The sequence below is a fragment of the Panicum virgatum genome, chromosome 9N (genome assembly GCF_016808335.1).
Source record: "Panicum virgatum strain AP13 chromosome 9N, P.virgatum_v5, whole genome shotgun sequence".
Classification (NCBI taxonomy): domain Eukaryota; kingdom Viridiplantae; phylum Streptophyta; class Magnoliopsida; order Poales; family Poaceae; genus Panicum; species Panicum virgatum.
This window is the reverse complement of record NC_053153.1, coordinates 50,603,182-50,672,457: the sequence shown is the minus strand read 5'-3', so window position 1 is coordinate 50,672,457 and position 69,276 is coordinate 50,603,182. Positions and strand designations below refer to the sequence as shown.

Genomic DNA, 69,276 nt, shown 5'->3' with positions numbered 1-69,276 from the left:
AGTCTTGTACTCATCAAGCATGGTTCTTGGGGCTTCAATCAACGTCCTATTCTTCCTCTCCATAATTCCATTTTGTTGAGGTGTATATGGAGCGGAGAATTCATGCTTGATTCCCTCTTCATCAAGATATTCCTCAATATTGGTATTTCGGAATTACGAGCCATTGTCACTTCTAATATTCTTTATCTTCAACTCAAATTCATTTTGAGCTCTTCTAATGAATTTCTTGATAATTCCTTGTACTTCGCTTTTATCATGCACAATGAATACCCAAGTGAAACGAGAAAAATCATCAACAATAACAAGACCATATTTGTTACCGCCAATGCTAATATAGGTGATTGGCCCGAAGAGATCCATATGCAGAAGCTTCAAAGGTCTTGATGATGTCATGATGTTCTTGGGAGGATGTGGAGCACCAACTTGTTTCCCGGCTTGACATGCACTACACAACCTATTTTTCTCAAACACAATATTGGTTAGTCCTAGGATGTGCCCGCCCTTTTGAAGTTTGGCCAAGTTCCTCATGCCAACATAGGCTAGATAGCGATGCCAAAGCCAATCCAAGTCAGATTTTGCCACTAAACAAGTTTTGGGCTCAATTTTCTCCTTAGAGAAATGAACAAGATAAACTTTGCCCTTTAAAAGATCTGTAAAAGCGATAGAGGAATCCTCCCTTCTAGTGACGGTCACACCCTCATTAGTAAAGAGACAATTGTAGCCCATCAAACAAAGTTGTGAGACGGACAACAAATTGTATCCCAACTTTTCAACTCAATAAACATCATTAATTGAATTATTACGAGCAACAGCAATTTTACCCAATCCGATTACTTCTCCTTTGCTATTGTCTCCAAAGACAATAGTTTCTTTGGGTATGTCATCCGTTTCCAATGAAGTGAACAAGTCCTTCTCCCCGGTCATATGATTTGAATAATCACTATCAATCAAATATGCGCTTCAATCGGAGGAGTATGCCTACAAAACAAATTAAGGCTCAAGATTTAGGTACCCAAACTTGTTTGGGTCCTTGAAGATTAGTATAAGTCATCTTGGGCACCCACACACTCCTCAACTTCCTAGTGTGAGCACCAATATACTTGACCACCATCTTCCCATTTTGAATCACCACGGTATAGTCAATGGACTAGTTGCATGATATGGGAGATGACACATTCTTGTTGCTTGTGTTGACCTTCGTTGTGTTCTCAACCTTGTTCTTACCTTGGTCAACACTCATCTTTGTGCTACGGTGAGCCATGTTCATCAAGTCACAAAGATTTGCTCCTTTCTTCCAAAGAGGGATGGACTTGCCATTCACAATCTTAGAACCATTTGTATTGTTTCCTCTTGTGTAGCCAAGTCCATCATAAATGCTTGGATACCTTTGAGCCGTGTTGTAAGCCGGGTGTAACTCGAAATCACTCTTTGGCTTAAGGTTTATCTTTCCAACTAGCATGTTCAACTTGTAAATTTGAGCGTCTTTGGCCTTGATTGCTTCTTCTAGCTTGGCAAGGTTAGTAACACAAGCATTTATATCATGATTATGATATTTCAAGCACCCTTTGCTAGTGGAGGCATTAGAGTCAAGACTAGCTTTGGAATTAGACTTGGTTTTCCCCCAAAGAGTACTATAGTCCACTTCAAAAATTTTGTAAATATCTTCAAGGCATGAATGCCTCTCTTGAAGTTCACTATGAGCATTCTTTAGTCTAGCTAGTGAATCATTTGTCAAAGCATGATTCTTTGACATCCTCAAATTTGAGTCATTGGCAAGAGACAAGTCCATTGCCAATTTCTCAACCTTATCCTTTTCCTTGGCTAAAGATTTTTCTAGAGCAAGGTTTCTCTCCTTCTCAAAGATGAGTAATCTTCTTGTTCTCTAAGAATCTCTTTCTTTTTCTCTAATTCCTCCATAAATTTCTTAATTTGTTTATAACCTAGTTTGCTAAACTTCTTTATCATGTTTTCTTTGAGTTGGGCCTCCTCTTTCTCTAAATCATTTTCTACTTCACTAGATGTGGAGGTAGGAGAGGATGGAGGGTTGGCACAGTTTGATACCTTAGTCCCTTTGGCCATAAGGCATATAGGGCCTTCATCTTCATCATCAGAGAGGTTGTTGAAGAGCTTCAGTGTTGATGATGTAGAGAGCAAGGCAAGAGATTCCGTGCCCTCATTGTCGGAGTCGTCGCTAGACTCCTATTCTTCACCAACATGTGCCTTTCCATGCTTCTTCTTGTACTCTTTGCTCTTCTCTTCGTACCTTGTAAGCATCTAGGCCCTCAAGGTATGTTTCGGTGATTAATGACGACCATTAATGTGACTAATGAGTTTCTGCAGCTTAATAGATCATTATCGCTCATTTGGTCATATGTCAAAAAGAGGCCCGTCAATTTCGTTATCCAAAAAGGCGATCTCGGTATTCAACTCAAAAATATGTCAAGACTAAGGATCTTTCTAGTCCTAAGTGTCATAAGGCTGAGAAGGACACTTAGGTTAGTATAGGTTTTATAGTTTTGTAGTGATCGCAATATTAAGAGGGGTTAAGGTCAAGTAACTTGAGCATGGACATGGTCATTTGAAAATGAATGCACACTATGGTCACTTAGGTTTCTAGAAGTTCAAATAAGTGGTTTTCAACTTATATCTCAAGAATATTTGGATTTCACTCAAGACTCAAATCAGAAAAGGCAAAATCAGAAAAAGTCTATACACCGGTTTAACCGATGCTTCCACTTTTCTATACGTCGGTTAAACGAAGTCAGCAGAGTCTGGACAAGTTCTATACACCGGTTAAACCGATGTTGTTTGAATTGACGTTGGTGCATTAGTCCAGAGTTGGTTTTTCCAGGGCATTTCAAGTTCAATACACCGGTTAAACCGACGCTGTTTGAAATGAGACGTCGGTGCAATTGACCAGTGAGATGGTTTTTCCAGGGATTTCAGAAGTTGTACTCACCGGTTAAACCGACGATGGTTTTGAGTTAACGTCGGTGCATTTGTCCAGAGACTTGGTTTTTCAGTTGATCAGTGGACAACTACACTCACCGGTTAAACCGATGATACGTCGGTTAATCTGCCCAAGTTGTAACAGCTAGTTTTCAGAATGGGCAGTTTACATTCATCGGTTAAACCGACGCTGACTATTGGAGGTACGTCGGATTAACTGACGCTATGCAGTTTTCTAGCAGCTTTTCTCCAACGGCTCTATTCGTGTGAGCTGCCTTTATATACCCCTCCAATGGGTCATTTTGCATACTCTTAACACCAGGCAACATTCATACACTCATACTTTGTTGAGAGCCACCTTGAGCTTCATCTTCCACATATTTGTTCATTCAATCAATCAAGAAGCAAGACTAAGGACTTGAGTAGAGAGAAGCTTGTGTGCATCCGTTCTTGGTGATCGGTTCTTGCTCAAGTGAAGGCCCTAGCTTGTTACTCTTGGTGATTGGCAGCACCTAGGCGATCTTGGTGATTGAAGGTGTTTCTTCCGGAGCTTGCCAAGGATTGTGGGAGCCCGAAGAAGGTTGTACGTGGCTTGAGCTCCACCACGCCGGGATGGTGAACGGAGACTCTTAGTGAGCGCCCAAGTCTCGGTGACATGGGAGGTGACAAGACTCTTAGTGAGTGTCACAATGTGGATTAGGGGTGTGTGCCAACACATCGACACCACGGAAAAAAATCCGGTTGTCTCTTGCCCACTCTTTCTTTTCAAGCACTTACTTTCATGCAATTATTCATGTGCTTGACCTTAGAGATCATAGCTTAGCTCTACCTTGCTTAGTTTCATATCTTTGTTAGCTTGTGTAGTTTGTTTTGTTAGCCGGTTGGTGAATTGAGCCTTACTAGCATTGCATAGGTTAAGGTTGTTTTAATTGTCTTAGAATTTTGAAAAAGGCCCAATTCACCCCCCTCTTGGTCCATCGATCCTTACATACCTCTTCTCCTTGTCATAACTTTTGTCATTACTCTTGCCCTTGTGCTTCTTGTCTTCACTTTCATCATTGTCATTTTGAGGACAATCCGATATGAAGTGATCCTTTGCACCACACTTGTAGCATGTTCTTTGTTTTGTCCCTCTCTTGAAGTTTCTTTTCTTCATAAACTTCTTGAAGTTTCTCACCATCATTGCCGTTTCTTCATCGGTGCTATCTCCCTCACTAGACTCAACTTTCTTCTTTTGTTTTGACAGCTTCTCACTTGTTTCAACCGTTTTGCTAGGTTCGGCCTTGAGAGCAATAGTCTTGACTTCATCTTGACCAATTGATTTGGCCACATCTAGATTATTCATCTCATGAAATTGCAACTCATTCAACAAGTTGATTGGCTTCATCTTTCTATATGATTCTTTGCCTCTAATGATGGTTGCCAACATTGGATTTTTGGGTGCATATGCTCTAAGCATCTTCTTAGTGACCTTGAAATCATCCCAATCTTTACTACCAAGAGTTCTAGTCTCGGTAACAAGAAGAGTGAGCCTATCATGCATTTGTTGAATGGTTTCATCCTTCTTCATGACAAATGATTCCAACTATCCTTGAAGAAGATCCATCTTTCCTTCTTTAACTTCATTATTGCCTTCATGTGACATTTGGAGAGTTTCCCAAATCTCTTTTGCAGTTACCATTCCTCTAACTTTGTTGTATTCCATTGTGCAAAGAGAACTTTTGATGACTCTCACGGCTTGGGCATTGCGAAATAAATCATGCTCATGTTCCGGAGTGACCACTTCATCTTCTCCGAGTTGAGGCACACCAACGCACACAATGGTCCAAAGGTGTGGGTTAAGACCATACAAATGCACTTGCATGTCATCACTCCAACGTGCATAATCCGTTCCATCAAAGCAAGGAGGTTTACCCATTGGAACGGTTGAGAATGAAAGGTTGGAGGATTGGAAATTTGAGCTATCATATGTATGAGACATAGAGTGAAATTCGTGTTGATCATTCTTCTCACTTTCCTTCTTCATCTTTTCATTGAAAAGAGCTAGAGCCTTCTTTTCAACCCTTTCACTCATCTTCTTCTTGATCTTTTCTTTTCGCTTAATTGCCCGTTCTTGTTCAGTCATTTCACCTTCAATATCGCTAACTCCGAAGTCACTATCATTGACTTCATATGCGGAGGGAGCACCACAACCACTTGCAGAAGTCTCATCAGCCATAGTATTTTTCCCTTAGCGGTTAAGCCTTAATCAAGAGATTAGGCTCTAATACCAATTGAAAGGATCGACACTAGGCCTAGAGGGGGGGGGGTGAATAGGCCTATTTAAAAAATTCCTGAAAAACTTGGCAGAAAATCGTCAAGCTCGGATGATCGGGCCTAGGTTCGGATGATCCGGTCCTGGTCAGGCCCGGATGATCCGGCCTAGGGTCGGATGATCCGACAGGGGGAAATAAACTTGCATGAGATTTAAATTTACTTAGCTTTTGACGATTTCCTTTGAATACAAAGTTGATAAATGAAGTAGTCAAGCCTGAGAGTCACTTAAGTACAAAGGAAATGCAACTAACGAGTAGATCAAGACAAGATTAGCTCAAGAACAATAAATACAACAAAAATAAAATTGACACAAAATTTATCCCAAAGATCACTCCACAAAGGAGCTACGTCTCCGTTGAGGTGCTCACAAAGAGCAGGATTGCCCTTTAACCCTTTCCCTCACTCAATCAACCACTTAGGAGGATTGAGGTGCTCACTAGCAAAAGTCCACAAAGGACGGGTAATACAAACTTCCAGAGGCTCAATCACAAAGGAAAGGGTGCTCACCGGCACCTCTAACCGTCTAGGAGTAAAGCTCCAAGAGTAACAAACGTGAATCGACGAATCGAGGTTGCTTCAAATGCTTCTTGAGATGAACAAGTGCTAGCTCACGGAGTGCTCTCGAATCACACCTCGAATCTCACTTCCTCTCAATCCCTAGGTGTTTCCTTACTAGAATCAAACTCTTGGATGGAGAGAAGTGGAGGATTTAGTGTTTTGGAGTCGAGGTTGGTCGGGAAGAGAGAGAGAAATGAAGGAAGAGGGTGAAGGGGTATATATACTCCCACACCCGAAAGTGACCGTTGTGTGTTTTCTGGTGGAGCCCGGATCATCCGGAGTAACCTCGGATCATCTGGGGTAGTGACAAAATAAGCTAAATACACACTGAAATTCCGAGGTCCAGATCATCCGGTGTATGGCCGGATCATCCGACCTGGGCCTCTTCTGGACGCTCACAAGTCACCAGGTCCGGATGATCCGGCCATCCGGCCTCCAAAACTCCGGGCACTGTTTGGCCGGATCATCCGACCCAGTGCTGAAACAAAGTGCTGCGGCTGAAATTTTGTGAGTGAATTTCTCTCAAGAGTTGCATCTCATGTGAAGCATTTTAACAACAAAAAATTCATCTGAATGCATCCCCCTTGATAGTACGATGAATCCTATACTCAAATTCAAATCGAAAATTAAAAGTAAATCCCGATTGAATCCACCATACTAATTTTGAAATTGGGGACCTTCCTTTCATCTTCTTCTTATTTTTCTTATTTTATTCCTGCACACACTTTCTTCAAAGCATCATATCCCCAAATTGTGATTGTCAAGAATCACCAAAATCAATTAGGGGCCTAGATGCACTTTCACACTCCCGCCGGCCGCGGCGCCCAGGCCCAGCGCCAGCCATGGGATGAGGCTGAGGGAGTTCGAGAGAGAGAGAGATAGAGCTAAGAGGAGAGGAGAGTTAGAGAGAGAGAGAGAGAGAGAGCGCGCGCTTCTTTAATGTCTCACGCGATTCGACTCCGTTTGAACTTTCTAGCAGCGCGTGATAGGACAACCCGCCCCTGGAAATGACATTTCTAGGGGCGGGTGGTCCCATCACCCGCCCCTGAAAATGGTCTCATTTCTAGGAACGGGTGATGGGGTGATCCGCCCCTAGAAATGTATTTTCAGAGGTGGGTCGGTTGCTATAGTAACTTCACATCATTTGTAGCAACGGGTCAATTTTTGATCCGTCCCTAAAAAAATTCGGGGCGTTGCTACAAATTGTTTTTGTAGTAGTGCATGCAGAACGATGACACATGGGATGAAACACACGGCAAACAAACCTGATGCATTCATATAAGCACAGCAACATTGTAGGAATATGGGGTAGCAAAAACAAAAGTTTTCTACCACATAAACCAGGATTACTGCAGTTATAGATCACGGGATTACCACTGGACGCGCGGTTACGGAACTTTTGTAGCGCGTCGGTGTAGTGCAGATGGAAGCCGGCAGTGCAGTTGCGTGAACCACCTCACGAACGGCTCATCCTTGTGCAGCAAGCGCATCACCTCCACGAAGTCCACACGTACGGGAAGAAGCTTCGCACTCCGGATTGCTAGATCCAGATTACTGTTCATGGTACTGTTTATCCGCGTGAATAGTAGCCAGGGTTAGGGTTTTTAGGCACCCCCTCCTCTGTTTATATAGCCCCTTAGGTGGGCTGCCTTGGGCCCCACCTTGAGTGCCCCCTTTTGGGCCTAAATGACCCATTAGTGCACCTAAGCCCAGTCTAATTCGGATCTCATCCTTATCACGCTTCTTTCCCTTAAGTGTGTGACCTTATGGGCTCACATGCGAATAGACATGGCCCGAGTACTCTTACTCGGCCCAATAGTAGACAGTGGCCTCTAGCAAGACATGTCAACTACTATACGCACACAAAGATCATATCAGACGAGCCGCCACAATATCATATACATGCTGTTCCCTTTGCCTCACGATATTTGGTCTAGTTTAAAGCCGACCACTCTTTCTCGATCCTGTGATTCGGAATACTTGGTTAACTCTTAACCCCAGCATGGCCATGCATTTCCTGATCCGAATCACTCAAGGGGCCCCAGAGATATCTCTCTCTTGTAGAGAGGGGCAAATCCCATCTTGACCGACTATGTCTCACAGCATGCTTCTTGACAGACCCAAAAGCCACCTTTATGACTACCCTGTTACGGTACAGCGTTTGATGGCTCCTAAGTAAGTCGGTTCACATCTTGAGTACATACGACGATCTCAGGTCTTAGTACACAGTGTACATATTGTGTAATGAGAAGTCATCATCTCATGTTGGGTCAGTTCAGTCTCACATGAGCCCACATTATTAGTTTGACATCCTCATGTCCATGACTTGTGAAACGTAGTCAATCAACTAATACATGTGCTAGTTTAATATTCATGTGTGTCCTCACATGAACTCCGACTAGGAACATTTTAGAATATTCATACAAGTATAGAGTTTCACAAATACTTCACATAAGTATTAATCAATACAAGTTGTCATCCATGAATATTCAAGGTACACTTTATTAACAATGAATACAAGGAAATATGATTGCCTCTAGGAAATATTTCTATATATGTTGATAAATGTATCCTAGAATTCCTAGAAATAATTCCAGGGTTCAATTTTCACATTTTTTGCATTTGGATTGCTATTTATTTTAAATATAGTGAATATTTCCAAAAAAATAGCAAAACAGATTCAAAAATTGTGAAAATTGAACCCTATTATTGTTGTGACCAATAGAATAAGAAGAAAATATGAAAACTATATCTCAGCAATTATTTTCAGTGAGGGGGTGAAAATGTCAAAGTATAGGGTTATGTTATAGTAGTGTGATCCATACATTGTTGATTTGCACACTATTAACTATAATAAATGCTGAAATGTTGTTCTCATAATTTTCACTTGTTCTATTTGAGATAGCAATGCCAGGGTTCAATTTTCACATTTTTTGCATCTGGTTTGCTATTTATTTTTGATATAGTAATCATTATAGGATTTTTTGAAAAATATTATCAGGGGTGGGTGGTAGTGTCAACCGCCCCTGGAAATCTTTTTCTAGGGGTGGGTGGAAGTGTAAACCGCCCCTGGAAATCATTTTCTAGGGGCGGGTGGTAGTTTCACCCGCCCCTGTTAATAATTTTCCATATGCTGCAGATAAATCATTTAATTGCGAAAAAATAGCAAAACAGATTCAAAAATTGTGAAAATTGAACCCTATTATTGTTGTGACCAATAGAACAAGAAGAAAATATGAAAACTATATCTCAGCAATTATTTTCAGTGAGAGGTTGAAAATGTCAAAGTATAGGGTTATGTTATAGTAGTGTGATCCATACATTGTTGATTTGCACACTATGAACTATAATAAATGCTGAAATGTTGGTCTCGTAATTTTCACATGTTCTATTTGAGATAGCAATGCCAGGGTTCAATTTTCACATTTTTTTTGCAACTGGTTTGCTATTTATTTTTGATATAGTAATTATTATAGGATTTTTTGGAAAATATTATCAGGGGCGGGTGGTAGTGTCAACCGCCCCTGGAAATCTTTTTCTAGGGGCGGGTGGAAGTGTAAACCGCCCCTGGAAATCATTTTCTAGGGGCGGGTGGTAGTTTCACCCGCCCATGTTAATAATTTTCCATATGCTGCAGATAAATCATTTAATTACAAAAAAAATAGCAGAACAGATTCAAAAATTGTGAAAATTGAACCCTATTATTGTTGTGACCAATAGAACAAGAAGAAAATATGAAAACTATATCTCAGCAATTATTTTCAGTGAGGGGGTGAAACTGTCAAAGTATAGGGTTATGTTATAGTAGTGTCATCCATACATTGTTGATTTGCACACTATGAACTATAATACATAATGAAATGTTGCTCTGATAATTTTCACATGTTCTATTAGAGATAATAATGCTAGTGTTAAATTTTCAAAATTTTTGAATGACATTTGCTATTTATTTGGGCATAAAATATTTTTCAGCTAAATTTGAAAAAATATTTTCAGGGGCGGGTGACATCACCACCCGCCCCTAGAAACTCTTACCAGGAGTGGGTGACATCACCACCCACCCCTGGAAATAGTTACCAGGGGCGGGTGACGCCACCACCCGCCCCTGGAAACCATTAGCAGGGGCGGGTGACGCCACCGCCCGCCCCTACAAACCCTTCCCCTATAAAAAACAGGGGAGCCTCCAACACTTAGCCATTTTCGTGGAGCCTTTCGAACGACGCCGCCAGGCTGCCAAAATTTGGAACTGCGCCGCCGTCGTCCTCCTCCACCGCCGCCGGTCCACCACGCCACCGTCCTCTCGGCTCCGCGCACCGTATCTATACCGCCGCCGCATCCTCGAGCTGCCGCGCCGTCCTCGCCGCCGCCTGGATCTACGCCGCCGCCGTCGAGCCTCCTCCGCCGCCGAGCTCCCGGCCGTCGAGCCCTCCTCCACCGAGCTCCCCGCCTGAAAGGCCCTCGTTTGGTTTTGATAATTGAGTGACAACTTAGGTGGACTAATAAGTGTTTATGTTGAGATACACAGGTGATTAGTCCACACAAAGACACTAGTATGAGCAACATGTGTCATGGAGGAGAAATGACTAAGGGTTGATTCTATGCTCATATAGTGTGATGGAGGAACTCATTGCATATGAGACATGACATGGAGTCATGTGACAAAAGTGGAGAAGATCAAGACAAGGTTTGGCTTGATGAATCGGTTGTAATGGTGAAGGGCAAGTCAAGGCTTTGAAGCGAGGGACCGCGTGGCAGTGAAGCTTGGGCAAGACTTGGCGCCAATGGACCGAGGCAACGATGAAAAGCGAGCAAGGTCAAGATCGATGGACCAAAGAGGTCATGTGATGATATGGAGTGGATCATATCATTCAAGGAAGATCAAGCCAAGTGTTGACTCATGATGATAATCAAAAGACTTGATGGAGTTTGGTGCTTGTGTGGCATCATCATTTGGAAAGATTAAATGGAATGCGCAAGGCAAAGGTACGACTTGTAGGACATTTCATTTCACCGGTCAAAGGTTGTGTAGAGAAGTGCATGACCGGATTTAGGATAGATGGCCGTACTATCAAGAGGGGCAAACTTATTTGCATATCGGTCATCTAGTGCCACTTGAGCGATCTAACAATGCAATGTTGCTAGGATCGAGTGGCGTGGTGAGATCAAGTGAAAATCCTTTGAAAATGATTATGAAAATGCTAACACACATGCAAATGGTGTTGTTCACTTGGTGTTGTTGGCACATTTGCAAAGGAGAAAGAGTTGGAGTTGATGTTTATCAACTTGGGGAAGCAAGAAAGACTTTTCGGTGTTCTTCGGAGATTAGGTTGGCTCTTGGAGTGAAATACTGCTTTGATCTATTGTGTTTTGGATCAAATATTCAGTTGGGTTGTGTAGCCGTCTGAATAAGCTTTCCATAGAGTCCAAGATCACCTATTTTGGCCATCGGAGATAAGAATTATGGCCGTTTTACCGAGGTACATTTCTGCTGAAAATGTATCTGCGGATAGTCCGCCCATGGGGGCCGGACGGTCCTCTGTTGTCTCGTTTGAGCTCGAACAGAACCGTTCTTGGCTCTGGATGGTGGTCCAAAATGAACCGCGGACCGTCCGGTCCTTGGAGACGGACGGTCCGCCTTTAAAACCTGAAACAGGCGCAGAAACTTGGTAGTTCTGTCTTGGATGTCTAAATTGTACTGCGAACGGTCTGGCTTTTGGGGGCGGATGGTCCGGCTCCTAATGAAATTTCTGGGACAGAAACCTTGTAGGTTCTGGTGGTTTGCACGAAGTGAAGGGCGGATGGTCCGCCCAAGGGGAGCGGACGGTCCGCCCCTCAACTTTCAGTTTGCCCAGAGACGTTGTCTCTCTGAGTGTTCGGAGTATCTGAACGGCGGACGGTCCGCCCCTAGGTCACGGACAGTCCACGAAGGGCTCTAACGGTCGACTCTGACACGTAAGCATTGCGTTTCTAGCCATTGGTTTTGAATGGCGGACGGTCCGATCTCTGTGAGGCGGACAGTCCGCAAAAGCTTTGTTTTCATGAGTTTTGAGTGTAACAGCTAGTTTGGGGCCTCCCTTAATATATAGATGGTGTGGCCTGCCATTTGAGGTTGCTGAGCACCTTGGGGACTTGGTGTCCTTGTGTGAGAGTGCTTGAGAGCCCTCTACTCACTCTTACTTGATAGTAATCATCCGATCGAGTGAGAGAGCGATTCTAGTGCGATTGCTTTGAGAGATTGCATCGAGTGGCACTAGGTGATCTTGTTGCAATCCGGTGTGTTTGTTACTCTTGGAGGTTGCCACCTCCTAGACGGCTTTGTGGCAAGAGGCTCCGTTGAAGCCCGTAAAAAGATTGTGCGGTCCTCCGGAGAAGAGATTGTGACGGGTATTGTGCTCATCCCGCGGGAGCCACGAAGGGCAACTCTAGTTGAGCGTGATGTGAAGAGCAACAAATGGCCCGGCCGGATCATGTGCTAGAGCTCGGTGTGAGCACTCCACGTAGGAGAGTGTGACTTGAGAGTCACCACTAGCAAGAGGATCGGCGGCAACCTTGGAGCTTGTCTCAACGGGGATTAGCTTGGTGGCAACCAAGTGAACCTCGGGATAAAAATCACTGTGTCAACGTGTTCATCTCTTCTCGGTGGTTTGCATTCTCCAAATCACAAGCCTTGTATTTACATTCATATATACCTTGTGCTTGAGTAGTTGCTCTCTAGTGATTAGTTAGCTTGTGTAGCTTGCTAATCATCTTCTTGCTTGTGTAGCTAGAAGTAGAGATCCTAGTGTAACTAGTTAGCTTGTGTAGCTTAATTGGTTGCTCTTACTTAGATTGTGTAGCTAAGCAAGTTGAGCTCTTGAGTTTGGATTGTGTATCTTTGTCCTTGAGCATCTAGTGAGCTTAGGTTTGGATTTGTGCTTTTGCTCATTAGAATTGTGTAGGAGCTCCCCCGGTTTGTGGAGTATTAGTGCTTAGGCTTGTGTGGCTTGGCATTAGAATTGTTAGGAGAGCTCTTGCTAGCTTGGCACTCCATTTGCTTTGTGTAGGATCCTTTTGGAGGTGCCTTAGAGTCATAGTTAGAGGGATGAAGTCTTGGCTAAGCGAATAGTTTCAATTCCGCATAAGTTTCAGTTAGCTGGCGCAATTAGTTTTAGAAAAGGACTATTCACCCCCCCTCTAGTCCGCCATATCGACCCTACAAGTGGTTTCAGAGCTGAGGTCTCTCATTTGTGGTCCTTACCGACCCGATAGGATGGCGACTTATGGGCTAGATGTTGAGTGTCCACACATTTTTTATGGCACACACTTTGCACGGTGGAAAAATTGGATGACATGCAATTTTAAGTTTATTTGCCCTCAAATGTGGTGGATGGTAGATGTAGGTTTTTCTCATGTGTTAGATGAAAGAAATCTAACTCAAACACAAGAGAAATGCCTAGATCTAGACATCCAAGCTACTAACATATTATTTAGATCTTTGCATGATTGCATTCTTTGTGAGGTCATGAACATGAAAACCGCCTACGAGATTTGAAGTTATCTCAATGAGACATATGGGGCGGCCTCCGATGATGATGATAAGCCCAAAGAGGGAGTACATGAGGATGATGAGCACATCCACGACATTGTGGTTGTGGAAGATTGCTCCACCTCATGGTCAAGTGATGATGATGATGATCAATCTACAACAAGCTCACTTGACACGGTTGATGATGACAATTTAATTGTTGCAAATAATGATTCTACTCCAAGCACACTTGATGGTCAAGTTGATTCATGCACGGATGATATTGCTACGTTAAGCTCATCTCCATCGCCACATTGCTTCATGTCACAAGGTGACACAAATGTATCAAATTGCAATGTGATTGATCTTGATTCATATGATGAGCTCTTGAGTAGATATGCTAGCATGACCAAATTATTTGAGAAAGTGTTAGCCAAAACAATCAAATTGGAAAAAGAAAACTCTTTTCTCAAAGACACATGTGAACAACAAAAGCATCTATTTTATGTCATGAGTTGTTCACATGAGGAGCTAAAATTGACTCATGAGGAGTTTAGTGTTACTCATGAGAATTTGGTACTAGACCATGCTTTACTCACTAACAAATTTTCTAGTAAAGAAATTAAAACTAGTGAGAGCTCATCACATGGGTCAAAGAATCAATTGCAAAATGTTGCTAACCCTTGTGATGTAGGCAAGAAGCATGTATCCACCTCTTGTGATAGTTTATTGTCTATGCCATGTTCTTCACAATTAGATGCTTGTTCTTCTTCTATGCAAGATGAGACTAACCTTGTAGAAGAAAACAAAGAGCTCAAAAGTCAAGTGAAGTATTTGAGCAATAAGATAGAGAGGTGGACAAAATCAAAAGTCACCTTTGAAAGCATAATCAAAAATCAAAGAAGCTTCGGTGACATGAGTGGCATTGGTTCCAACAAGAGCAAAGTCAAAGACAAGAAATAGGGCAAGAATAAATATAATAGGAAGATAAAGAAGTAAGAAGAAATGAAGCTATCTCATTTCATGTGCTTTCATTGCCATGAGATGGGACATCTTGCAAACGGTTGCCCCAATAAAGAAAAGCTCAAGTTAAAGAAGGAAGAAGAGAAACTTAGACATGTCAAATGCTTCAAGTGCCGCACTTGGGGTCATCTCACCTCGATGTGCCCAACCAAATAATTGGTGAAGCAACAAGAGAAACTTCAACCAGTCACAAGTTGAGCAAGAGAAGGCACCCCAAGATCAAGTCAAGATCAATCATGAAGATCAAGTTGATGACTTGAAGATGAAAAACAAGAAGACAAGAAGGGGTGAAAAAAGAGCAAGGCATCCAATGCATATCCAAGATGCCAAGATGATGAAAGTTGCTCACATCAAGTGCCATAGTTGTGCAACATTGGGCCATCTAGCTTCGGGTTGCCCAAACAAGCTTGAGAAGAAGGCTCAAGCAAACAATAAGAAGCAAGGCAATGAGAAGCATCAAATGAGCAAGGAAGAAAAGGCTCAACAAAATAGAAGATGCTACTTATGCCGGGAAAGGGGACACATGGCTAATTCATGTCCCCTAGGTAATAAATCTAAGTCTATTTCAATTGATGCAAATATTATGCTTAGAAAGGATGGTAATTGTACCTCATTGGTTGCTATTGCAAAACATCCCGCTATCCATACTAAGGCATTGCCTAAGTTTGTTGCTCCTAACTTGAGAGGACCCAAACTTGTTTGGGTACCATCAAAATGTGGATAAATATGTGTAGGTACTAATGACATTGGAGGCTTGATTCAATTGGTTCTATCTTGTTCATCATGTGTTTGAGTCAAGTAATTGAAGCCTAGTGCTATTCTCATCCCAATGTCAAGTCAAAATAATGAAGTTCAAGTACTACAACATACAAGTGCCTTACTCTAGGTGTGGTGATTATTAGAAATATTTGATGGCTTGCAAACCTTTTTTGTTGAATCTTGTTTTTGGATGAAAATAATTTTGCAAGTTGAGAAATGAGCTAAAAGTCTTTGACTTCTCAAATGTGGTTTGAAAAACTAGTACTTATGACATTTGGTTCTTATGAGCACTCTTTGTTTCAAATTTCTGATTTTTCGAGGCATTTATAGGCTATTTATGAGTTTCCTTGATTTTACATGATTTATTTTTGATTTCTCGTTCTTACTCACTCATATGAGTCTTTGGATGATGTTCATGCTAGTTTTGAGATTTTTGGAATTTTATATGAGCAATGATCCCAATTCAAAGTTGAGATTGTGAAAGTTGGCAAAATTCTGGACTGTCTAAAATTTGGTAGTGCGGACGGTCCGCGGGTAAGAGGCGGACGGTCCACCGTTCATGAAATTTGTCCAACAGAGGCTATGCAGAAAGATGTTTCAGCCGCAAAAATATACAGCGGACGGTCTGCCAAGGGACCGCGGACGGTCCGCGGGTCAACGGTGCAACCGGCTAACTTCGGATACACCAGTGGTGTGCCCACTAAGCAAAGCGCGGACGGTCCGCCAAGGGTCCGCGGACAGTCCGCCAGTGTTGAAAAAGAATCTACCAGAGGTGGTTTCCAGTTCGGGACTCATGTTAAAGTTAGTTTGCGGACGGTCCGCTCATGAACCGCGGACGGTCCGCTCCTGCTGTTTTCAGGTGGATCCTGGTAGCTAGACTTATCATGAGCTACAAAGGTATATCTCTAGTTGATCACATTCATTTGGGTGCACATGAGATGCTTGAATTGGATATATATGCTCTTGTTGCTTGCTATAAGATGTTTGAATGGATTAAATGCTTAATACTCAAAATTAAGTTAGTTTGAATGGATATGATCATGAGATAACATTTAGTATGTGATATGATTGGATATATGTCTTGTGAGAGTATTCAAACAAGTTGACATCAAGTTTGATTCAATTTGATGAAGTATTGTTCAATTGTTCAAAATCTGTCCTTTATTGAAAATCTGAGTAAGCTGAAAAGATAATCATAATTGGATGATCAAATCTATTTGGATTGGCTTGAAATTCGGTAAGCATGCCCTACACTTATGGTACTAGTTTCTGTACAAGTTTCATGAGAATATGATGAGGGATACTTTGGTTTTGGAGTGGATCTTGTCAATGCATGTGCAGCAGTTTTCAACATACACCCATGAGTGAAGATGTGAAATCTGGTAGCAATCTAGGAATGCATTGAAACTCAAATTTTTATGGCTGCTATATGACTTAGTGTCACACATCTCCACAAAATTTCATGGCAATTCAACTTGTACTTTGAGAAATTTGATGTATTCTTTGAGAAGTACAAAATCTGCCAGAAAAGTGACAAATATTAGATTGATCTTGAGTCACTTAAATTGAAAGGTCCTCAAGTTGGAATCATCTTTACAAGTGATTGAGGAACCTAGGTTTGGTTTTGAGAGGATCTAGAAGCATAACAAGTATTAGGTACAAGGACATTTGATTGTGGTGTGTACTTGGCACACATTTGGCACTCAATTGTAAGATCAAGACCAAGCTCAAGTAGAAAGAAAAGAATTCAAGAAAAGATTTGAAGATTTCTCATCATGACAAGTCCATAGTTTGATCAATCAATCAAAGTCATTCAAGTGAGTGTCAAGAATGGTTCTTGGAGAGATCACTTCTCCCTGGAGAGGGGCCGGGCCGCCCAATAGTGGGATGGACAAGCAAGGTGCTTGGAAGTCCGACATAGAAATGGTAATCTAGAGTCATTGGAGATGCTTAGTTGAAACTATCAAATGGGTTGATCAAGAAAAGCAAGCAACACCCAACATAGAGAGATTCATGATAGTTCAAGTATATTCAAGTGGTATTCTCTCGAGCAAGCAAAGATAAAAAAGAAGAAGCAAGCCAACCACAACAAGATAGTGCACTTGATCATAAATAATTCTCAATTCATATGGGTGAAAGTATGGTACTCATATTGGCATTCTTTGTCTTCACCAAGCTATTATAATTGGACTTCATGATACTAGTTGGAGAGCTAAATTAGAATCTAATGACTATCCTCTACTCCAACATAGCAAGGTGAAATTGCTTGACATATGCATTTATACTATGCTAAGGACATGATTAGTGCATATAGTCATATATAGTGATCATTCATGAAAAATAAAATGATTTTAAATATTTTATGGTGCCACTATTGCTTCTATGCTTGATATGATCTAGTGGTAACATATGACATATTCATGAGCTAGTAAATCCAAGTAGTTGATCTAGAAAATGAGCTTTCAAGTGTTTAACTCAACATTGTCAAGATAACCCTTAGAATAAGGTGTGAAGAAGCTTGTCATTGGTTCAAACCGAGTTGAATTATTTGGGCAAGTAGTCTAGATCAAGTCAAAGAGAAAAAAGCTCATGGAAACAATCTAGTTCAAGAATTGATCATCAATGTCAAATTCAACAAAGTGGCCCATCATGATTTTACAAGTGATACTAGATTCAACAAAAGGTATATCATAGTATCTCTACAAGTGATATACATGGTCATACAAGTGGTATTCATTCAAGTGGATCTAGTGCAACAATGATGGTTCCACAAGTGATCCTCAACTTCAAGTGATCAATTCAAATCAAGAAAGCTACCCTCACCAAGAAGAGCTTAAGATTCAAGTGGATTGACAAACACTTTGACATATGGGGAGGAGCCCCACTACAAGGTATCAAGGTCAAGGATCCTACTAGTGTCCTACATGTGGCATTTCAAGGTGGTCTTCATGCTTCCACATGTTGTTGTTACAAGTGGTGTCAATTCCAATCAAATTAAAAGTGTCCATCAAAAATGAAGATTCAAGACTCAACCATCTACCCAAGTCCAACTCTTTGTATCAAACCACAAGCGCTTCATATGATTGCCTACAAGGGGTATTCAAGTGGTAACCCTACAAGTACAAGAGGTACAACTTCAAGTGGTAGCCATTGATCTTCACATGGCAAATTTTATGTGGTTTCGGCCCTTTTTATGGTCATTGATGACAAAAGGGGAGAGGAATGGACAAAGATATGAATTATTCTTGGATGACAAAGGAGGAGATGAGATGACTAGATGAGAGTGTGAGCATGGACGAGCATGGACATGGATCAAGAGGAGTAATATTGAGGAGGATCAATATTCTTGGACAAGAGGAGCACACAAGTAGGGGGAGCAAGCTCATGAACTTGGTTGTTTGCATTTGATATGTGCATATTCATGTGCTTACTTGCATTTGCATAAGTTTTAAAATTTATATATGCAATGCTTGTGTGTGATGTATGCTAGTCATAGAACTTTATTGATGATTTGATAACTAGCATGCATAGATTGTAGCTAGACATGTTATTTTTACAAGTGAATCAAGAGTCTTGCTAATAATGTTGATCTCATGAGGTATCTTGAATTTTTTATGAATGTCTAGTTACTCATTGATGCTAAGGAATGAACTTCAAGGATGCAACTACAATTGGTATCACGCTTCAAAGGTTTATCCTATATACCTTAGCATCACTTAGTAGTGATAACAATCTCACAAATTTCATATTTATGCATGTGTGTGAGTTTAAAACCAAATCTGTCGAGCATATATGTAGGGGGTGCTATCACTACCAAGTAGGATTTTTATGGTTCTTATCCAATCTTTCACAAGTGGTCTTAATGGTGGATAAGCAACATAAAATCCAAACCAAGTTAGCAATTTATACTTGTATGAAGTGCTAACTTGGAATTAATATTTAATTTCCATATCTTTGTAGAGTTATCATCAATTACCGAAAAGGGGGAGATTGAAAGGCCCTTGTTCGGTTTTGGTAATTGAGTGACAACTTAGGTGGACTAATAAGTGTTTATGTTGAGATACACAGGTGATTAGTCCAAACAAAGACACTAGTATGAGCAACATGTGCCATGGAGGAGAAATGACTAAGGGATGATGCTATGCTCATATAGTGTGATGGAGGAACTCATTGCATATGAGACATGACATGGAGTCATGTGACCAAAGTGGAGAAGATCAAGACAAGGCTTGGCTTGATGGATCGGTTGCAATGGTGAAGGGCAAGTCAAGGCTTTGAAGCGAGGGACCGCGTGGCAGTGAAGCTTTGGTAAGACTTGGCGCCGATGGACCGAGGCAACAGTGAAGAGCGAGCAAGGTCAAGATCGATGGACCAAAGAGGTCATGTGATGATATGGAGTGGATCATATCATTCAAGGAAGATCAAGCCAAGTGTTGACTCATGATGATAATCAAAAGGCTTGATGGAGTTTGGTGCTTGTGTGGCATCAATATTTGGAAAGATTAAATGGAATGCGCAAGGCAAAGGTATGATTGGTAGAACATTTCATTTTACCGGTCAAAGGTTGTGTAGAGAAGTGCATGACCAGATTTAGAATAGATGGCCATACTATCAAGAGGGGCAAACTTGTTTGCATATCGGTCATCTAGTGCCACTTGAGCGATCTAACATTGCAATGTTGCTAGGATCGAGTGGCATGGTGAGATCAAGTGAAAATCCTTTGAAAATGATTATGAAAATACTAACACACATCCACATGGTGTTGTTCACTTGGTGTTGTTGGCACATTTGCAAAGGAGAAAGAGTTGGAGTTGATGCTTATCAACTTGGGGAAGCAAAAAAGGCTTTTCGGTGTTCTTCGGAGATTAGGTTGGCTCTTGGAGTGAAATACTGCTTTGATCCACTGTGTTTTGGATCAAATATTCAGTTGGGTTGTGTATCCCTCTGAATAAGTTTTCCATAGAGTCCAAGATCACCTATTTTGGACATCGGAGATAAGAGTTATGGCCATTTTACCGAGGTACATTTCTGCTGAAAATGTACCTGAGGACGGTCCGCCCATGGGGGGCGGATGGTCCGCCGTTGTCTCATTTGAGCTCGAACAAAACCGTTCTTGGCTCTGGATGGTGGTCCAAAATGAACCGCGGACCGTTCGGTCCTTGGGGGCTGATGGTCCGCCTTTAAAACCTGAAGCGGGCGCAGAAACTTGGTAGTTCTGTCTTGGGTGTCCAAATTATACTGTGGATGCTCCGACTTTTGGGGGCGGACGGTCCGCCTCCTACTGAAATTTCTGGGACAGAAACCTTGTAGGTTCTGGTGGTTTGCACGAAGTGAAGGGCGGACGGTCCGCCCAAGGGGAGCGGACGGTCCGCCCCTCAACTTTCAGTTTGCCCAGAGACTCTGTCTCTCTGAGTGATCAGAGTATCTGAATAGCGGACGGTCCGCCCCTAGGTCGCGGACAGTCTGCGAAGGGCTCTAACGGTAGACTCTTACATGTAATCATTGCGTTTCTAGCCGTTGGTTTTGAATGGCTGACGGTCCGGTCTCTGTGAGACGGATAGTCCGCGAGAGCTCTGTTTTCACGGGTTTTGAGTGTAACGGCTAGTTTGGGGCCTCCCTTTATAAATAGAGGGTGTGGCCGGCCATTTGAGGTTGCTGAGCACCTTGTGGACTTGGTGTCCTTGTGTGAGAGTGCTTGAGAGCCCTCTACTCACTCTAACTTGATAGTAATCATCCGATCGAGTGAGAGAGCAATTCTAATGCGATTGCTTTGAGAGATTGCATCGAGTGGCACTAGGTGATCGTGTTGCAAGCTGGTGTGCTTGTTACTTTTGGAGGTTGCCACCTCCTAGACGGCTTGGTGGCAAGAGGCTCCGTTGAAGCCCGCAAGAAGATTGTGCGGTGCTTCAGTGAAGAGATTGTGAGGGGTATTGTGCTCACCCCGCGGGAGCCGCGAAGAGCAACTCTAGTTGAGCGAGACGTGAAGAGCAACAAGTGGTCTGGCCGGATCATGTGCTAGAGCTCGGTGTGAGCACTCCACGTGGGAGAGTGTGACTTGAGAATCACCACTAGCAAGAGGATCGGTGGCAACCTTGGAGCTTGTCTCAACGGGGATTAGCTTGGTGGCAACCAAGTAAACCTCGGGATAAAAATCACCGTGTCAATGTGTTCATCTCTTCTCGGTGGTTTGCATTCTCCAAATCACAAGCCTTGTATTTACATTCATATATACCTTGTGCTTGTGTAGTTGCTCTCTAGTGATTTGTTAGCTTGTGTAACTTGCTAATCATCTTCTTGCTTGTGTAGCTAGAAGTAGAGATTCTAGTGTAACTAGTTAGCTTGTGTAGCTTAATTGGTTGCTCTTACTTAGATTGTGTAGCTAAGAAAGTTGAGCTCTTGGGTTTGGATTGTGTATATTTGTCCTTGAGCATCTAGTGAGATTAGGTTTGGCTTTGTGCTTTTACTCATTAGAATTGTGTAGGAGCTCCCCCGGTTTGTGGAGTACTAGTGTTTAGCCTTGTGTGGCTTGGCATTAGAATTGTTAGGAGAGCTCTTGCTAGCTTGGCACTCTATTTGCTTTGTGTAGGATCCTTTTGGAGGTGAATTAGAGTCATAGTTAGAGGGGTGAAGTCTTGGCCAAGCGAATAGTTTCAATTCCGCATAAGTTTCGGTTAGCCGGTGCAATTAGTTTTAGAAAAGGACTATTCACCCCATCAAGTCCGCCATCTAGACCCTACACCGTCGCGCCGTCCTCCTCCGCTGCCGAGGTCCCCGCCGCGCCGTCCTCCGCCGCCGAGCCCACCCCCCCACCCCCCCCCCCCCGCGCCGCGCAGCGCCGTCCTCCAGCGTCGCCCGAGATCTCCGCCCGTCTACGCCGCCCGCCGTCCTCCGCCGGTGTAGCGCCGCCAACGGCAGTGCCGCCACCGACCGCCGAGACAGGTCCGCCGCGCCGCCACCTACCTAGACCAGTCCGCCGCGCTGCCACCGCCGCCACCACCGCCTCCCGCCCGCACAGAGAGCCGCCGGCCAGCAAGTTTTTTTTTGCTTATGGAAATATCTAATTTAGTTATATATATATATATCACATTTGAGTTCATATATATATATATATATATATAGGTAATTTAGTTCATATATATTGTGTAGATATATAAATTCTGAAATTTAAAGAAATTTATTGTTGTATGTATATAAATTTAAGGAAATTCTAGGTTGTATGTATATATATAAATTGTGGAAATTTTAGAAATAATTCCTAGAATTATTTATTTGTCTATATATGTTTATATGTTTATACATTGTTTAAATGTTTATATGTTTATAAATGTTTCCTAGAATTCCTAGAATTATTTTTTTGTTATTTATTAATCTAAGAAATAATTCCTAGAGTTATTTATTTGGCTTAGAAATAATTTCTATATATGTTGATAAATGTATCCTAGAATTCTTAGAAATAATTTCTTTAGTTGTTGATTAATGTAAGAAATAATTCCTAGAGTAATTTATTTGGCTTAGAAATAATTTCTATATATGTTGATAAATATATCTTACAATTTCTAGAATTAATTCCTAAAGTTATTTATTTGTCTTGGAAATAATTTCTGTAGTTATTTATTAGTCCTCCGCCGAGCCACGCCGTCCTCCTCCGCCGAGCCCGCGCCGCCGAGCCCCCCGCCGCTCTGCCGAGCCCGCGCCGCCGCCTAGGTTTGTTTTTTACATTTTAGCTAATGTATTATTTAGTAGTCTTATAAATAATTTCTATATATATATGTTGGCTAATGTATTTATATAGTTATTTAATACTCTAAGAAATAATTTCTATATATATATATATGTTTATAAATGTATCCTAGAATTTTGAGAAATAATTCCTAGAGTTACTTGTTTGTCTTAGAAATAATTCCTAGAGTTATTTATTTGTCTTAGAAATAATTTCTATATATGTTGATCCTAGAATTTCTATAAATAATTTCTATAGCTATTTCTTAGTCTAAGAAATAATTTCTGTATGACACGACTAAATTCGTTTGGCCATCCTCGTTTAATGTAGAAGTTATAAATGTCTGATCCATCGCCATCTTCCCCGCCAAGGGAGGCGCCAATGACACAAGAGGAAATGGAACAACTCGCCTCTCAGATGGACTGGGGCGACGACGCCGGAGTTCAGAGTGGGGATGACGAAGTTGACCGGGATGGACAAGGGGCGTTCGTAGATGGAGTGTGGTTGGATGCTATAGATCCACATCCGTGCCCTCCAAGACAAAGGTTTTCATTGGAAGATTTTGATCCAGATTATGTTCCGAGTCCAGCTCGGGTAAGGTCTTACAATCAAGTATTTATTGTACATTTTCAAGAAATACGCGTAATAAGTTGATGAATTCGGGTACGTTCCATGTAGGATGCTGTGACAGGAAGAAGTAGACGTCGAGGCCAACGTGCAAACGCAACAAAGGAAGAACTTGAAGGCAATGAAAGCTCTGGTCCGAAACCTCAAACAACTTCCTCTAGCAGCCAGAATAAAAGGAAACGGGGTCAGCGTGGAAGAAACAAATACCCCGAAGGCCAATGGGTGGTCAACGTAATTAGTGCTCCAGGCGAGCCCATACAGCCTCCAGAGGTCTGCGCAAAGTTTAGGAACGCAATCGGTTCAATAATAAGGACAAAGATGGTTCTTGATCCAACGATCCCCGATTGGCCAACAGTTCCTGAGGGAAGGAAGGAGGCGATGTGGCAGATGTTGAGGCAAATATTTATTTTGCCAAGAGGAACTCAAGATAGGGTGAGGCATTATGCTAGGAAGATGCTGGGTGAGAGTTTCCGCCGGTGGAAGAGCGAACTCAACACTAAGTATGTCAAAACTGGCCGAACACCATTTGCGGATTACGGGGAAATCACTCAAGCACAATGGGAAGAGTTTGTTTGGCAAAATAGTACCGAACAATCTCTAGCGCTAAGCAAGAAAAATACTGAGCAGGCAACAAACAATATACATAAAGTCCATCTTGGTCCGGGTGGATACCAAAGGAAGGCCGATCAATGGCGCAGTGAAAGAGGGGCTGCAATAGCCACAGGGCAACCTGACCATTTTGAAGGCCTTACTGAGCGTGCGGCATTCTGGCTTCAAGCCAGGAAGCCTAAGATAGTGGAAGGCAAGTCACATTTTGACAAACCCAAGACTGAAGCCGTCGCACAAAAAATGTACGAACTTACCGAGCTTCAGAAACAAGGAAAGTTCAGCGTCAAGAGGGACAAGAATGTGCTTAGTACAGCCATTGGGACCAAAGAACATGTAGGCCGCATCAGAGGCGTGTCCTCAAAGTTGACCTTTAGGGATGGATTCGAGGAGGACCGCTCTACCTACAAGAGGCATGACCGCTACAAGGAAGAGATGATACAAGCGGCTGAGAAAGCAGCGGAATCAAAGTTTAAGGAAATGTTTGCACAATTAGCAGAGCAGCAATCAGGGCAAATATGGATGAATTAGTTGCAATTGGGGCAGCAGCAATCCGGCCAGATGGTGATGATGCCCCCTCCGGTAGTGGCCCCAGCAAATACAGCATGGGCTCAGAGCAGTGTTGCCTCAACCACAACACAACCATATCCGGTTGATTGCATCACAAATACTACTCCATGCATGCTGCTCTATCCAATAGGCAGAGCTGGAAAGACGAGGGAAGTTGCCAAGGCGCACGTGGATCCCGTGGCGGGTTTATTTGATGGAAAACCAATCCCGCCCCTATATGCATGCGTGCGAGTACAGGAGCTACTGAAAACAAGCTACGAGGACAACGAGATAGACATCCCTACTTCGGATGGGAGGACCACACTTGGAGAGTGTATTGGCATCACCATTCTGTGACACAAACATGATATCGTACTGCTTGTTTCACCAGAAGGGCTGGCACATCAGACTCGACCGGCTCTAGATTATGTAGCGGCGGCCCCGTCACCACGAGCTCCAGCCTCGCCGCCGCCGGCTCCAACATCGCCGCCACCGGCTCGGACATCGCCGCCACCGGCTCCAGCTTCACCACACCCAGCAGCTCAAGCTTCACCGCCCCCAGCAGCTCAAACTTCACCGCCACCAGCAGCTCCACCTTCACCGGCCCCAGCACCTCAAGCATCACCACCACGAGCGCACACGGCACCGGCTCACCAACCAGAACAACAACAACAAATACTTGGGTTCCCTGTCCATCGAGTTATACGATCATACTAGAAGGAGGACTAAGATATTGTAAATAAATGGCACGCCGCAAACACCAAGCAAAAGTTAAAGGAAAAGTCAACGGATAAGGCACGGGAAAAGTCAAAAAATGTTTCAGATTCTAGTGCCACTAGACGATCGGGCGTTTCCGAGCCCCGCACTGACCACGACTTCATTAGGAAAATTGGGGTCGATGACATAGCAGATTTATCGGATTGCCTGAAAAAATTCAAGTTTGGTAAAGATTTTCTACCCCACTCTTTGTTGCAAGACTGTCCAGGTTTTATGAAATGGATGCACACTTGGTACAGAAGGGCATGTAGACTTCACCTCACAAGCCTTTGGGCCAGGTACCCTCCGAAAGTTTTCGGATTACAAACTGTGGGTATCACTGATATCGTGTTCGATTTTAAAGACATCCAAGAAATGTTCCGCCTCAAAGAAATTAACATAGAAATGATTAGACTCTGATGCATGTAAATGTCGCATCCAAATTCATATCTTATATGCAATGGTCTATACTTATATATGCATACATATCTAATTAGTTATGATATTTCGTTCTATAGTATGATGCAATGACAAGCGGATAAGGCAGGTAGGAAGCTCGCGTTCCTTGACCCGTTAGCTATTGCTGAGAAGCGCCATAAAGGGCCAATGTTTTGGGACGACAACCACGATGATTTCAAAAACTGTAAATCGCGCAAAAAAATTAATAAAGTGCGGAAGCAGGAACATAGAAAAATCATTTCGATAGTTGCTACGTACATATCGCATCAGTTTCAAGAGTGGAAAGACAGGGATGTCATATGGGCACCATATAACTTTCGGTAAGTGTAGTCTCAATGATTTGGTATAACATGCACTTCCTTCGAATATCTGACTAAGAAATCATATATGATATTTTTGTAGAAATCATTGGATTGTATTTATGATCAAGCCAAAGCAAGGATGTATTCTAGTATTAGACTCCGCTGATTTCGATCCGGATACTTATAAGGAATTCGAGGGCATCCTCAACATGTTAGCAAAATCGTTATCCTATACTTCGACTTCATGTTGAATCTTGCATACATAAATAACTAATTATTTATTTTCTTTTTCTTAAAAAATAGGTCTTACAGGCACTACGTGTCCAAAGGAGGAGAACCCCCCCCCCATAGGGAAAAAATATGGTGATGCACACACACTATCCATGCCACAAGCAACCTGCAGGTTCTGTGTACTATGGATACTACGTGTGCGAGCACGTGAGGGAGTTCGGGAGGTACACAAAAGATCCCGAACTGGTAAGCATCTACTCTTTGCTAGGATAGATGCATAACTGCATATTGTAAGTATTTGCATATTGTAATTTTGGAATGGATTTCTTATTTTCAGGATCAACGGCCACTCCACAATGGTCCACTCCATGAGCAACAACTTCTTTTTATAGTCGATGATTTATGTCGCTTCATTTTGCATGAAGTGGTCCATACAGATGGAGAATTTGTTCACCCTGAGCATGAATTATCAACCGACCCAAAATATGTAAGCCTCCGTCAGTGGGACAATCAGGCACTTCTGGCCGCCAATAGTAGCGTTAATCAATGTAAATGAAGTCTGTACTCTAATGATGCACTTTCATGATGTTTGTGCTCTAATGAGATGCACTGTAATGATACTTTTATATGATTTTATGTTGAATTTTAATGATATGCAATGTATATGATTTTGTGTTAAGAAATATATTCATCATCGATCCTTTCAAATAAAGCGGAAATTTGGCGGAATTAGAATTTTGAAAAGCTGAATTGAATCGCGCAATTGATTTAAAGGTGAAAATTGGCGGGAAACAAAAATTAGAAAAAGTAAATACAACAGGAAACAGATTAGAATAAATTGGCGGGAAACAGAAATTTGAATGGAATTTCAAATTTTGGCTTGGCGGGAATTGAATTTTAGGGGCGGCTCATGCTTTGAGCCGCCCCTGTAAAAGGTTTTCCAGGGGCGGACCATGGAACCACCCGCCCCTGGAAAAGTCATTTTCAGGGGCGGCTCATGGGGTGGGCCGCCCCTGAAAATGGGTTTCCAGGGGCGGGTGGTGCCATGGCCCGCCCCTGGAAATTGATTTTCAGGGGCGGGCCATGTACCTGCCCCTGTAAAACTCGATTTCTAGCTGCGGGAGATAGGGACGGGTCGCGCGCCCGCCCCTGAAGATGCTATTCTACCCGCCCCTACAAACGTTTTCTGCAGTAGTGAAGGGCTTGGTGTAAGATGATGTCAGCTTTGATGAAGCCTAGAACCTGTCATGAGGAACATAACTTGTGGTCAAACACTCGTCGATTTCTTTTTTTCAGATATGCCACACCGTGTACATCAGGACAGCAGTCACGTTCCTTCGTGCTCTCTTTCACAGTTGCAAGGTTGGAATGCCACCAATCTGCAAAAAAGACAACTTCTTGGCTTGGAATGGAGAAAGATAAACCTATCCAGTCCTTAACCTTTATCCAGATCTCAGTTGCAAAATATATAGCAAGTCAAGCAAAGGTGTGTGTTGCTGTCTGGAGATTCTAGTAAAAAAAAAAGAACAAATTTCATTGCATGACCAGTTCTAATAATGAGTATATCCGCTGTCAGGATTTTGTTTTGCAGAACGCTTTCCAAACCCAGGAGCCCTTGAAAGAGCTGTAGGTGCAAAGTAGCTGAGCTTTGTAAGCGGACTTAGCAGTGTAAGTGTCTCCACTTGTCCATCTCCAAGAGATCGAGTCAGGGAACTCACTAGTGAGCTGTTGTACAGCATCCCAAAGCAAAACGAACTCTGCCATTTCCACGGCGGCCGTTGTTGTCATTCTCCAAAGGCCTCTTGTGCAACCGTGGTTGTCCTTGAGCCAAGCCAGTTTATAAAGATTTGGCGCCTTGTCTCTAGGTGCTCTTCCGTTCAGCCAGTAGCACTGCCAGAATTTCGCTGTTCTCCCGTCCCCAAGATGGACTATCTACCACCAGCTTCCCATCCATATACGATGATTGGGATCGATCGACTACCTTAGCTTGGCAGCCGACACCATGCGCGTATACATGATGATCGGGATTTGGGATGCCAGATCATGCATTCATGATTAAGCAAGCTGAACCGCTACGCATGATTAGCCTCCGTTTCAAACTTAGATGTGCATTTTTTGTTAAGTAATCCCAACACTAATCGTTCCAGTGGACCACACCCGTCGACACGCAATCACTAATCATGCCTAATGCCTTCCTGCCGCCACATCATGCAGCTATATAGCCTTCGTTTTAATTTCCCAAAAGTCCAAAACACACCAACTGCCCCCCGTACGCGCCTCGCCATCTGTTCTCGACGCCTCTTTTGAAAAAGAAATTATATTGCCACCTCACCAGCCTCCTAAACCACAGTTAATTATACACGTGAGGCGTGTAATTAGCAGTCTAAATTTCGCAAAATGCAATGATATAATTTTCAAAATAAAGACCGAATTCATCCGCAGTTAGCTCACTTGTATGCGCTCGCTTAGGCCTTCTTGTACTTGCTCGCCCCTACCCCACAGGGCACACGCTGTTGAGCCATAAAGGTCGTGCCGCCCTGAGCGAAGCGGCAGCGCTGCACCCAGGATGGCAGTTTTACCCGGGGGTGCGGGTATCCGACCCGATGGGTGAGGGTATATGTATGAAATTTTACCCACGGGTATAGGTATGGGTATAGAAATTTACCTGCGCGTAACTATCGTGTACCCGAAATACAATAAATAATTTAGTGAGCTCATATCATTGGTAAATTTTGTATCTCATTCTCTTATGATTGATGAACTACATAAACGAATAATGAGATTATATGAACTAATATATGTGAAAATGACATTGACATTTGCTTATAATTTGTAGTGAAGTGTACGATCATTGTTGCATTTTTTGGATGAAATACTTAACTAGAATTGGACACATTTATTTACATATAACTACAAAATAGATGCTCAAAATAAGAAAAAAAATGGTACAAGATGATCTGTTTAGTTCTCTGTTTTACTAATATTTTGTGTTCGATTGTATGGGCGATAAATCCAAAATGTCTATACGATGAAATGATAGGTTATTTATGCTATCATTAATATACCCGATGGGTACCCGAAACCCGATCCGTACCCGGTGGGTATGGGTACGGGTATAAAATTTTACCCGCTAGACTTCACAGATACACATGCCTTATAGTTTCGGGTATTGTCGCGAACGGATATTTGCTCTACCCGCACCTTACCCGACCCGTTGCCATCCCTACACTGCACCCTATTGGTGCCGCCACGCCATGCACGCCCCGCGCTCTGCTTGGCTGCTACACCGCCACACCCTGCACCCCTGCCTTGTTGTCCCTGATCCCCGGGCCCTACCTTGTTGTGCCTAACCCCCGGCCCCGCCTGCCCGCTCCGCGGCCGGCCCGGCCACTGAACCCCTGCCGCCATCCGTCCTCGCGGTCAATGAGCCCCTTCCTCCATTCACCCGCCTGGTTTCGTCATGCCCTCGTTGCCGGAGTCATCGAATTGGAGAGCCAATGTTGCAATCTTATCACTGAGGATTGGGGAACATAGGGACCAAGGGGGCACACGAGCACTTGACATGTGGGACTGTCGGTCAGGCTGAGCTCACCGACTGCTTGACCGCTAATGGGTCTATTGGGTTGTTGGGTTAGAAGGGTGGGACATGGGCTCCTACGATTTTTTTTTTGTCTGAAGCAGAAAATAAGAGTTTGGAAGTGTTATGTTGTGTAATTTTCATATTTTTTATTCATATACATATGATACACTACATATTCAAAATTTAACGTGCTGAATAAATGATTAATGAAATAACTCACTGAATTCAAGATGAAGGTGCGATGATACGATGTGCATCTACTCCAAATACCACAAGCAAATCAAGTTGAGTGCGAGGGCAGTAGGGCACATGCACATACACTGAATGCAGCCTGACTGCATGTAACAAATGACCGGTGGCCGGCTATCTTTCTCTAATTTGCCGATATAGTTTTAGTTGTTCAGATTCCATCGGCGACCACGTCTACGAGTTTACGACGTCACGGTTTCTGAAGACAGAAGTTGCATCACCAATGTTTTTCCGATATCTCGGTTAGCTCCAAAGTAAAAGATGTTATGATTGGAGTTCTAAAAGACACGCTTTATATATGGACTGTAGACCCCTTGTTCGTCGAGAGAGATTTGCAAATATTGGGAGTGGCAAAATCACAAGTAGTCAATATTTGCAGTCCTAATATTACAATTTTTTTCCTCGAACCCCCGGGAGCCTGAAACGGACATGCGGCGCTGCAGTTTATCAGTTTATGGTACTGACAAACTAACGTGTGCATGCTCGCTAGAGATAGGCAAAGGGCCTCGAATCGGCTCGGCTCTGTTTGCTGCCTTGGTACCGAGTCGCCACATGGTGTCAAACTGTCAATGCGCTCCGGCCGCTCTTCCATTGGTCCCCGTCCTAGTCCCCACTGCCCACCACCCTGCCCGTGGAAGTCGAAGTCCCCCGGAGCGCATCATCCCCACGCACCGCGTGACGTCACCCGCGGGACCCCAGCGCCCGGCCCGCGCGTGTGGGCTACGCCGACCGGGGACGGCATCTCCGCCGTCGGGGCGTGATCGGACGGCCCCACACTCCCGCACGAGGAAAGGGTGCGCGCGGGACGGCGGATGGGTGGGGGTGGTAGGTCAAGGAAAGGCGGCGGCGGCCGGCTTGCTGGCCGAGCTGCGATGACGACCTTCGCACGGAGGCGGGCGCACACGAGCCGAGCATCCTGGCACCGGGCCGGGACCAACAGGTGGACGACACGTCGATGCCCCCAGCACACACGTGTGGACCACGCGGCGCGGAATGACCGGCGCATTGACTGGCGGCCGACGGGAGGTTTGCTGGGGCCCGTGGGGAGAAACCGCCGCGGGTTGCACTTGCACACTGCGAAGCCGAAGCCTCTGCGCTGCTGGCTGCTGCTACGTGCACTCTCCGGGTGGCGTTGCGTGCGCCCGGGCGAGACGTGCTCGCTTGGTGGCTGGCTTGCTTCACATGATCACATCCGGTGACAACAGAGCCCGTGCACGCGTCAACGAGACGCGAAAGGCAAGAAAACGCCTTTGAAGTTTGATCCGCAGCGAAAATTACTCCATTTCCCTTTCCGTGTGACGGCATGAGCACCAACTTGCGATTACTCAAACGCTCTTTGACCACAAGCTAGTGCGGTGACTCCAGCTCGCCAAAAATACGTAATGTGCAACTGATGTAATGAGAAGTTGACCCGTCAAAAAAAATGTAATGAGAATTTGAGATGCAGGAGCAGGACATGCAGCCAGAATACTCAATTTCCTGTTTTGTGCAAGATAAGATAACCTCGCGGCTAAACATCATCATGATTTAGTCACCCAGAATCAAGAAGGAAACATCCCAAAAATGACACCACCACCTACTATATGTCCATGAGTGACACAGAGCAATTTTGCAGCACCTATCATACGATCCTGATCCATCAAAGGGACGCGTAAAGTAATAACAGAGCGAAAGGGCACAAGTTAAATTGCCCAACGTCTCCTTGTGAAGGAGAAGGAAGATGCCACCACCAAATGGAGATGGTACTCCTGGCAGCACTACCCCAAGAGGAAGACACATCCACTCCAGTATACCAAAGATAGCATTGGCATCTTGCGCAGCTCCTGCAGCCAACCCACCAAGAATCCCCCATCCACATCCATGTCAACATCGCCCACCACTTTGAATTTCACACCCAAAAAAAAGAAAGAAAAAACTCCTTCCATTTCTGCCCCTGTCCTTTTGGGAAATGTCACACCCCCACTTTATTTCCCCCTTTTCATGTCACCACCACTGTGGCATCCCCTCTAGAAAAGGGTAGCCCCCTTCAAAAGCTGATTCGCCTCGCAAAGTTGCGTGGAAGCTATGAAGAATGTGCGTGAGCGGCAGCATATGTTTCAGCAGCTGAGCTTCCGCTCCTCCCGAAGCTGATGATGTTGCTGCCCTCCTCTCCTCTGCATTAGATGCTTCTGTTCCAGGTCGTTTTCATGGCGTTAACCATAAAGCCGCCCGTTTCCTCCCCTCTCCTTTACAATAATACCAGTAGGTTAGGTCGCGAATTGGTCTTGGTCGTGCCCCTCTTTCGGCCTAAAACTAGGGCCTGTTTGGCTCCAGGACTTTTTCCAAAAGTCCCTATCACATCAAAAGGAATCTTACTATTTTATATTATTAAATAAAATCTGTTTATAAATGTTTTTTGACAGCTGAGTGCTTTTTCGCGAGACGAATCTAATGAGCCTAATTAATCGATGATTGGCTACAGTGATGCTACAGTAACCATTCGCTAATCATAGATTAAGATACATCATTAGATTCGTCTCGCAGTTTAGCCCCAGGGTTCTGCAGTTAGTTTTATAATTAATATTTATTTAATACTTCTAAATACTAAAAAGTCCCTAGGACTTTTTTGAAGTCCCTCAATCTAAACACCCCCTAAAGAAACTCCAAGCCGTGTTCAGTGGCTCCATCGATGCCGTCACTGACTATTCAGGTTTCAGCATCATGTCACCAAGGACTTTGTTTCCGCAATGCGATGCTAATTTGTGTAGATAATCCGGGTGCCCAATCATACATGGCCAGGCAATCCCGGTTCCCAGTGGCTTTCCATCAACGCAACCTTGCTGGGCAGTAACGTGACGCCATTTCCTTGCTTCCTGATGGTACCATCCCGTCAAGTGGCGGCAAATGCTATGCTAGTTCCTGGCCTGACCTGACGTTGCAAATGCAGAGAACCTTCTGTTGATCAAGAACCGAAGAACAGAGCCACATTATCCATGGACACACATCCAGGCAATGCATGCTTACAGATGAAGAAAGCACTACTTATGCAAGCTGTGTCTGATACCAATCAAGCACCACAGGTCATCACGAAAACTCTGAAAGAGAATGCAAGGGGGCAGACCCACCTGCATTGCTTATTATCACTGACTGATTATCCCCTCTTCTTCAGAGTTCAGACATCTATTCTAGTAAGGTAAGAGAGCATCACAAAGCTAGCTATACCTACTATGGTGGTATGAAACAGAGCAGGACTAAAACATGTACATATATTTCTATCAGAAATATATATCTTCTGTCCTAACAACAGTAATCAACTCTTAACGAAAAAGCTAGTTTTTGATTGACATTGTTGCAGCAGCAGATGTCTAGCAGCAAGCACCCTCCTTTCTTCTCCCTTTGTGGAAAGCAAAGCCAGCGAGCAAATGGCATCCACCTCGAGAAGCACCACCAACCCCAAAGTGCCATGGCAAAGGAAGGCGGGCCACCGAAGTGGTGGCCATCCCATTGCCGTAATGGCGGACTCTGATTCATGCACGGATTCAGTGACTCACTGTGCGATTCCGTTGGGTTGAGGAGTACTTTTACTTTACCGCGCGCGTGTAAGGCCAATGCCGCCGCCGCCGCCGCCGAGGGCTAGTACTCGACGATGAGGCTGCCGAACGGCGCGCGGTGCGGGATGCCCTTGCGCCGCTTCGCTGGCATGCTCGGCGGCGTGGGAGGCGTGAAGCTCTGCTTCCTGTCGGCATTCCGCAGGGCGGAGGAGGAGGCGTTGCCATCGGGGGCGGCGGTGGGCCGGAGGAGCCAGTTCCTGGCCTTTGCGGCGTCGGGGGCGCAGCCGACGACCTTGCACCCGAGGGAGCAGAAGCGGAAGTTGTCGAGGAGGCTGCGGGCGCAGACCTCGCAGAGGTTGGCGGAGGCGGCCTTGCCGCCGCAGCCGGGCTTCTGCTGCTGGGGCCGCTCGTTGAGGAAGACGACGCGGGCGCTGTTGATGACGTAGGTCTGCACGCCGGCGATGTCCATGAAGCGCTGGATGTCGGAGACCCGGATGACGTCGTGGTAGGAGGAGCGACGGATCTGGATGGTGTGGTGGTCGCGGTGGGCGTGCGCGAGGCAGAGGGAGCAGAGCGCGCCGGCGCCCGCGCCCGCGGCGGCGGAGCAGTCGAGGCAGAACATGTTGCACTCGCCGCTGCGGTGCGAGTCGCTGTGCGTCTTGCAATGCGCGAAGAAGCGCGCGGAGAGCAGCGGCTGCAGCCAGCGCGGCCACTGGTCCCGGTACGCCGCCGAGGCGGCCTCCTCCTCCGGCTCGGGGCCGCCGCCTCCCTGCAGGGGCAAACACAGGCGAAAAGATTGGTGGTCAGTTGACTATAGCCAGGACAACCACTTTGCTCAATGGCGAAGCATTTGTATTGTACGACTCCAAATTGGTTGTTTGCAAAGAAAAGTTGAAATCGGATTAGTCTGCAAGGAAATTTCTCTCCTTGGAACCATCGCCAAGAAATTCAGTTGCTTGGGGGCACGGAACGGATGCGATTGCAATACGATCAGAATGAAACGCAGCTATCAGAGAACCAATGCGGAGAGCCCCAGCCCAAAAAAAAAACCAAGAAAAAGGGGGCGGCGAGATGGTCGAGAAAGACAGTTTCAATCTTTGGCATCGCCATTGCCCAAAGGCTGCATTCATCCCCATCCAACAGTAAGAGAAACAAGACTAGTCAAGAAACCGCCCTCCCTGATTTGACAGGAAGACGCGAACAGACGAGGAAAGAGGACGATGAATCGCAAGCATACTACTGCAGCAATCAAACTCGAGAATGGCGGGGCGCTCGGGGCTAGAGAGAGAAGGCGGAACGGAGAGCTCACCATGATCCTGCGTTTCTTGAGGCGGAGCTCCTTGAACGGGGACTCGTGGTCGATCGCCATCCCCTCCCTTCCCCGAGACGCCTCCTCGCTGCCTCCAAGAAGACCCTTCTTCTCGAGAGGAGGAAGAAGAAGGCGGGCGAGCAGGGTGGGGTGGGCGGAGGTCGCGGCGGTTCCCGCTGCGTCGCGTTGCGGTGCGCGTGCGGAGGCGGCGAGGCGACGGGAGGGAAGGAAATGCGGGCGGGCGGAGCAAGCAAAGGGGGAACGGGCCGGGGACTGGGCTTATATGCACGCGTGGACTCGGCTCGAGGGGGCATCGCAACGGGTCGCCGTCTGTTACTGCTGGGAGCAAGGGGTCGAGGGACGAGGGCGGACACCCCGCGGTGACGGCTGCGGCCCTGGTCTTATCCCCTCCTAGGTCACCCGGGTCTCGTCGCCCGCCGGGCCCACCTCCCCCCACAATCCTCCTGTTTGTATACTGCCGCAAAATAAATAAAATAAACGCGAAGCTCCGTCAAATATCTGACGGTCCGTTTCGAATTCGAAATCGCCAGCAGATGCGTTACCCGCAAGGAGGAGGAGGAGGGGAAGGCCATTAGTTTAGTTGATTGAGCCTGAGCCAGGCAGCCAGGCATTAGTTTAGTTCAAATATATATCCTCCCCTTTAAATAAATATATATACTGGACCAACACTAATCTGTTGAGGTCTCACCACGCCATTAGGCTTGCTCCAACCATCCCCCATCCAACTCCCCCTATATATACTTTCTACTATATTTTACTATCTCCTTCTAAAAGATTCCTCCTCCTATAACCACTTCTCTCCAACCATTCCCCCTATCTATTCCATCTATATACTATCACTCATTAAATAACTATTTATTTAACGTTTTTGAATTTAAAAAATCATACAATATTTATACTATCATCATACGCATTATCATCATGTTACGGGGCTCAAACATGATTAATATCGCGAAGAAACGGTGTGATTAGAGATATAGGGGGAGTCGGAACTCACCTTATATACGAGGGGAGTTTCAACTCCCCCGTATATAGGGGGAGCTTTGGGGGGAAATCGTTGGATCGGATTTCCCCCAAACCTCCCCCTACGTGGGGTGGGTGGACGTATAGGGGGCTCCGTTGGAGCTCGCCTTAACAATAAGGGGGAGCGGAAAAGCGCATGGCGCACCCGGCCGCCGCCGCCGCCACCACACACCAGTCCACCACCACCCACCCGTTGTCGTCGTGTCAGTGCCACTGCACTGTGCGAGTGCCCACGGCGCGTGGTGCGTCGGCCGTGTTTGGTTAGGAGGTGAAAAAGTTTTTATAAATTTTTTTATTTCTTTAACTACTAATTAGTGGTATTAAATAAAGTTTAATTACAAAACAATCTCCACAATTATATACTGTAGCATGTGTTGTAGCTAATAAGGCTTTGGACCGCATGATTAGAGGATAATTAGGGGGCAGTTACTGTAGCATCAATGTAGTCAATTATAGTGGAATTTGGCTCATTAGATTCGTCTCGAAAAGTTACACCCATTCATATAAAGATTTTACAAATAAATTTTGTTTAGTACTCCATGCATGCATTTTTCTTTTTTGAAAAAAATTTCAGGCTAACCAAACACGACCGAAAGCCTCGGCTGCCGTGTTTTGCTTTCCGTGCTGCCGCTCTGCCCCGCGCTGCCGACCGGGCAAAGAAGGGACGCGGAGACGACTTGACGTCGCGGCCGCCACGTGTTCCGTCCCGGTTTGAACGAGGGCTGCTTGCTTGGCGCTCAAGTTGGACCACTTGGACGTCGGTTTGTAGCGGAGGACGTGGATCGATCCATCCACTGTTCCATCGTCCCATCAGAGAGATTCAGAGCAAGTAGCAGCTTCACGCCAGCAGCAGCAATGGCTTCATGATGGCAGGGAGCACGCGAGCAGCTGCACCAGCTCTTCGACTTCGACCGATCTCCATTGGTACTTTCAGTTTCAGTAGTATAGATGGCCAAATGGGCCACACTAAGCACGACACGAAAAAGCCCTATCCTAACCCAGCCTAGCCCACGGCCTATAGAGTCAGGGTCGACCCGACACGATGCATAGGGTAGTGCCTGGGCCTGGACTCCGACCCATAGTGCTGACCTGGACACGACACGACTAACGGGCCTAACCCGATCAGGTACGACTAATTTTGTGTCTGGAATAATTTAGCACATTAAGAGCCCATACTTCCCCTCTCAACCCTAAATCCCCGATCCCTATCTCTCCCTCATTTCCATCCACTCAGCCGCCACACTCAACTCTCTCGATCCCTCTCTCTCACTTGTGCACACCAGAGCCTGCAAGCGGCGGCGGCCAGCGCAGGGAGGCCCGGCGAGCGGCACCCGGCATGCGCGCGGCCGCGGGCGGCGGACGGCCGGCGAGCGGCGCCCGGCGTGCGCGCGGCCGCGGGCTGCGGACGGCCGGCGAGAGGCGCGCGGCCGTGGGCTAAGACGGCCGGCGAAACGCACCCGGCGTGCGCAGGGTCCGCCAGCGGACGCGGGTGCGACCGGCAGCGCGACGCGCGGACGGCAATCAGAACGACGCGCGGCGGCGGGCGACAGGTATGGGGTGGCACGATTCGCTCGGGCCAACCGTGCCATCATGCCGGCACGGCACGATCGAACGCCCATCGTGTCGTGTCTGGGCCGCGGCGGCGGCACGGCATGCCGGCACGGCACGGCACGATTAGCCGATCGTGCCAAACCGTGTCGTGCCCAATCGAGTTAGTGTCGTGTTGGGCTGGGCCGCCCATTTGGCCATCTATATTCAGTAGTTTTTTTTCTCGTGTTCATGTAGCTATACTAGAGCGTGCGAGCTCTGAATTGTTTTCTTCGATTAGCATGAGCAACCAGCCAATCCTGATGCCTCCCTGGCACAATTAGGAGCAGACAACTCTTGTTTATTAGGAGCAGATTAGATTACTAATCCTGATGCCTCGAATCGCTGGACTTTGTAATGAGTGCCCGGCGCCCGGGCCTCCATCCAATCCAACTGTTCCTTCCTAAGCCCGCTGCGTCTTTGTTTGCTGCTGCCGCCGCCGCCAAATATACAAATGGTTCGTTCGCGCACCTGCACCATCATTCGTATCGGTTTCGTTTGGCCACCCTCCCCTCATTGCTTTTCCTCTGTTCCTTTCCTGCCTCCAATAATGCTGCTAGCTAGTACAACTTTCTTTCTTCAACTTTTTTTTTTGTTAAAAAATGATCCTGCTAGCCTGCTGATAATGCAACCACTGGCAATACAGCTTTGCTCCCTGAACTTCACTTTCTCTCTAATCTCTGCCGGTTATTATCTTTTTGGTTACAAACTCTCCTCATCACGCCTGTCCCCAGCTCAAAAAGAAAGAAATGAAAAGATTACGTTTCGTTTATCCTTTCCAGGCTTCCCATGGGCCAAAGATGATGATGATGGGAAGAAAACCGAAGAGAGCAGAAAGCAACGCTGCGAGGGGAGGCAGAGCACGAACAAAGTTTGAATTTTGAAAAAGATTCTGTCTCCCCCCTCCTCTCAAAGGCGCTTTCCAGTTCCACCATAGCTGAGGCCGAGGCTGTGTTTAGATCCTTGAAAAAGGTGGAAGAAAAAGTCACATCGGACACTATAGCACTTTTCGTTTGTTTGTGATAAATATTGTCCTACCATGATCTAACTAGACTCAAAAAATTCGTCTCGCAACGTACATCAAAAAATTAATTTTTTTATTTACCTACATTTAGTACTCCATGCATGGGTCATTTGCTATATTTAATGTTTCGATGTGATGGAAAGTTTGGAGTTTTTTAGATCTAAACACACCCCGAGTATATATGTAGACAGAGAAGGAGGGACCGTCAGATTCCTCATCGCCCTACCGTGTGCGGCCCTGCTTTCAGATGCCCTTCTTTCTTCACATGCTTTCTGATTCTTCTGCCTGCTTGTTATTTATTGCTGAACAAACAAGCGGTGGAGCCCTCGGTTAACTAATCCCATGACCTGAAGATATCTGCTAGATTAGTACCAGCAGTACCGTATAATTGAAGTAGGGCAGGCACGCATGAGAAGGAGGAGGAGCCTCGCCCCCAGGAATGCAGGGCCAGCACATGATCTTCATGCTACTTGCTGCTCCAAAAATGTGCAGTGCAGCCAGTGCCATGAATGCATGGTTGCTTTCAAAATTTTATTAGTATGGCATTAGTACTCTTCTAATAGCGTCATTTGCAGGCCATCTTGTCCTCCCTTGGAAAGGAATCGCCGGCGCCGTCTCAGCAGGTCAGTGTACTCTGCACTCCTGTCTCCTGACAGATCAGTTGTTCAGTCATGCAAGGCCTTGTTTAGTTGCATCCAAAATTCTAAAACTTTACAAGATTCTCCGTCACATCGAATTTTTCAACGCATGCGTGAAATATTAAATCTACATGAAATAAAAAACTAATTGCATAGTTTGCTTTAAATCACGAGAGGAATCTAATGAGCCTAATTAATCTATGACGGGACAATAATTACCAAATACAAACGAAAGTACTACAGTGTTTTACACCCTAAAATTTTTGCAACTAAACACGGCGCAAATCGTGCTGCCACTTGCACAGTGGTTTTTGAACTTTGAACACGCTCGATCTATTCGGTTTCACTTTCACCGCAAGGGAAAGCACCCTGCATTCACGATTCGGTGTGTACAGAAAGTCTGAAGATTTTCTTGTCGACCGGGTAGTCCAGCGTGTGTGCCACCGATGGATGAACACGGCCTGAAAGTGAAAACGACCTGATTGGAATTGGAGATATGCGTAGCGTGCATTGACAAGTCCGGAGCAGCGGAGGGGGGGAGGAAGAAAGCGGCGGCCACTGCTCGAGGGTTACAAGGCAGGTCGCTGCCATCCATCGGCAACTTGCTTCCGGAGATGTGCTGCCGAGCGTGGACGGGAACCGGCACGAGAAAAGGATGCCTGGAATTGTGTGTTGGGTGGACTGTGGACCACGCAGGCATGATTCAGACCGCTTGTTTCCCCTGAAATTGTATCGTATCAGTTTTGATGTAATTACTAATCTGCAGAAAGAAAAACAAACACTCTGAATTTAAAGATTGTGTGCAGGTAGCCACACGTTCAGGCAGGCTGCAGGCAGTTTTATAGCTGATGTCACGAACGCATGAATCTGTGAAGGAAACACACAAGTCCAACTGATTTGTGAAATGCGAAGCTGAAACTTGAACTGAAAGCTGAGCAAGTTTTCAGACTTGCATATGAAATGTGGGCAGGATTGACTGACTCTGAATAAGTTGTGGTTGGTTCATTTCCTTATCCAACGACTGCCTGGTCCAAGTCCAACTGGGGCGATGGAATACATTTCACATGTCAGCTGGTTTCATTCATCTGAAGACAAACTATATGTAAATGTAACTTGGAAGGAAAATTGTCTCTCCGTTCCCTACAAGCCACAAAGGGCCACAATGGGATCATCATTAAGTTGAGTGCTACTTTCTAAGAAAAGTCTCGTCGTTTTTTTTTTTGGAAATGTGACGATATTTTTATAAACCTTGCGCTGAATCTCTGAAAGCAACAGGGTAGAAAAAAAAAAGAAAACTAGAACGTATCCTGCAACGAATAGAAATATCAGCACAGGAAAGGGACAGCCCCGACCCTGTTGCCGTCTCTCTCTCTCGGTGTTGGCCAGCAATTGGATGGAAGTTCAGAATCTTCAAGTCACTGCCAGGTTGTGATTGGGCGCGTTTATCGACCAGGAAGCACTGCTTTTCTTTGGATCAAGAAGCAGTAGCCAGTAAATTCCTTCATGATGCTGAGGGCACAAGGAAACGATGTCACATGAACTTTTCAAATTCACAGTACTCGTCCTGCTGACACTTTGAAAGAGGGGAGATCCAACATGCCAGCGCAACAGTGAAAGGACGAGGCCGCATTACGGCCAAGAAAACAACGGCCAACTGCCAGCGGCGTGTCTATTCATGCGGGTGACAAAACAAAGCCGTGGCTTCGCCAAGATCGATGAATGCAGCCTGCAACAGCCAATCGGCGGCTAAACCCACTTGTTTAGCCGCTAATCTAGCTGGTTAGCAGCAGCTCTACTAAGCGAAACACTAGCAGTACATACATTCAGAAACTGGATGTAACACTGAGCAGCTGCCTGCCTTTTTTTATTTTTTTGAGAGGAGCTGCCTGCCCTTTGCCGTATGGTCTGGGGAACATTGAAAATGGCTCAAGCTTCAGGGCCCTTTCCCCCCATGCTTTTGATTTCCACGCACAACAAATTGCCTCTCGCAGCTCAACTCTTCTGCTAAGTGCTAACCACCATCCTATCGTGAGCTAAGTTCAGCATGCATCTCTGTGCCAGTAGCTAGGTGAGATGAGGATAAGAAGAAACGGGCGGCATCTACATGAGCAGAGAAAGGAGGGAATCATTCCTGGCCGTCGGTTGGGCTGTCCGCCGTCGCTGAAGTTGACGCGGCCCTGGAATATGGACGCGTGCTTAATTAATTCTCTCGACCCGTGACCGATCACCTCAAGAGAGTGATATACTTTTAGTGCTAAGCATCTATCATCTATGGCTGGCCAATGGGCAGCTGGGTTTTCTTTTGGGCGATGAATCGATGATGATGGCAGGGGTACTTTGTAGTAGTTAGAGCATCTCCAACAGATTACTCATATCCCTTATCCAAAACATATTTTCTCTCAATTACCAATAACTATTTTTGTATTTTAGATAATAATTACCAAAATGCAATCACCAAAAATAAGGTAGAGAAAAACCCCCTACATTTAGGGAAGAGGGAGATGTGTTTTGGTGATTACCAAAAATTTATAGGTAATGGAATTGGATTGATAATCTCTTAGAGCACCTTTATCACCAAAACATTAATTTTTTAGTATTGGAATGGGTGATGAGTAATCTGTTGGAGATGCTCGTCGCCAAAAGCAGATGGAAATGCAATGGAGATTGGAGAGGACCTTCCTGTCGCTGGCTTTTTATGGGCACACACCTGTCACCTGTGGTGTGCGTGCAGCTATTGCGATTGCCTGGACTTGCCAGGCTTGGTTCGTTCGCCTTGTTTCATCTATGCAACTGCATTTTGCAGGGCACGAAAGGTGACATAGTGTCAAACATGGCCAAGCGGCGAGTTACTAGTGAGTGTACAGCTCAAGCCAACGATAGCAGCAGGCGTCAGGAAATAAAAACTGATAACAGCATGAACAACATGAACAACAGATGTCCAAGTACCACTTCTGACGAAAGTATGGAACCAGTGAGCACAGGAGAAGAACCTGACAGAGACCTTAAGGCAAAACAACAACTGAAAAGCCTCGCCGGTGCACCAGCGAGGCAATTTCACGCCAAACACTCTTTGGCAGCAATTGCAAGTTCACAGGAATTTCCTGTCAAAAGGATTGCACAATAGAGTTTAGAAAAACGGGGAAAAACCGGCCCAGATGGTTTCAGTAAACAAAAGAACAGCCAGCACAGTGGTAGTAAACAGAAAGAGTCAAGAAAAATACTGGCCTTAATAAGTAGCTTCATGCACTTCAATGAGCGGTAAATAAGAGCACCATTCAGTGGAGTTCCAATGCCACAGGAAATGGTGTTGGGCTGAAAGCAAAATATAAGTATTTCCCCTCCATAACTTGATGAACAAGAGGATTCAAATCCACAGTCATATCCACAGTCATGGAAACAGAGTGTAAAAGCAGAGGCTACTCTGCAATGTATGGTCTGGAATAGCATCTCTAAGCAGCTCGGTTGAGTAAATGATAAATATTCTTTCTGATTCTCTCAGATGACATCACATAATAATATAATATATATTCACTTACCAAAAGTTATAAAAAAAACTACCGTATAAAGGACAGGTCGATCAGGCAACCAAACAGCATGGTTAAAACACATATTTGTCCATGTTATCTAAGTACTCCTATTTTTATTTACATGTCTATTAGATTTGTCCTAAGTCAAATTTGGTAAACTTTGACCAAACTTATAGAAAAGAAATAATAATATCTACAATACCAAATTTATTTTATTGAATCCACCACGAAGTATATGTTGGATGGTATACTTGTTACTATATTTTCCTATAGACTTGGTCAAAACTAGTCAAGTTTGACTTAGGACAAATCTAATACGACATGTAAATAAAAATGGAGTAGTTCATGCAGACAATTTTTTTTTCTATCCATAAGAACCTTGACAATGAATCGAAACAAAATAAGAAAGGGTGTGGCTGATAACATTTGCATGATGGTTCAACAAAATCTTCACGGTCTTATCCTGTTCATTGATACAAGCATGATAAAGCGGTGTCCCGAAGCCATAGTCTATGTCAACAGGTATTCCTTTTGAAAGCAGGAACTCTGTTACTGTAGAGCTTCCTGCGGTGAATGAGATAAGTCCGTAAGTCATGACCAGTAGAATGAACAGAGTACATATTAATAAACAGCCAATAAATACCAAATTGCTGCATTACAAAGCACGGTATAAAAGAGCGGGTTATCTAAGTTTGGGGAGTAATACATATACAAAAAACACACAAGTAAGAAAACTAGCCACATGAAATAAATAAATAAATAAATAAAAATGGTAGCAGCAGATTTCTAGTTGAAAGTACATTCATGATACTGTTAGCATGCATAAACATAAGTATTGTGCTTCTGTGGTGGGAGAGAAACCTGAGCACACGGCATGGTGTAGTACTGTACGTCCTTTTGTGTCTGGCTTCATTAGATCACCACCATGATCAAATAAATACTTCACAGTGGAAATATCGCCAGATTGAGCAGAGGCCATAAACGGTGTCACACCTGTAATGTGAAGGGTAGAAGCACAACAATTCAGATCTCTCGTATTGCGAGGTGCCAAAGGTACCATACATGACAACTACTGTTTTGGAGGGGGATTGGTTGTTTTGGTGGAGACCTTCAACTTGATCTTCACCTTCACCTCCAGACATGTTCGGATCACCCCCTAGTTCTTCCACCAGGTACTTACAGACCTCCAAATTGTGACACCCCGGCCCAGGGCTTAATAGGATTAATAGGATACTCATACCAACAAGTTGAAACTTCTTTTCCGGAAGCAGTTCTCCAAAGAACTCTGAGGTTAAGCGTGCTTGGCCCGGAGAAATTTGGGGATGGGTGACCGACCGGGAAGTTCTTTCCGGGTGCGCACGAGTGAGGACAAAGTGTGCAGAAAAGACTGGTGTTGGTCTGTGAGGACAGTCTATGTCCTAGAAAACAGCCAACAGCCAGATGTAAGCGAGCCCGGCCTCGGGGAGGCGGGACGTTACAGAATGGTATCTGAGCCGACTCTCGCGGTTTCACGGGCACGTACGGGCCAAGAGATACGGGACAAGAGAGGACGTTCCTGGCTTGGGATTGACCGACGAGGACGTCGGTCTCTTAAGGGGGTGAGCATGTGACACCCCGGCCCAGTGCTTAATAGGATTAATAGGATACTCATACCAACAAGTTGCAATTTCTTTTCCGGAAACCGGGACAAGAGAGGACGTTCCTGGCTTGGGATTGACCGACGAGGACGTCGGTCTCTTAAGGGGGTGAGCATGTGACACCCCGACCCAGGGCTTAATAGGATTAATAGGATACTCATACCAACAAGTTGCAATTTCTTTTCCGGAAACCGGTCTCCAAAGAACTCGGGTGACCGACCGGGAAGTTCGAACTTCCCTGGTGCGCACGAGTGAGGACAAAGTGTGCAGAAAAGATTGGTGTTGGTCTGTGAGGACAGTCTATGTCCTAGAAAGCAGCCAGATGTAAGCGGGCCCGGCCTCGGGGAGGCGGGACGTTACACAAGTGGCCCTGGCATGCCGCACAGTGCAGCACTCCAAAGCCGCCCATGGTAAAAGAAAAGACTGCTGCTCGTTCGCTGTTTGGTATGCCAAGACTTTTCATAACACCTTTGGCACAACACAGACACCAAAACAGATCAGATTAGTGGAGAGAAAGAAGATAGCCAACATATGCAACGCACAATCACAAAATAACAGTCTCAGTCACTAATAAAAAGTGAACAGCAGGAGCCAGGTGCAACAAACATTCAATTTGCACAAAATACACCATAGAGACTTGACCACAGTACGACTAGAGTATGAAATGTAAACAAAAGATGATAACAATGCTCTCATGGTTAAGATGAAGGAGCTAAGTGAGCAATCATGCAATAAGAATAAGCGAGCAATCATGCAATCAGAACTAGGTAAAAGGATAACTTGGAGTCTTGGACATGCACAGCTAATCGAAACCCCTTGACAAGGCAGACCTCAACGCATGATCAAATCAGAGCATCTATTTCCAGTGCCGCCAAAAAGAAAGAGATTAATTTCCATAGGCACTACGAAGTAAATTTATTTTAGAAAGTGGTAAGGAGTCATCCCCCATCAAATTTCCATTACAAATGGTGCCAAAACAAAAAAAAAAGGAAAGAAAACCAAGGATATGGGTAGGCTGGGATGCTACCTAGTACGATACATCTAACTTTCCCCTCGAGACAACGTCTAGATTCACACAATCGCCATGATAAAGTAGGCACAGCTCCAACCATAAAAGAAAAAAGAAAAGAAAAGAGCTCTAATTGTCGCTCGCTTTGGTTTTTCTAGGCATCACCATAGGCACCGATTAGGTGAATTAATCGCAGGAACATACAAGAGGCGACCCTTATAAGGGGTGGATCAATGCTGCGAAGAGAAGGTGGGTTGGCTGTACCTTTGATCCGGTCAAGGTTGCCGTCGAAGGCGGCCTTGAGGAGAGCGGCCTCACCTGCGCACACACAGAAGCAGAGCGAGAGGGATCGCCGCCGTCAGCATTGCAGATCGCAGCCTCTCTCCCTCCCAACCACGGAGAGAGAATTGTGGCGGGAGGGATGGAAAGGAGCCGGGGAGAAGGTATCAGCACGGGCTTACTACTGGTGCCGTCGCTGGAGAAGCTGCGGTAGATGAAGGGCGCCTGCTCCTCCATGGCTCACCTCGCCTGGGCTGGGCGATCTCGCCTCGCCCGGTCGCCCCCTCTCTCTCTCCCTCGCGCTAGTCCGGTGGGGAGGAGAAGCAGCAGCAGGAAAAGAAGCGCCGTGAGGGAGGAGACGGAGAAAACCCCAGCGCCGCGGTGGAGTGGGGTTTTGCGCTCCTCGTCTTGTGTGTCCTGGGCTGCTCCTAGCCGGCCAGCTGCCTTCGCTTCGCTTTTGTTGGTGCGGTTGGGCGGGGCTTGCCGGCGTGGGCTGGGTGTTGGTGAGCCAGGCGCGGTGGCAGCCGCGCCGCTGCTCCTTGGCGTACCAACGCCAGGTGCACGGAGTGACGGAGTACGCCGGGCGTAGGACGTCAGGACGAGGGGCCAGGCCTGCTGCCCTGCACCTCCTGCAAGGCTGCAACCTGCAAAGCTTCGCTCGCCGCCGTGCGGTCGCGCTCCAGGACACGAGCAGCCCAGCGGAGCGGGCAGGTGGGAACCACCGGCAGCGAGAGGGGTAGCCGGGTAGCTAGCGGGGTAGTTGGTTGTGCCTGTGCCGCGGTCCCGCGGAGGAGCTCAGCAGAGGTTGCTTGCACGGTGCGGAAGGCCAGAGCCGAGAGTCCGGCCGCCGGTGGACGGGCGACACGTGGTGGTCACTGGTCAAGGACGACGACCGAGCCAGAAAAGCTGCTGCGCGCCTGCGCCTCGGTGCTCCTGCTGCCCGTGCATACTTCCTTTTTTTTTGAATTAATCCCGTGTTTGATTTGCTTTGGCGTTCTCGCAGGAGGCCATCACAACTCACAAGTATTGATTAGTGTAGAACGCCTGATTATCATCTAATGCCATCACTATGGGTTCATGTCCGAGGATGTGACTGCAGACTGGAGAATGAATGACATGAACCCATGCATGGAGATCAATATCATCACAAGTATTTTTTGGCTGTAATCTAAGCTTTAAGCGCGTGAGGAAGGCCTATGTGACCTTTTTTTTGCGAAAGGGGTTCTATTAATCAGAAAGCACAGTACATCTCTGGAGTTTTACAGAAAACACCCTAGAAGACCTTGAAATTACATAACAACACCCCCAAGAGCCTCCGAGCTCCAGAACATGGACGCCGGCGACGAGCATGATGACGACGACCATGATAGATCCACCTTCCTCCACCACGGACGACTCCAAAGCATGGAAACGCCGCATGAGCCAACGCCTGGACACTCCAGCACGCATCATAGTTGCTGAACGCGTATCGGCCACCATCGTCGCGCAGGGAGAGGAAGAGGAAGAGGAAGAGGGGTCCTCCGCCGCCGTCACCGCCGCCGGTGAGCAGACCCCAGTCCAGCGTCGGTGGCCAAAGCACCAACACAGACAGAGGGCGCATCCCCAAGGATGCAACAGATCTTCTCCCTTCCGCAAGGACGAAGAAAAAGAAACCTGGTACCGCCGCCGACGATGTTGGAGAAGAAGACGAGGAGGCAGCCCACCACGAGGATGAACCTGGAACCGTCAGCTTCCCATCCGCCGCCGGAAGAGCAGTACCGGGATACACCGCCTCCCGCCGGACCCGCACGGACCAGCAGAAGCAAAAGTCGCCGCCATGAAGCGGAGCTTGACACCGTCGCCGCGAACGGAGACGCCGCCGCACGCCTCACCGGCAAACCTAGCTAACTAGTGGTAATCTACACTAATACTAGTAGCACTAAGTACTCCGACCCCGATCCACCCGATTCCCACGCCGCACGGCCGCCGGAGAGGCCACCGGCGAAGGGAATCGGGCGGATCGACGGCGGAACCGAGGAGCCCCTGTTTCGCCTCTCTCTACTGTAGGGCTCGAGAAAGGGGAAAGGGGAAAGAACCTTGCCTATGTGACCTTGTTGGCTGTTATCATGAAAACTTTGGTTTTTCTATTGAATTGATCAAATTTTAGCCTATGTGAGGAAGGTCTATTAAATTAATCTGGTAGTCCAAATTGAAGTTTACTCGGTTTGCACGAAAATGATGGTTTACACGTAATATGTTCACTTAGTTAAAAACGTAGATAAATTAGAACCACGGACTCCTATTTAATTGCATGAACAGATGTGATAGTGTAGCAAGGTACAAATGAACTCGTTGATTCATTGTTAATTCGCTATACAGATCCTACAATCATTCGCAAATGAACAGTAATCATGCGTGTGTTTATGAGATTAACGTGCCGTACCTGTATATAAGAATGAAGTGTCTACTTTTGCTTTCAAGGAAAAAAAACATGCAGAAGAAAGTAAAATAATAAAATTGACAAAGAAAATAAAGTAGTGTACCACGCCGTAGACATGCTTAGATAAGCTTGCTGACCTATCATATGCCAAACGTTCAATAATGAACTGTTTCCATATAGCGTCCACGGTGCACGAATCATGCTCCAGAGATCAACGGTATCCGAACCGTTTCCATACAATGCACAAGCCAACTCAATGGAAAAAGAACCCCAAAAATACCAAAAACCGGTGAAGCGAGCATAATCATATTGCGCGCAAAGATCCATCGACAGATTTGGATAAATAGACGGACCTATAACACATGCACAGTGTATTGATTTTGCTTCCAAAACGACTTTCATATATGAACCCTTTTCATGGAACATAGCCTAACTTGATAAAACACCAAAACAAGCCAACCATTGCACGCGGTGTATAGTACAAGGACTAACCATGAGAATTTAAAAATAAAAAAATAATATAGTTAACTATGGTGTGTTTGGCAGTGTTTCGACAGCTCTGCTCCACAATAGAATCGGCGGAGCCCTACCAAACGATAATTTCACCATCCGATTTGCGGATGAATTGAGCTAGAGCGATTAGCTCACTTCCATATATCGAGCGGGAGCGGAAAAACCTGCTCCCCCAATTTCCTTCGGTTTCTTTCTCTCGTCCAGAACCGTCAGGGTTCCCTTACCGGTGGGAACCGGTCCGGTTTGATCGATTACTGGTCAAATCGGTCCGGTCCGGTTCCGTTTGGACCGGTACCAAACCGACCCAAATTCAAAATTCAAATTTGAATTAAAAAAAATGAAAAATTCCCAAAAAAATCCTAAAAATACTTCAAGGTGCGACGAATCTAATTGTGTCAAATTTTCTCAAAAATCCGTTCGTTTAACATATTTTTCGGGCATTTAAACTTAAAACAAAAAAGAAAAAGGAAAAAAATGAGACGGCCCATTAAGGCCCACTTGGTAAACCGGTCTAACCGGCCGGTATACCGGTTACACATGCGATTTTAAATTTGGATTTGAATTCAAACCGGCCGGTAAACTGGTCAAACCGACCGGTAAACCGGTCGGTATACCGGTACGAACCGGTTGAACTGAGTTTTTTAAATTTAAATTTGACCAGTTTCTACCGGTAACCGGTGCAACCGGTCCGGTAAACTGGAACCGGAGCCCGGCGGTTTTCGGAGACCGGTCGGTTAGGTGAACCCTGCCATTGGTCCGTGGGCAGGTGGGCGCGGACGAAGCGCCGAGGGGGTGATTCCTGGGTTCGGAACTCGTGCGTCCGCTGAAGCTTATCCTCGAGATCTAAGGTCATGCTGCTATGATGCCCTATTCAGCTTGTCCGCTTTCAGCTTATTACAAATTATTCGGTTTATTTCAACTTAGGGCGCGTTTAGTTTCCAAAATTTTTCGGGCACAAATTTCTAGCAGCATTTACAATACTAATTAGGAGTATTAAATATAAACTAATTATAAAACTAATTACACGGATGGATGGTAAATCGCGAATTGTCTAATCATTGCATAATTAGATTTGTCTCGCGATTTTGCCGAGGGTTATGGAATACGTTTTGTCAGTTATCCATATTTAATACTGTAATTAGTGGTCAAACGTTCAAAGTTACTATACCGTAGAAATTTTTTTGGAAACTAAATAGAGCCTTATTATCTCTGACAAAATACTATTGAATCAACTGAAAATCAGCCGAATTTGGCCGGTTCTTTCCACCAGCGAATTTAGAGAGAAGCAGTGTCTGGAGCGGCAGTACCATGGAGCGAGGAGTCGATTTTAAGCGCTGCCAAACACGTCCTAGGTAAAAAGAAGAAAATCATGCAATATTCATCGACATGTTTGGAAAAGTCTGCGCACCTGTCACGCATAAACGCTACAGAGACCGTGCTCCCGAGATGATCTACGGTATTGAAAGCGTTTTCATGCAACGCACAACCCAACCCAACCAACGGAAAACGAAAAGCCTCAAGCAAACCAACCCAGCCGGGTGCGGTCGACGGCGAGGCGAACGCAACAGCCGCGCCCCCGGAGGCCGCGGACAGAGCGAGGTGTGCTGTTTAGTTGCGCGGGGTAAAATTTTTGAAAGAGTATTTTTTTATATTTAAAGCATTAAATATAGATTAATTATAAAATAAATTATAGAACTCGTATGTAAATCGCGAGACCAATCTAACGAGCCTAATTAATCCATAATTAGAGACTGTTTGCTGTAGTATTACTGTAGCAATTTAGCGTCTAATTACAGTCTAATTAGGTTCATTAGATTCATCTCGCAATTTACAGGCAAACTGTGCAATGTATTTTTTATTTCGTCTAGATTTAATTCTTCATGCACGTGTTGAAATTTTTTTAGAATTTTAAATTTTACAACTAAACAAGGAGTAAGGGGTAGTAGAACGAAAGGAGACCCGAGCCACCCACCCTCCGGGTGCCGCGCCGGGCGGCGCGGCTCGTGTATATAAAGCCAGCACGCCCCGCCGCCTCGCCTCGCCTCGCCTCCCTTTCCACCGCCACCCCACCCGACGCGATGCGGGTTGGAGTTGGGCATATGATTCGCCGCCGTCCCAATCCCCTCCTCCCCATCGTCTAAACCCTCGCGCTCGCAAGCCCAAAACCCCACCGATGGCCGCCGTCGCGCAAATGCCGGTCGAGCCTGCGCCGGTTGTCGCGGACGCGGTCGACGAGCAGCTGCCGGTTGCCGCGGAAGCCGTCGTCGACGAGCCGCTGGCGGATGCCGGGGACGCCGTCGGCACGCCGCCGCCAGCGGCCGCGGACGGCGCGGAGGCCGCCGCCGCCGCGATGCCGGTCGTTCATCCTCCGCCGGCGCCGGCGGAGCAGAAGGTAGTGACCCCCGCGCTTTGCTCCCTCCACCCATTGGGCCTTGACTCTAGTCCTCGATCGTGTGTTCATGTGTTGATTTTCTGTGCGATCGCTGGGTTTCGGGCTATTTTGCGGCGTGTTCAGTGCGCGCCTTGCTAGTTCATCACTGTCGCTTCCTCCTCTAGGGTCACTTGTGGTGAATCGAGGATGTGTCGTGAGGCTAAGAGATGAGCCTGGTTGGTTTTTGGAATCGTTAAGATGTTCCTGTTGTTTTGCTGCGGCTCTTCCTAGCTATGCGTCAAGCGTTTAGTTTAGATAGGTTATACTATTTATACTACGATTTCCCCATGCGTCAAGCGTTTAGTATAGATTGGTTATACTTTTTGTACTACGATTTCCCCATGCGTCAAGCATTTAGTTTATATTGATTATACTGTTTATACTACGAATTCCCCTGGATTTGGTAGCGCGTCAGGTGCCACGACCGAGCTACAACCCTCTCATTTACACAAGTTTTCTATTTTGTTCAGCTCTTCTAAGTCTAAAAGGGTGGTGTTATATATATAGTTGGTTCAAACTCTTGATTTTGGTGGTTTGTTTTGACCATAGCATCCGGATTTGTTAGAGCCACCAACTTCGCACTGCATTGTACTTCCTTTAACTATGCGCGGCAATGTAGCTAGCTTGTTTTATTGTTGCGTTACCATATCTTGCAGTAACAGCTCGTTGATCTCACCTTCCCGTGCTTGCGTTCTTTCTAGATTCAGTATGTGAAGGATGGTGGAGAAGATGCTTTGCCAACTGAAATCCTGAAGGTATAACTCTATTACCCACAGTGTTGGGTGTGATTGACAAATTAAACCCTCATGTTTCTAGTTCTGTTGGATCATTGCTAAATTTGACTACTTGACTGGTATGGAACTCCTCCCAGGTTATTGAAAGCATTGAGGTTCCGCTCCCTTCTCTTGCTGGTGACCAGAACCCATGTGACATGGTAAACTGTACTCGGTGGATTCTTACTCTATGCATATGGGCGACTAATGGTCAACTTGTGAATGATTCTCTCAGATTTTCCATTTTGTTGCGTAGATTGGTCATATCAAGTTGTATGTTGCTTGCAGTAACACTTTAGTTTCTTTAGAGGTTCTGGGAGTTGTTGCCAAACTTGATGAAAGTTCTCTTTTCCATTTTTTGCTATGCTTGTTTGTGACAGAACAGTCTCCTGTGGTAATGAATTAGTGTGAATGATTGCCATTTTAACAGAAAATTATTTTATTTACTATTGTGAATGATGATTGCATTTTTTGAACAGATAATGATCGTATTTATTATCAAAGTTTTTGTTTCACCTGTTAAATTGTTTGTGACATGGTTTATGAAGCGTATATAAGAGCAAATGTTCCATTTCAGTATGTCATCAAATTTGGAATTTTGAATATCATGCCTATTTTTGTAGTATTTAGGAATATATCTAACAACATACATGCAGCATTTGCCTGATTATTTTATTCCTCATGCTTAGGTCACTGATGTGAAGGAAAATGAAACTAAAAATTGTTCGTTGGCATTACCTTCAATTGATAGTGAATCCTATCCTACAGTAAACCCTTTTCCCAACGTTATTTCTGTGGTATATGCAAGTTTTGGTTCCTCTGATTTTCTCAACATTTTCATTTATCATTCATATCATTCAGAAGCAACTAGAGGAGACAGTTCAGCCTTTGGGGTATTTACAGCAGGAAGCCATGGTACTAATGAAGTGATGATTATCATGTGTCACCCCTTCTAAATATCACAACTGCAGCCATGTACTTCTGACTCATCTGTGAACTTATTATCCATTTACCTTCATTTTTCTCTTCTCTTTGCTTCATTACCTAGGTTGCTTCTGACAACAATAGCAATGAAAGTGAGAAACAAGTACCAACACAACTATGTCCTTCAAGCCAACAACAAATACCTATGGTGATAGTCATTTCTGTGTAGCTTGTTTCTCAAAATATAACACTAGTTCCTTGTAACGAACCACTTTTACCTTCAAGCATGTTGTGTTCTTTAACCCCCTTGTTTTGGTCCACAGTTGGGCTGTGCTGGAAATGAAGAAAATCAAGATGTTTCACCTATGAGGTCCAGTATGGTTTTAATAGACAACCGCCCACCGTCATATACTGACATTTCGGTGCGTAAGTAGGAAAATTTCACAATGTTTTCCATGCTGTTTGGAATTATTCTTAATGTCTTTCATGGGTTGCCATCACAATTGTGCATTAGTACACTCACAAATTGATACCTTGCATTAGCTAAACACTCACAAATTGATACCTTCTAGTATAGTTGTGTACTCGTGCTGCTGTTGTACTGTTTATGGTCTTCGTTTTTCAACTACTCCTTTGTCTTACTCTTACCGATGCTATTTTAATTCTTTGCTCAGAATTTCATCATTTGCTCAATTTTCTTTGCTAACTGGACTTTTATCATTGTTAGCCATGTCATTCTCTCATATAATCATATTTCCTTTTGACCTCAGCTGCATGATTACTTTTATTAAACATCAATATGCTTTGTTGCTTGCACTTATATCTTATTTCACTTAAGATTACCATGGTTACTATACAAAGAGATCCCTGGTTATATATGGAAGAAACATCCATTGAAGTAATGGGTCTCTTTGCTCCACACTCGACAATGCATACTCGTTTTCACTTTCTTGGGAAAGGGTACACACACCTGCATCTGCAGGAAGTCATGCACAAACCAATATAAAGGGTTGTATTATTTTCCATTTGTTTTACAGGACATTGACGATCTTTCTAGCGATTCCCCTACAAGGAACTCTAATGATGATGATAGTGATCACAATGATGATTTTTACCATTATGATCCAATGTGTCGTTACTGGTACCATGACCGTTATCGACTTATACATAGAAGACAGAGAAGAAACTTGGGATATTCGTGTTTTTGTAATGCTAGAAGAAACCGTTGGCTTGGTGACTACCCATGTATCCCTGATTTAATAAATCCATGCAATCCTATGGTAATCCTCTATGTTCCTTTTGTGTATATAACTATTCTGTAGAAGTCTTAGCATCTCAGAGTAAACTGTATTTTCAATTTGTGATTTAAACCTTCTTCATGTCTATTTGCATCCTCCCACAAGATTAGACAGTGCTAATTTCAAATATATCTGTGATAATTTGTTTAGTTTTCATATTTTCACTTCTGTTTGCCATAGGCTTCTCGTGATACTGAGCCTTGGAGACGTTGGTCCCCTCCTGAACCAGACCATGGAAAGAAAAGATACAATGTGGTAACCTGGACTTGTGTTGCATTTTCAAGCTTGATTCTTTTTTGTACTCTCTAAGTCATGATCGAATCAGTTTGATAGGCATTGCAAATTTCATTGTTTATATTAGTCATCCTTTGCTATCCTAGTTGTTTCTATTAGTCATCCTTTGTTATCCTAGTTGTTTCTTTCCTCTTGAATATCATATGCTGATATCTTCCACTTTTGTTTTCATCTAGGATTCTGTTCATACTGGACTTATGAGTCGTTGGTCCTCTACAGAACCATATTGCGAGAAAAAAAGATACAGTGTGGTAAGCTAGACTTTTGCTGCTGTTTTATGTGTAATGCAGTTGTACTATTGAATTAAGTTTCTGTACTGATTTGTGTTGCTTGCACAGGGTGCTGGGCTATCCAACCCTAATTGGTGGACATGTTTTCTTAATTGCATCCTCCAATGTATGGTTCATACCGTTCCCCTTGTATTGAAGCTCCGGAAAGCTGATCACCCAGATCCATGTCCTCGTAAGAAATCTAGTTCAATCAGTATGACATTGTTCTGCATCATCTTCTCTCCATTCTTACCTGTTTTTACAATTTCAATTGGGATTCCATAGGTGCTTCTGTTGGATTCTGCTGTTTTTGCACTCTGAAACTGCATGCTGATGAATCTATCAGGCTTTCTGGAAGTGCATTCTACCCTGAGAGTTTTGTAAATCACTTGAAATGTACGTTTATTCTACCAAACTCTAAATATTGCTTTGCATATACTTCTCTGTTTTTACCTCGCATTGCTACTTGATTTGCCTGAAGTATGTAAGTACTTGTGGTGTTACTGTTACCCAGCAGAACTGGTTCTCTTGTTATTAGAAGCTCGAGACATTTGGAACTGTTTCAAATGCATGACTATAGTACTTTAATTAGGGGTAATGGTAGTTTGAACTGAACATAGTTCTTCACATGTTATCTGTAGCAATTTCGTCAAATTTTGAGAGTGGAGTACAGCAAGATGCGCAGGAGTTCTTCTGCGACTTACTTGAAAAATTGGATAAGGCGTCCGTCACTCCCAGGTCCTCATTAGACGAACCCTCTTCAACTGAAGAAGGGGGCATTGCAAAAGAAATATTTGGAGGCCGCCTAAAAAGCCAGGTAAAGACTTGTAAACTTATCTTTCCACTTTTAGTTATCACAATGATATCTGATGCCTTACTATTGCATGATTTCCCCTTTTGTTTTTTACTCAGCTGCGTTGCCCAGAGTGCAACCGTTGCTCAGATAAATCCGAACCTTTTCTGGATCTTAGCTTGGAAGTTAACATGGTGGAGAGTCTGATGGATGCATTGCGATCTTTTACAAAAGTTGAGTTGATTGAAGACTTCATGTGTGATGGATGCAAATCTCGTGTGAACATGGAAAAACAGTTCAAGGTAGAGCAGGCGCCTGAAGTTCTTGTAATCCATCTAAAGAGGTTCACTAATTCCGGGGGTAAGATTTTGGACAAGGTCAAGTACCCGTTAGAGCTGGATATAAACTCCTTCATGAGCTCCTCGGATGATGTGAGTTCCAGTTTCTTGTACTTTGATTTTAGTCCCAACCATTGGCTCATGTGTTGCTGTGTTGTTGCAGACACCACAAAAGTATGATCTATATGGAGTTGTAGTACACCATGGTATATATGGCAGGGGTCACTATGTTTGTTATATCCGGTCATCCGTAGACGATTGGTATGAATTCAATGATGATAAGGCAAGAGAATCTATCTTCTGCTAGTAACAGATTGTTTACTTCTCTGGGCTGTTGTTTTGTTGCATGGTTCTGACCTTTCAACTGGTGCAGATATGCAGATATTCTGAGGATAGCGTTTTGGACAGTGCAGCATATCTTCTTTTCTATGTGAAGCAAGGTTCATCCCCCTGGTTCTCCACCTTGCTTGAGAAAGAAGACGATTTTCCAAAGGATGATTCAGTAAGTTTGGCAGAACAAGGTACCAGTGAAATTGCTCCCGTCAAAAACAAATTTGAGGAGTCGACATGTTCTCGTGGGCAAGATAATTCAGGTTACTGCTTGGTTGGACCAGCAGAGGAGAATGGAAACAGGCCTGGTTTGCCGGACTTCTCCCAGGACATACAATGTAATGGAAATGGTGATGCCTTGTCAGATGCATCAGATAAGATGGCAGAAGGTTGTTGCTTGGGTGGAATGTCAGGAGGAACACCAGAACTTACCTGCCTTACTGAATCAGACGATAAGAATGGCCATGCTGGTGGGTTTGTGGAGCCTTGGGAGAAGGAAGATGTCAGCCCAATCGGATCACTGGACACGGATGAAATGAACCCAAGCACACATGGATCTTCAGAAGTTGATCCTGCAGTCACACAGGGAGGTTCACCACCAAAGAGTGAGAACATCTGCAGCTTACTCCAACTGTCACATAAATGTGACGATAACTGCCATTGCATGAATTTCTCACAGGGTAAGTACGATCACATTCCTCTATGAACAGAAATGCTTTGATACTTATGCTAGTCCACAGTACTAAGGCTGACTATTATGTAATAGAAGACTTACGGGTCTCATCTTTTTTGTTTTTATAGAAGATGAAACCGGGGGTTGTTCTGGAACACCATCTATGGGGATGTGCACATCAGAGAATGAAACATTAGACTTCAAGTCCAACCATGAATTTGGGGACAGCCAGGTCAGCGCTAATAAGGGCAAGTGCATACAGCCCTAGTGAGTTATCTGAGTCTATTTACATAGATTAGGTGCATGGAACCCAGTGTTTTTTTTTGTAATCCAGCCACTCACCGCTACATGGTCGCCCTGGTTTTTGTTTCTCTTGATACATCGAGCCGTGAATATTCTCAAGGGTACAATGAATTGCTACTACAAAGAACTTACTAATGCTTGCCTGCATCTGTCTAGTCTGTTCATGCGCTCCTTATGGTTATCGACCTTTGGCTCTTACACTGTTGGGAAGAGTTTTTTTTCATCCAATAAGCAATTCTGAGTTTTATGGATCTTATCTTTTAAAAATCATTATTGTGGTTCTGTGGTTTGCAGGCTGCTGGGAAGAAGGCAGCGGAGCGTGTGTGAGTGAAGGCAGCGGAGCGTGTGTGAGTGAGAAGCGGAAGAGGAGGCCCTCCGCGGATACAGATGGTGGTGGTGGCCGGGAATCGAAGAAGCCCCTCACCATAGGAAACTGCAGTTAACGGGGCTCGGGCGCCGTAGCCGTAGGTAGAGTACTCTAATAGACATACAAAACCTACAAAACCGAAATTGTGTTTTGGCACTTGCTTACGGGGACAGTGTCGCGCCTACAGTGTGGCAAGCACGTTATTTAGCATCTTTGGAATTGGAATCACTACTTAGATCGCCCCATCGGCTTCGACGCGTACATTGTGACTACTAGCGGAGATGTAATTTTGCGTCGCGTCTTTCCTTTCCTTTTATGACGCATCATCGCTTTTTAACGGATATAGGATAAAGATTGCAAGTACCTCCGCACCACCTGGGAACTGCTCATGCAATGGTCATTACAAAGCAAAGTGTAATACATATATTTAGGTTCCGTCGAGCTCCTGAAACAGAGACAAAACCAACGGCAACTGCATTCGCGTTAAGCTTCCTTTCCTTTTTCTCTATAAGTTCCACTTGGTTTTCAGACACCTAACTCCTATACAGATCTGCCGGGCCTGACAGTTTGCCACCCAGTTGACGAGTGAAGCCAGCCACTGAAGCAACGTAAAGGAGACTCCACTATAAGTCAAGCTCAGAGGATCCGATCCTGAAGATCAGTGATGATGTTGGACGCCATAGATGTCAACTTCTTCCCGGTCTCCCCCGCCATGTTCTTCAGAGATGACAGGTCCTGTGTGGCCTGCCAAGAGAACACAAAAGGTGTTAACTCTGGTCTGCAAAAGATGACAGATCATATGCAACCACAGTGGTTTTACCTGGAATGAGATTCTGTTGATCAGATCTGAAGCATTAAGATCCACGCTGGAATTGTTCGCCGGACGACCGAATAGGTCAGCACTTGATATGGAAGAAGAACCCTGCAAAAGGGGTAAAGTTGGGGAAGTGTAGGATTCAACGCACTACCAATTTCAAAATTGCGATGTAACAGTACTTACAGAAAACTTCTGAAGAGAAACTTGAGCCTCCTTTTCAAAACTGTTCTGGTCACCAAAAAACTGAGAGGATGAAATTGATTTTGCATTTGAGAATTTCTTTCTAGCTTCACTACTTTCCTCAACCTGGACAACATTGGAATCAATTATTTCAGACTACTTGGAAGTCATCTCAAAGGGCGGGAAAAAGACTACTTTTAACAAGGTTCCTCATTTTAAGAATGTTGACACATGATTTGTTGTGCATATATGAACAGCGAAAATCATCATTATATCAGTAAGAGTGTGAGTTGAAGGCATGACTAGAATGAGCTGAAAGGCTTAGCTACATGTTTAAATGCACAGGTAACAAATTGACATCAACAAAAGTTTTGTGCAGAGTAACCATGCCCGAATTAACATAAAATAATCTACAACATGGAGATTCTCTTCATTAAAAAACAATTTGGAGATTCTCGAGCTATACAAGCATCAATGAGATATGGTCGGCAATCCTCTTGCTGACAGATAACTAAGTAGGAAGGTCAAAGTATTTATAGACAACATGGAGAACTAGTATTCCAATCAGAGAGAATTAAGCTACAGATGTGTGTATACCCAATCTATATGCACAACTATTTTACGACTCTCACATGAATTAAACCTTTCATACTGTCATAAGAATTCAACATGGGCATGTCAGTGTTCTTAGTAACAAACTGACTATTCCAATGATTGACAACTTAACAGTGGGAATGAACACTCCCAAAAGAATTAGAAGTAGTTGTGTCTACCAATCTCCACATACTTCCCCAAGGATCTCAAATTAATTGGAATAGTGGAATTAAATATTCTTTGCAGTTCTGACAGTACAGATATACTTACTCAAAACTACGACAACTAGGGACAACCAAAACATGACATAATTCATGTATTCATGATTCATCATGTTTGTATGAATAAACCAATGGTTACCTGCACTTTAGATGAACTGGATGTAGTTTTTTTGTGATATCCACTGTCCATCCCAAATTCAGCAAAGAAATTTGAGGACTTTGGGGGTGCAACATGCCCACTCATCTGGTTATCATCTGAACTTCTCCCAGTCCTAGCAGCAGGTGCATTTTCTACATATTCAAATCGTGAAGTATAGGATTTTCTCCTAGGTATAGTACTCTCAGTAACCGATGGCAGGACAGGAGCTGGTTCCTCGGGCTTCTGCTCATAGAGGCTTTCATTTGGCTACAGAAAAAACAGAAATTGTTGGAAAGAAAACCCCACTTTACTTAAACAGACAAGAAGAAAGAGAAGTTGGTCTCTGAATTTAGTGGAAACAATGAAATGAGAAAGTTATATAGCTACGCTTCCTGTTTCTCACTCCTTTGACTCAACATAGGATAACAGATATTGTTACTTGATGCCACATGTTGAATCAGGACCAAAATGGCGCAATGAGCTCTCAAGATAATGATGTTCACACTCCATTGTACACTGCATAAAGCATACCTTGGATGTAAGCTTCCGCGCCCCAAGTCCACCAGTCCTATTTCCAGGTTTCTTCGCACCAATTGGCTTCTTGAAAGAATGAGATGGAGCTCTAGGTGAACGAACAATCTCAGGCTCAGTCTTTTCACTTGCATTTTCTTTTGATGCCTCTGTCAGCTTGAGATCGGGAAATGCAGCAGTTTGATTTGGGGCCTGTGAAGCTGAAACTGGAGAAGATGGCCAACTACTGCTGCCATCTTCTGTGGAGCTTTTCGCAACCTCTTTAGCAATCAACTGCCGGTACAAATCAGCAGCTCTTGATGTATACTTCGCTTCAATTTTTCCACCATCTGTCCAACCATGCTGCTTAAAGAAAGCTTGTGCACGGTTATTTCCTCCATAAACCATCATTTTTAACTGTTCTGGAGTCCACGAATCCAAATTTGTTGACCTGCAATTACAGAAGTTTTTTCAGTATTGATTCAGTGGTTGATGTGCAATTGGATAAAGTAGCAATGTTACAGAAATAATGTACACTTCCAAAAGGATATGATGTTTGGTGATCAGCATCAGAAGGAAAAAAAGCAAATCACATGCTAAGATGTAAGACCTACTCCATATGACAAAGAATTGATTCAGAGAAACTTAAGTCAGCATGGACTAGAGCTCATAGTTAATTGTATCTACGCAAAGTCAGATGCCAATAATGTAAGTCCGTAATAGTTACGCTACTCGGAATCATAATACAGGAACTTCACAAATGTATCCTGCATAAAAAAGTTCTAGTTACAGTGCAAAAACTATTACCAAATAGACAACCAACACAAAATTTGGACCTTTCAGTCAACATGAAATCTGAACACGCTTGGCAGGCAAATCAGAACACAACAAATTCAAACAGATTTTTTTTAAAAAAATTAAATCAGGCAGAACCAAGTTCAGATTTCCGCATTAATATAATCTTATCTGTTATATAAAAATATGTAGTTATACATATGCACACGTGATCGAACGAACAGTCACCCACTGCAGCAGGTTGGTATTAATATTATGCATTGAGGCATGGCCACGCGCCCACGTACGTGGACAGGTGTGAGAAGAGAAGAGAAGAGAAGAGAAGCGAAGCGAAGCAGGTGGGGTGACCTGACGAAGGAGACGTGGACGCCGAGGCTGCGGTGCACCGCCGAGCAGTCGATGCAGAGGAAGACGCCGTAGGTGACGGACGCCCAGGTTGGGTTCTTGGCGTTGCAATCGAAGCACATCTGCATGCGCGCACAACTGTTAGGACCGGAAATTGCACAGAAGAAAACAAAAATCACACATGCGCGCGCGGACACAGATGGCACTCACACAGAGCGAGAGAGCGCGCGCGATCAATCTCGAGTCCCCAATCGAATCAACCACCCCCCAAAAAAATAGCCTACCTTGCTGTCCGATTTGGCGCGGAGCTTGCGGAAGACGGTGTTCTTATCAGCGAAGAGCTCCGTCGCCGCCATGGCGCCCACCCAGAGCAGCAATCAACCAGCCCGATCGAACCGTAAGTACCGAACGAGAGGAACCGCTCCGGATTGGAAGCCTGCGCCCCGTGCTCGATCGATGGATGGGCCGATCGATCGGCGCGGGAGAGAGGTGGCCCGGTGGGGAGGGGATGGAAGAAGGGAAGGGGTGGAGGCGAGGAGGAAGAGGAAGAGGAAGGGGAAGAAATGGTGGGGGTGGACGGTGCTGGCCCTGCCCTCTCCGCCTCCACCTTTGCGTGCGTCCGTTGCGTCTTCTCTTCCCTTCTCGACGGAAAGCAAGCTAGTGGAGCAGTGGACTACCCCCCCCATTTCACGTGACGTGCTTTTCTTGGGCCGTTCGTTTCGCGAGCTCCTCTAAGGCCTCAGTTCGTTTTGACCCGAATCGGCCCGGAACTAGGCCCATTCCGCGCGGATTGGAGCGGTCCGTTTTCATTCCATGTCTGCACCGGAATCATCGTTCCGTTAGATCTAGCCCGGCATGGAAACAGGCTCGGAATGGTATTTCCCCTCCCTGAAGGCCTGGAACGAAGCCCCATCTCCTACCCTCCGGATCCATTCCGGGAGACTCGCGAGTCGCGAGACCGTGGCGTGGCGCAGCACCGGCGGCGCGCGCGGCGACGAGGTGGCGGCGTGGCGGTGCGAGGCGATGGCGTGGCGGCGCGCATCCCCGACGGCGACCCTCCCCGCCATCTTCTCACTGGTAAACGCTGCCATCTCTTCCTTCCCCACTCCTGTCCTCGCGTTCTTGATCTGGAAGCTGCTGGATCCAACTTTACGGCCTTGCTCCTCGACAGCTGAGATGGGGGGCGTGTGTGTTCGCCAGTTTGGTGTCGAGATGCAGCGCGCCCTGTGCTAGATTTGATGTTTCGAGCTGGCACAGGCGGGTGGAGTGGCGGACCGCGACCACGCGATCCGGCGGTGAACCTGAAGAATCCAGGAAATGGTTTTGATGCTTTGCTTTTGCTTGCTTGTGTAGTTCTGTGTTCCCTTGCTATTTTCTTTTCTGCTTGGTGGGTGGTGCTTTGGTTTGGGATGGGAGCGAAGTTTAGCTGTTGCCTGTAAGAAACTGGATAACAGAATGCCGATGTTATCGCACATCAATGAGGAACGACAACACTGTTGCAATTGCAGAAGGAAACTACAGCTGTTTTCCCCTACACTCTGTTGCATATATGAAGTACCGCAAGTATGTTTAGTTTAGAAAACAGTAACAAATTCACGTGCGTTTGCGATGTTTAATTTTGCTCTCTGCTTTATTAACTATATGTAATCTGTTCAGTTTTCCAACAGTGGCATGCTTCATGTTCGAATCTGTTGAAACCTGTCTCACGTGCTGCTTTGTTTGATCCATTTGCAGGGTGATTCCAAGAGCACTCATGCCGCTTGAGGTGTGTATCAAATATTAACCGTCCCTTTTGATTGTTCTTTGTGCACGCCTAGAAATCTACTTGTGCTTGTTGCTGTAAAAGTTCAGTATCATACTAGTTTAGTTATGCCTTGCGCAGGAGACAATCATCAGAGTCTTTGTCCTACAGTGTAAACATGTCTTTCGATTCCTACAAGTTTCAGGCTAACATATTGCATTACATCATATTACCTCTGCCTAGATGTCTTGGTCATGTGACGAGTTAGTGTGGCAGTGTAACCTTCAACATATATGGAGATAATTTGAAATGCCATTGGCAAGTGCAGTGTTACTAGTTCTGCAATATATCCAATATATACAAATTATAAGAATCAACTTGAAAATAATACTTGCATGTTCAGTTTATATTTCTTCTGCTGCCAGAACAAAGTGAATTATTCTGCCAGCACATGTCCTTGTCAAACTTCTTCTGCTCATGGCCTGGCTTTAGAAATGAATCAATGTGCTTCAGTTCTAGTTTTATTTGGGTCAAGTTCCCAATAATATGGATGATGATAAGTTGATGCTCACTGTGATGTAGGAATTGCTTACTTTTAATGCATATTATTGTGTTAGTCATGCTCTTAAGTTTTTCTATCAGGTGTCTTGCTTATGTCCTAGGAATAATATGGCGGTGTTGGTGATGGCTGCTTTATCAGTAATGATCATGGCCTGACTTACTTGTGAATCAGTCCATTGTTTTTATCCAAATGAAGAGGAACACTTTGTTCCATTAGGATTTTGCCAGATTTTCTACTTTGACCTCTATGCCACCATTGTTCTTGTATGTCAAAATTGATTGCTGGTACCAACAAATATGAAATGTGGTTGATTATCCCCATATTTGCAGTACTTCTATTTTTACTTTTCACATTGTACAACAAATGTGAAATGTCAGTTATGATAGACTTGTTACTTGGATTCTTGTAGTTATGGTAGCTGTAGATTATGGTATCAACTTCAAAAGTACACAGAGTACAGGTAGCTAGAAGGCAGTATTCAACAGCTAGCAGCATCAGCTGTTTTTCTTTTTCTCTGGAAAGTATGTGTGGAGTCATCAGGAGAGTGTCCATATATATATATATATATAGTTGTCCTTGCTAATATATATGATGCTTGTCCCCTGTATTGCTTTTGTTGTTACTAGCATCTTGTTAGTTGCTCTTGTTAAATGAAATATGTTTATTTATCTTATATTCTTTGTATAATGGATATTTGATTGCTTTTGCCGTCCTTGTTTAGATCCTGCACTGCACAAAGCTTGAGCTGGAGCGGGTTGGAAACATACTGGCAGGCTACATGGTGAAAAACTTGTTTGAGGGTTTAGAGTCTTGCTCGGCAAACTATTGTAATGTTAAGTTTTTGACTATCATGATGCTTGTCAAACTATTCAAAATCTTTAGCTATTTATGCTTAGCTTTGTTTGGTACCATGGATGGAAACATGGTCCTGCTGAACGGTTTAGAGTCCTGGAATTAATACTGTCCATAATCAACCGAACACAACTTTTTATTACTTTGGAATGGATCCTGTCCAAGATGACCAGAAAACTGGAATGAGTGTACCACCTGGTTTCACTGGATCCATGCCTAGAATGGTTCAAGGTCAGGAACCGTTCCTGAGCAAACTAACGAGGCCTAATTTGGCAACACCAGGGGCAGGCAAGGGGACCCTCAGGCGCGCGATTTTCATGGTCGGCAAGTGGATCAGCGGCATGGGCCAGGCTATGTACCGCCTCGGATCCACCATCCATGGTAGCCTCCGCGTCGAGGAGCAGCCGCCTCCCTTCGTCTGCTCCTTCTACCTGCTCAAACTCATTGGAGTTGATGCCTTCTTTACTCGGTCTTATTGTCATCAGAAAATCATTGCTCTACAATTGTGCCCTCTGAGCTTACTAAAGCACAAACTCGAGAGCAGCATTAGTTTCACCTGCTCAAACTCAATGCTTCAGATCCTCCGCTTCCACCTTGAGTTTGAAGGGCGTTGTTATAAAGACTCTTCATATTCCTAGAGACTCTACATCCCGAGTGACTCTCTATTATAATAGATGACTCTACATCCAGAGTGACTCTCTATTATAATAGATGTATTATATTGTATGTTAGATACGAATATATACGAATACATAGACGTACACAAATACAAATACACAGACGTACATGAATACATAAATGTACACGAATACGAATTAGTTGAAACCTAAAAAAAAATGAAAAAACAGAAAAGAGAAAAAAAACATTTAGTACCGGTCGGTATCACCGACCGATACTAAATGGCTCCACCTGCCGTGCCTGTGTGGCATGCGGTACTAAAGTGCACCTTTAGTACCGGGCGGCCTGATCGGTACTAAGTGATGGCCCACTCAGTACCGGCCAGGCAGTATCGGGCGGGCGCCCGGTACAAACCAGGGGTTCCCGCCCGGTACAAATGAAGGTTTTGCTAGCAGTGCCATCTACACAGATGGAATAATTGTCTCTCAGTTCTCAAGCTTTCAAGGTTAGTAACATTAGAATCACCTTCCTTTAGCTTGCTGATTCTTGACCATAGTCGAGCCATTGTGCGCTTGAGGGATGCAAGAGCTAAACTATGTTCCTTCATATCATTTTTGAGCCAAAATTCCTCTTGAGAGAGTTGGCAAAGTTAACGAAGTTTGATATAAGACAAAGCCAAAATGAACGTCAATTGGAGCAGAGAGAGTATAATGTGAAAACAGTTGAACTTCCTAAGTGTCTCACACGGTCACGCCGCATTTGAAGCACAATGGGAGACCTAACTATGTTACATGTGACTGAGGTGCGGTTGGATCTGAAGTACCTCCTCCATTCCAAAATGTAAGTCACTACTAACTTTTCAAATACATATTTGACTATTCATCTTATTCAAAAAATTAAGTTAGTATCATTTATTTTGTTATGACTTGTTTTATTAAAGTACTACTCATATTTCTATTGATTTGTGCTAATTATTTGAATAAGATGAATGGTAAAAGGTGCATCTAAAAAGTTAATAGCGACTTACGTCTTGGAACACTGAGGCAGTGCAAACCATCTATGCAACATTCATTGTCATTGAAATAGAGATTAGTTCTTGCGAGAGCTCCCTTGAGAGAAGCCTTGCTGCGGCAAGCAACTTGTGATCCGTCGTGTGACCCTCCGTCTTGGTGTGGAGTGGCAACAACACTTTGTGCGGGGAAGAGGAGGCCTCCTCCTTGGTGGAGAAGCTCCGTAGTGGATTTCGGCCGGGTGACCGAGAGAGACGGTGGCGGTGCACGAGACTTAGTGTCTTGTGGGCACTTGCCTTTGCTTGCCGGCATCGCCTTGGTGGCGTAGTGCAAGACGTGATCAGAAGAGCCTTGGTGTCCCGTGGACGTAGGCGTTTGTGCCGAACTACGTTACATGACCGTGTCTACTCGGGAGTTTGCATTCCTCTTGCACTTACCTCTTTACTTATCGTATTACGCTTCCGCATTTACTCTATCTTGCATGCCTTTACTTTTCTATTTAGTTTGATTAGGATTGACTATAGGTTGCAAGTTTTTAGGGGTAAGTAGAGAGTAGCATAGATAAACCTTAGTCATAACTAGCATGTGTAGGACGTGTTAGGTTTATCTTATGCAAGTAGTTTGAGCCCTAGGACAAAAAGCGATTAGCGACCCTATTCATCCCCTCCCCCTCTAGAATCGGACACCCCGGTGATCCTTACAATTGCTAAATCATTTAACCTTTCTTGAGATATTATGGACCTCATATAATTCCTCAATAGCTTGAACTTTGAAAGTATTCTTTTAGCTGATGCTACAGTGACTGGCACAATAAATAAGATCTGATAAGCAATAGAAACATGAATAAGTTATAGAATTAAAGATAAAATAAGTTAGTTATTATGAATACGCTATGCGGTAAATTAAAAAAACCAAGACACCATCGATCTAGGAGAGAGACGGTTATGAAATTAAATTAACATGAATAGATTCACTCTGTTCGGCAGCTCCAGCAGCTTCCAGCCCAACAGTGTTTTCCTTTCACACTGTTCCAGCACCAGCTTCCAACCACCAGCTAGCCAATAATATTTTTCTCTCATATCACTCTAGCCACTAGCTCCAGCTCCAGTCCAGAGAACAGAGTGATGGTAGATGAATATGCCGGTTTGCCGCTTGGGTGCTGCGTGCCTGCGTGCACCAGCAGACAAGCAGTTCAGCTTCAGCACATGCGTGATCAGACTTGGTCAGGCTTCCCATCGAGCCTTGAGCGCTGCGTCTTGCCTGCGGCCTGCCGTCGTCCGTCGGCGCGGAACTGCGGAAGCAGGCGCGGAAACCGGAAAGACAGACGCGTCGCGATCGCGATTTGCATTCTCGATGCACGGCATGTGAGCGGGGAAAAGGAAACTGGCGATTGGAATTATAGAGTAATTGGACTAGCCTAATACGTACACTACATGTATACCTAGGGTGGGGCCCCTTGGCATCGGGGCCCGGGGCGGCCGCCCCGCTCGCCCCCCTCCAGGGCCGGGCCTGTGGATAGGTGTCTTAATAGTAGCATGTGAATCACGCGGCCTCATTTCAGAGTAACAACAATGATTGGTTACCCGTAAAAAAACAATGATTGGTTAGATAGCGTGCATTTGGCCTGGTGCGTGGGCAGACAGCAGTGATGTGGTGTGGGTAGGCACGACGCAAAACAAGTAGCGTCCTCATGTATGCTGGCACGTCGCTGATTCCCTGCATGCGCGCATGTGTCCATTCAGTCGGCCACGTATGGGGGCGGGAATTTTCTATGCTTTTTACACTACTCCAATAATAATTTGTAGTAACATTTCGATTCTTTCATGAACGAGTCAAAATGTAACCCGTTGCAACAAATGAAGTGAGCATACTGCAACAGTCAATCCGCCCCTACAAAGCATCTTTAGAGGCGGGTCACTGTAACATCCCGAAAACTCACCAAAATAAATCATGCGCTAAAGTTGTTTTTGTCGTTAAGCTCGACTCAAACCCTGAACCCTAATTCCCAGAGTCTCTCCCGAACAACCCGACATCCGAATTCAATTCGCGTCCCATCTTTCCCATCCAACGCGACGCGCCGCGACCGGCCGCCGCGAATCTCGCCCCCTCTTTTTCCTATCTCCTTTTTCCTCCTTTCCCTCCTGGCCGCGTGCCCATCCCCCGTGGCCCGCACTCGCGTGGCGACGCCACGCGTGGCCGACCGCGGCCGCAGTCGCCACTGGCGCGCACCGCCCCCCCTCCTTTTTCCTTTCCCTCCCATTTTTCTTCCTTTTCCTTCTTTTCCCCTATTTCCTTTTCTTTTTCCCTTTTTCTCCTTTTCCTTTTTCTTTTCTCTCCCTCTCTCCTTCCTTTCTCCATCTCCCTCCTCTGCCTCGCTCCCACTCGCCCCGAGCGCCGCCGTGCTCGGCCGCTCCCCGCGCCCGCGCCCACGCCTCGGCTCGCCGCCTGGCCGCGCTCGAGCGCGCCTGCGCCGGCTGCGCCACGCCGCCCCGACCCCGGCCTCGCCCAGCTCGCTCGCCCCGCTCCTGTGCGCGTGCCTGCCCGTGCGAACGCGCACGCGCACGCACACGGCGCCCCGGTCAACCGAACGCCCGCGCGCGCACGCTCACGTCGCGCCGTGCCGCGTCACGCACGCGCATCGCGTGCCCGCGCCGCGTGCCGGTCCGCACCCACGCCGCTCGACGAGCCCGCGTGCGAGCCTGGCCACGCCGCGCGCCGCCCGTCGCTGCGCCGCCCCGCTCAACGCCGCGACGCCCGCCACCTTGCCCCGATTCCGCTCGCCTGCGCCCACGTGCCCGCGCGCTTGCCCCACCGCTGCCCCGCTCCGCTCGGCGGCGTCCACGCGCACGCGTCTCGCCCCCGCCTGTGCCCTGCCAGTGCACCGTACGCGCGGCCCTGTGTGCGGCCCCAGCTAACGCCGCGCCGCCCGTCGTCCCGAACAGCACCCCAACCCGGAACGCCGCCCTCGGCGCGAGCGCCGCCCCACGACGGCCGCTAGCGGCTGGGACGCCATTAAGGCACCCCGCCGAACTCGCCGGACGCCATCGCCTTGCCCCACCTACCCGCGCCATCCCACCGCCATTCCCCCGCTATAAAAGGAGCTCGCCGTCGCTCCTGAGCCCCGCATCTCCGGCCGCCGTCACCAGCGCCCCCCTGCTTCCCTAACGCCGCCGCCACAAACTTCCCCAACCGCCGCCGCCCGCTCCCGTCGAGCCGCCTCTGCACGCCGTCCTAGCTCGAGGTGAGGCAGGGGATCGGTTCCCCACAACCCCCTCTCCCTCCTTCCCCGGTCCCCGGCCGCCTCCGAGGCCGGAGCGGCCGGATTGGCCGCCGCCGACACCCCTGGGCCGCCTCCTCTGTTTCCCGCGGAGGAGGGAGGAAGGGGATGGCAATTT

At 45.4% G+C, this 69,276-nt stretch overlaps 5 protein-coding genes across 18 annotated transcripts; 2 read left to right on the top strand and 3 right to left on the bottom strand.

Moving 5' to 3' along the window:
* Window positions 1-33,251: 33,251 nt before the first annotated feature.
* LOC120690964 (protein RGF1 INDUCIBLE TRANSCRIPTION FACTOR 1-like) lies at window positions 33,252-35,294 on the bottom strand. Its single transcript, XM_039973903.1, has 2 exons — window positions 35,028-35,294; window positions 33,252-34,487 (listed from the first exon to the last, which is right to left on the bottom strand). Exons 1-2 carry the CDS (start codon window positions 35,085-35,087, stop codon window positions 33,801-33,803), a joined length of 747 nt encoding a protein of 248 aa, XP_039829837.1. The 5' UTR covers window positions 35,088-35,294; the 3' UTR covers window positions 33,252-33,800.
* A 4,312-nt stretch (window positions 35,295-39,606) lies between these two features.
* LOC120691619 (ankyrin repeat domain-containing protein 39-like) lies at window positions 39,607-46,254 on the bottom strand. Of its 11 annotated transcripts, XR_005682324.1 has the most exons (11): window positions 45,955-46,235; window positions 45,758-45,811; window positions 44,851-44,952; window positions 43,956-44,039; window positions 43,709-43,840; window positions 43,272-43,411; window positions 42,546-42,632; window positions 42,322-42,421; window positions 40,302-40,360; window positions 40,135-40,187; window positions 39,783-40,041 (listed from the first exon to the last, which is right to left on the bottom strand). XR_005682324.1 is itself a non-coding variant. In XM_039974760.1 (9 exons), the coding sequence occupies exons 1-8, from the start codon at window positions 46,007-46,009 to the stop codon at window positions 42,323-42,325; spliced, it is 753 nt and encodes a 250-aa protein (XP_039830694.1). In that variant the 5' UTR covers window positions 46,010-46,235; the 3' UTR covers window positions 39,783-40,041; window position 42,322. The 11 variants fall into 11 exon arrangements, 5 of the variants coding, with proteins under 5 accessions (XP_039830694.1, XP_039830693.1, XP_039830695.1 ...); XR_005682320.1 differs by having other exon boundaries at window positions 42,322-42,632; window positions 45,955-46,247; XR_005682325.1 differs by lacking the exons at window positions 43,956-44,039; window positions 44,851-44,952 and adding an exon at window positions 39,607-39,781 and having other exon boundaries at window positions 39,894-40,041; window positions 42,322-42,632; window positions 45,955-46,254.
* Window positions 46,255-50,764: 4,510 nt separating this feature from the next.
* On the top strand, window positions 50,765-57,838 carry LOC120688617 (ubiquitin carboxyl-terminal hydrolase 20-like). Of its 3 annotated transcripts, XM_039970995.1 has the most exons (18): window positions 50,765-51,096; window positions 51,837-51,890; window positions 52,007-52,069; window positions 52,598-52,675; window positions 52,770-52,823; window positions 52,957-53,040; window positions 53,156-53,254; window positions 53,870-54,112; window positions 54,311-54,385; window positions 54,601-54,675; window positions 54,763-54,886; window positions 54,979-55,089; window positions 55,335-55,510; window positions 55,606-55,917; window positions 55,988-56,107; window positions 56,198-56,834; window positions 56,956-57,059; window positions 57,425-57,838. In XM_039970995.1, the coding sequence occupies exons 1-18, from the start codon at window positions 50,878-50,880 to the stop codon at window positions 57,455-57,457; spliced, it is 2,661 nt and encodes an 886-aa protein (XP_039826929.1). In that variant the 5' UTR covers window positions 50,765-50,877; the 3' UTR covers window positions 57,458-57,838. The 3 variants fall into 3 exon arrangements, with proteins under 3 accessions (XP_039826929.1, XP_039826930.1, XP_039826928.1); XM_039970996.1 differs by lacking the exon at window positions 57,425-57,838 and having other exon boundaries at window positions 54,311-54,382; window positions 56,956-57,274; XM_039970994.1 differs by lacking the exon at window positions 57,425-57,838 and having other exon boundaries at window positions 56,956-57,274.
* A 19-nt stretch (window positions 57,839-57,857) lies between these two features.
* LOC120688618 (probable ADP-ribosylation factor GTPase-activating protein AGD8) lies at window positions 57,858-61,738 on the bottom strand. Its single transcript, XM_039970997.1, has 7 exons — window positions 61,383-61,738; window positions 61,102-61,220; window positions 59,980-60,409; window positions 59,449-59,715; window positions 58,498-58,620; window positions 58,318-58,419; window positions 57,858-58,241 (listed from the first exon to the last, which is right to left on the bottom strand). Exons 1-7 carry the CDS (start codon window positions 61,452-61,454, stop codon window positions 58,134-58,136), a joined length of 1,221 nt encoding a protein of 406 aa, XP_039826931.1. The 5' UTR covers window positions 61,455-61,738; the 3' UTR covers window positions 57,858-58,133.
* A 200-nt stretch (window positions 61,739-61,938) lies between these two features.
* On the top strand, window positions 61,939-64,403 carry LOC120688620. 2 transcript variants are annotated; one of them, XM_039970998.1, is made up of 4 exons: window positions 61,939-62,175; window positions 62,270-62,412; window positions 62,833-62,863; window positions 64,123-64,403. In XM_039970998.1, exons 1-4 carry the CDS (start codon window positions 61,954-61,956, stop codon window positions 64,357-64,359), a joined length of 633 nt encoding a protein of 210 aa, XP_039826932.1. In that variant the 5' UTR covers window positions 61,939-61,953; the 3' UTR covers window positions 64,360-64,403. The 2 variants fall into 2 exon arrangements, 1 of the variants encoding a protein (XP_039826932.1); XR_005681171.1 differs by lacking the exon at window positions 62,270-62,412 and having other exon boundaries at window positions 61,980-62,175; window positions 64,123-64,395.
* The last annotated feature ends 4,873 nt before the right edge of the window (window positions 64,404-69,276 follow it).

What these genes read in the sequence shown, in the direction of transcription:
- LOC120688618 (XM_039970997.1), bottom strand. Translation starts at nt 61,454, where the DNA reads ATGGCGGCGACGGAGCTCTTCGCTGATAAGAACACCGTCTTCCGCAAG. An exon ending in TTTCTCTTCAGAAGTTTTCT is followed by an intron (nt 58,420 to 58,497) that starts GTAAGTACTGTT and finishes CCCCTTTTGCAG; the next exon opens with GGTTCTTCTTCCATATCAAG. An exon ending in TCAACAGAATCTCATTCCAG is followed by an intron (nt 58,242 to 58,317) that starts GTAAAACCACTG and finishes TTCTCTTGGCAG; the next exon opens with GCCACACAGGACCTGTCATC.
- LOC120688620 (XM_039970998.1), top strand. Translation starts at nt 61,954, where the DNA reads ATGGAAACAGGCTCGGAATGGTATTTCCCCTCCCTGAAGGCCTGGAAC. An exon ending in TCCCCGCCATCTTCTCACTG is followed by an intron (nt 62,176 to 62,269) that starts GTAAACGCTGCC and finishes GCTCCTCGACAG; the next exon opens with CTGAGATGGGGGGCGTGTGT. An exon ending in GGTGAACCTGAAGAATCCAG is followed by an intron (nt 62,413 to 62,832) that starts GAAATGGTTTTG and finishes ATCCATTTGCAG; the next exon opens with GGTGATTCCAAGAGCACTCA.
- LOC120690964 (XM_039973903.1), bottom strand. Translation starts at nt 35,087, where the DNA reads ATGGCGATCGACCACGAGTCCCCGTTCAAGGAGCTCCGCCTCAAGAAA. An exon ending in TCAAGAAACGCAGGATCATG is followed by an intron (nt 34,488 to 35,027) that starts GTGAGCTCTCCG and finishes TTGCCCCTGCAG; the next exon opens with GGAGGCGGCGGCCCCGAGCC.
- LOC120691619 (XM_039974758.1), bottom strand. Translation starts at nt 46,009, where the DNA reads ATGGAGGAGCAGGCGCCCTTCATCTACCGCAGCTTCTCCAGCGACGGC. An exon ending in CTCCAGCGACGGCACCAGTA is followed by an intron (nt 45,812 to 45,954) that starts GTAAGCCCGTGC and finishes GTGTGTGCGCAG; the next exon opens with GTGAGGCCGCTCTCCTCAAG. An exon ending in TGTTGAACCATCATGCAAAT is followed by an intron (nt 42,633 to 43,271) that starts GTTATCAGCCAC and finishes TTTTGCTTTCAG; the next exon opens with CCCAACACCATTTCCTGTGG.
- LOC120688617 (XM_039970994.1), top strand. Translation starts at nt 50,878, where the DNA reads ATGGCCGCCGTCGCGCAAATGCCGGTCGAGCCTGCGCCGGTTGTCGCG. An exon ending in GCCAACAACAAATACCTATG is followed by an intron (nt 53,041 to 53,155) that starts GTGATAGTCATT and finishes TTTGGTCCACAG; the next exon opens with TTGGGCTGTGCTGGAAATGA. An exon ending in ATGAATTCAATGATGATAAG is followed by an intron (nt 56,108 to 56,197) that starts GCAAGAGAATCT and finishes CAACTGGTGCAG; the next exon opens with ATATGCAGATATTCTGAGGA.